The sequence below is a fragment of the Prunus mume genome, linkage group LG6 (assembly GCF_029339155.1).
Source record: "Prunus mume cultivar Tortuosa linkage group LG6, ASM2933915v1, whole genome shotgun sequence".
NCBI classification, from domain to species: Eukaryota; Viridiplantae; Streptophyta; class Magnoliopsida; order Rosales; family Rosaceae; genus Prunus; species Prunus mume.
In genome coordinates this window covers 2,141,010-2,203,053 of record NC_142703.1, presented here as the reverse complement: position 1 = coordinate 2,203,053, position 62,044 = coordinate 2,141,010, and the positions used below count along the sequence as shown (strand labels likewise).

General features: G+C 37.3%; 4 protein-coding genes, 1 long non-coding RNA gene and 3 pseudogenes across 12 annotated transcripts; 5 read left to right on the top strand and 3 right to left on the bottom strand.

The window, feature by feature from the left end:
- Positions 1 to 6,264: 6,264 nt before the first annotated feature.
- On the bottom strand, positions 6,265 to 7,902 carry LOC148915807 (uncharacterized). Its single transcript, XR_016128066.1, has 2 exons — positions 6,931 to 7,902; positions 6,265 to 6,815 (listed from the first exon to the last, which is right to left on the bottom strand). It is a non-coding gene; the product is annotated as an uncharacterized LOC148915807 (long non-coding RNA).
- Positions 7,903 to 8,052: 150 nt separating this feature from the next.
- Positions 8,053 to 9,108, bottom strand: LOC148915806 (zinc finger BED domain-containing protein RICESLEEPER 2-like; annotated as a pseudogene).
- Positions 9,109 to 23,440: 14,332 nt separating this feature from the next.
- On the top strand, positions 23,441 to 32,353 carry LOC103336176 (Pseudouridine synthase family protein). Of its 4 annotated transcripts, none has more exons than XM_016795458.2 (15): positions 23,441 to 23,605; positions 24,624 to 24,683; positions 25,043 to 25,154; positions 25,374 to 25,446; positions 25,809 to 25,854; positions 26,384 to 26,494; positions 27,542 to 27,596; positions 28,220 to 28,313; positions 29,442 to 29,502; positions 29,600 to 29,730; positions 30,390 to 30,507; positions 30,919 to 31,042; positions 31,215 to 31,322; positions 31,417 to 31,491; positions 32,144 to 32,353. In XM_016795458.2, exons 1-15 carry the CDS (start codon positions 23,549 to 23,551, stop codon positions 32,191 to 32,193), a joined length of 1,275 nt encoding a protein of 424 aa, XP_016650944.1. In that variant the 5' UTR covers positions 23,441 to 23,548; the 3' UTR covers positions 32,194 to 32,353. The 4 variants fall into 4 exon arrangements, with proteins under 4 accessions (XP_016650944.1, XP_016650943.1, XP_016650942.1 ...); XM_016795457.2 differs by having other exon boundaries at positions 28,217 to 28,313; XM_016795456.2 differs by having other exon boundaries at positions 27,542 to 27,629.
- A 1,715-nt stretch (positions 32,354 to 34,068) lies between these two features.
- On the top strand, positions 34,069 to 37,583 carry CPB (Subunits of heterodimeric actin filament capping protein Capz superfamily). The gene is made up of 8 exons (XM_008239207.3): positions 34,069 to 34,335; positions 34,552 to 34,622; positions 35,093 to 35,206; positions 35,427 to 35,509; positions 35,605 to 35,678; positions 35,839 to 35,958; positions 36,900 to 36,995; positions 37,248 to 37,583. Exons 1-8 carry the CDS (start codon positions 34,207 to 34,209, stop codon positions 37,326 to 37,328), a joined length of 768 nt encoding a protein of 255 aa, XP_008237429.2. The 5' UTR covers positions 34,069 to 34,206; the 3' UTR covers positions 37,329 to 37,583.
- Positions 37,584 to 40,097: 2,514 nt separating this feature from the next.
- On the bottom strand, positions 40,098 to 43,065 carry LOC103336178 (co-chaperone protein p23-1-like). 4 transcript variants are annotated; one of them, XM_016795403.2, is made up of 6 exons: positions 42,637 to 43,065; positions 41,477 to 41,663; positions 41,206 to 41,380; positions 41,068 to 41,105; positions 40,743 to 40,932; positions 40,098 to 40,600 (listed from the first exon to the last, which is right to left on the bottom strand). In XM_016795403.2, exons 1-6 carry the CDS (start codon positions 42,639 to 42,641, stop codon positions 40,482 to 40,484), a joined length of 714 nt encoding a protein of 237 aa, XP_016650889.1. In that variant the 5' UTR covers positions 42,642 to 43,065; the 3' UTR covers positions 40,098 to 40,481. The 4 variants fall into 4 exon arrangements, with proteins under 4 accessions (XP_016650889.1, XP_088910133.1, XP_088910134.1 ...); XM_089054007.1 differs by having other exon boundaries at positions 40,098 to 40,597; positions 42,637 to 42,779; XM_089054008.1 differs by having other exon boundaries at positions 41,209 to 41,380; positions 42,637 to 42,779.
- Positions 43,066 to 44,347: 1,282 nt separating this feature from the next.
- Positions 44,348 to 45,066, top strand: LOC148915805 (uncharacterized; annotated as a pseudogene).
- Positions 45,067 to 45,083: 17 nt separating this feature from the next.
- LOC148915804 (uncharacterized) lies at positions 45,084 to 46,576 on the top strand. The gene is made up of 4 exons (XM_089054206.1): positions 45,084 to 45,293; positions 46,182 to 46,316; positions 46,392 to 46,454; positions 46,556 to 46,576. The coding sequence occupies exons 1-4, from the start codon at positions 45,084 to 45,086 to the stop codon at positions 46,574 to 46,576; spliced, it is 429 nt and encodes a 142-aa protein (XP_088910332.1).
- A 138-nt stretch (positions 46,577 to 46,714) lies between these two features.
- On the top strand, positions 46,715 to 48,761 carry LOC148915803 (uncharacterized; annotated as a pseudogene). Its single transcript, XR_016127697.1, has 5 exons — positions 46,715 to 47,616; positions 47,776 to 48,008; positions 48,102 to 48,162; positions 48,301 to 48,387; positions 48,482 to 48,761. The product of XR_016127697.1 is annotated as an uncharacterized LOC148915803 (transcript).
- Positions 48,762 to 62,044: the final 13,283 nt, after the last annotated feature.

Genomic DNA, 62,044 nt, shown 5'->3' with positions numbered 1-62,044 from the left:
AAAAAATTATTAATTCGAAACTAAAAAATTAATTTAAATATGAAATTAATCAATGCCCAAATTGATTTTGAAGCCCAATTGGCTTCCACTTGGCCCAACTTCCATTTACTAAGTGGGGGACTTCCACACTTATAAAGACCTCACTCTTTCTTCTTTCTACCAATGTGGGACAAATGTCTTTGAATTTCATTCAAACTTCCAACAATTGTTGGCAGAACAATAGGAAATATGAATTTAAAGATAATAATAATTCTCAACAGAGTTGTAATAATCAAATACAATAACAAATTTACATGAAATTAATGTAAATCAACAAACACAAGTAGAAATACTGGCAACTTTTGCGATTGAGGCTTGCAAAAATTGCAATGTCCTAAAGACAAATTTTGTCCTTGCCCTTGTGCTCGCAGTTCTATAGGCATCCATCTCCCAAGATTCAACAATCGATAATCCTAAATTGAAGCACTTCAATTTAAGACTCTGGTGAACCAATTATATATTTGTATTCTCAAGACAAAACTAGGAAGAATTTAACAATAGAGTGTTGGGGATACTCTTTGTTTTTCACAGGTAAGAGCTCTCTTTATTCTATATGCCAAGTAGGTGAGGATATTTGGTTTATATGAAACTCATTACATCTCTTGTTGAAGCATAAGTAGCTTTTCATTTGAAAAGTTACAGACACAACTCTATGGAAACAAGACCACTTGATCATTTGAATCCATCGTTTAATAATTAATAACTGCACTTTAAAGGTAACCAAGTGCAAAACAAATACTAAGACACACAACACTTATTTTTCATTCACTATAGAAATTAAATATTATTAAATAATATAAAATTTAGAACAACCCCCCACATGAATGAAAATTGAGAAGAAATTGAGAGTATTGGCGGAAAAGAGCATAGTTAAGAGAATTGTGGGGGTGGCTTAACTATCTTTGTAATCTCATATTCGTTTAAGAATGGAAATGTAATTTGCTCAATGAAAGAGATGAGTAACTTTTATTTTAAGGTATAGAAAGGTTAAAGACCCTACAAGGTTGGCTAATATTTCTTTAAAAAAATTTTGCATAATGGGATTGAGTAAGAATATACCAATCATTATTTCTTTTGATTTGAATTCCTAGAATGACATCAGCTTGACCTAAGTCTTTCATGTCAAAACTTGAATTCAACATCTTCTTTGTAGAATTTATTGCATCCTTACTTGTTCCCATTATGAGCATGTCATCAGCATATAAACATACAAGAACACAAGAATTCTTGTTGTTCTTTATGTAAACACACTTATCAAATTCATTGATCTTAAATCCGTGTGACATCATTGTATGATCAAACTTTTGATGCCATTGTTCTGGAGCTTGTTTATGTCCATATAAAGACTTAACAAGTTTACAGACTTTAGTTTCTTGACATTTTACCACAAAACCTTCTAGTTGTTCCATGTATATTTCTTCATCTAATTCTCCATTTAAGAAAGCTATTTTTACATCCATGTGATGTATGTCCATATTGTGTATAGTAGCTATAGCAATTAACATCCTTATAGATGTAATTCTTGATACTAGAGAATAAGGATTTTATCCTTGAGGACCATTTATGAACCCTAAACCCTTTGTTTTTTTTCATTTTAAAATTATTTTTTAAAAAAACTCCATTAGTTTGTTGATGTGGCATATATGTGGAGTCCACATCTCCAATAATACAGTGTCACGTATATTTAAAATACAATATAATTTTTTAAATAATTTAAAATTCATAAAATTTAAAAAAGAAAACTAAATTTTTTTGAATTTTAAATGAAAAAATAAAATAAAAATTGTAGCGACCATTTGTGATAAATGTGTGAACCTTAGGGATTTTTGTGATATATATGTCAGGTTAGCAAACTAAGGGAGCTTTTGATGGAACTTAACGGCAAGGACCATTTGTGAGCACACATATAGACCTTGAGAACCATGAATGACTCTAAAAAACATTAAGAATGCTATATGATAGTTTCATAAACCGTAGGAACGTTTTGTGATATTAAGCCTTCATAATAATCTTACTCAAAAAGAGTAAATGATAAATGCCTTGTGACTTATGGGAAATATGAAAACGAATTTGACCTTCACAAATAATATAAAGAAAAAAACTTCAAGTTGTAAGTGAACTAAATAAGTTCCAACTATCTCTCAATAAATAAATTAATGAAGAAACACAGTTACAAACCAAAGAAGCAATCTTTTAGAAAAATGGGGCTACATTCGCAAAGAGCAAGTTTTACTTTCCTTCTTTTGCAATGTTTGAAAGCAAAAGGCTCATATATATCAATCTCCGCAAGAAGAATATCAATGGCTTGATGATCTTTCTGCAAAGCTCACATGCACCACAAATTAAATGGGAAAGAGTAAAGCCCTAATACTTACGTTCCCCTCCCCTTCCGCCTAAAAAGAAAAAAGGAAAAGAAAAATAAAATAAAATGGCCGGTGCTCATAAATTCAAAAAACAAACAACAAATTCTTTAAGAATGCAGCAGAGCTAGTTCTATCTTTCTTTTGCTTTCTCCTCCTTTCTCGCACATGCAAATTTTTTATTGTTTTAATATAAGAAACAAAATTCTTAATGAAAAGAAAAAAACTACAAGAAAGGTTGACAAGGTCTACAAAGCAATCAGTCTTACTTTCAAGTTTTCAATAAACAGAGCTCACATTTCATCAACTCATATTCCCCCCAATCAAGATGAATTACACTACGTTGGATAGAGATGCCCATAGAAAGGCTAGAATTTAAATATATCCAGAGTAAACACACACCCTCTTTATCACAAATAAAACCCATTATTTACTTCCAAATAATCTACAAAGAAGCCAACGTTAGTAATCGCCTTTTTGTTGGCATCCACATAATTCTCCATTGGAAAGAAATAACAACTTCTAGAACAAAACACACCAAGTAATTGTCTTTGATAGGAAACAAAGACTTTCTTAAACAAGTCAGAAAGTACAATGAACTAAAGAATTTTCTCTAAAGAGCCTACAATCCCAACTTATCCTTCCTACAAAAAGAAAATCCACAGCAACCATAAAACAAACACTAATCTTCCTTTGTGTAATCATTTAGAAGAAATTTATTTGATTAATTGGAATCAAACATCAAACAGGTCTCCTAACTTCTTCCTTTCAAAAGGTGTAACAACCCAAGGCCTCATCCAAAAGTCTACCCTAAAATTGACTGCTGAATTTCTAGGCTTTCTTAAATACCCAATTGCAAATTAATTGCCAATTAACATCGATATGTCGCTACAGTAGATATAGATTCGATGAAAATTAGAGAAGAAAAGAAGAAAAAAAAACAGAAAAAAGGAAGGAGAGATTCAGAGCAGACGGTCAAAATTGTTGAGGACAATTGATGTAATTTGCAAAAGTCAAAGAGATGGAAGAAGGAATAAGATAGATATCCAAACGGAGAGACTAGAAAAACTTAAGCAGTCGATGTTGAACGAAGGATAGGCAGAGTCGTGAATGAGAGAGAGAGAGAAAGAGGCCGAGTCACGAAAGAGAGAGAGAGGCGGATTCGCCTGTTCAATTTAGCGAAGGGCTTATTTTACGAACCGAGTTTCAGCCTCTCTATATAATGAGAGAGGGTGAGGAGCTTTTTTTACTATTGGACTCTACAATCTCATTTAAGTTAGTCCCTCATCTAAGCAAACATGGGCTTGAGGTTCTATTTAGCACAGTCCTATCTAGTGAGCCTACCAAACATGCCCAATAAGTTATTATTAACAGGCCCAAATCAATTTTTTCTTTTCTCTTTCAAATGCTAAAATCATGCAAATTCAAGTATAATCCATAAAAATCCATTATTCTAATCTAAGGTTCTAAACAACTAAATCAATCCCAAATTCACACAATCACCAACCAACCAAGGAAAGGAAATCGAACATCTTACAAACCATTAAAAAAAACACACATTTACGCATAGATAAAGCAAGAAATCCAAATTATATTTATGAATGATTACAACTCATGACAAAAATACACAAAAGATAATAGATATCCTTCCAAAACAGCTAATGCATCCATTCTTCCAAAAGCCTTAACAAAGCAAACTACATAATATAAAAGGCTGTGATGAATAATATATTTGATTGATTGTTTACAAAAGGAAGATATACCTATTATATACAAGTTTGAGAGACCTATATTAAGTGAATACAATGGAGTAAATTTAAAGAATCAATTACAAAATCTAATAAGGGAAGGTCGGCCTGGAGAGGATTAGGCTTGATTGAAATGGTTGACTTTTGATGATGAAGGAGGTGATGCCGTGGATTGGGGGTATCCCTTTTACATCCCCACAAGACGGTGGCCCCTTTCGAGACACCGATCTTGGACCAGAGTAATTAAAATCGCGGACAAGGAAGAGGTTTTGTGAGCGCATCGACAAGTTGATCATGGGTGGAGACATGGAACACTTGAAGGAGACCACGATTAACACGATCACGAACAACCTGAAAATCGAGTTCAATATGCTTCATGCGAGAATGGAGGATTGGGTTGGTACAGTAGGAGGTGGCCTCAATGTTGTCACAAGATATGGTAGGTTTGTGTGGGGGAGATACGCCAAGTTCCCGAAGGAGAGACTGAACCCAGGCTAAGGCAGCTATAGCAGCAATGGCACAATACATTGCCTCTGTGGACGAGCAAGTGATAGAATGTTGCTTGTGAGAGCTCCATAAGATTAAGTTACTACCAAAGTAGACAACAAAATCGGTGGTGGACTTGTAGTTATCAAGATCACCAGTCCTATCCACATCGAAATAGGCATAGAGATGCGATGAGGCACAATGACGAAGAAGAAGTCCCTAGGAGATAGTACCCTTCAAGTAGCAAATGAGGTGTTTCAAGGCCTGCAAATGAGACACAGTCAGGCAATGCATGAAGGCCACGAAGGAGATGTTTGGGCTAGTGAGGCTAAGGTACTGGAGGCCACCAATGAGTTGATAAAGACAATGGCATCTATGAGGGAAGAGCCATCGAAGAGAATAAGGAGATCATGAATATACTTGTGTTGAGAAAGAAATAAACCATCATTAGTATGGAGAACTTCTATTGTATTTAATAATCGACACAAATTAATGTGCAATCATTAAATTAAAAATACCCACAAGTGCATGAATCTATTGAGGTATAGATTTTGTAAATACGGGGTCGATCCACGAGGAACTGTCGGCTTACTACAAGGTCGATCCCACAAGGAACTGTCGGCTTACTACAAGTTCTAATTTGAGTACGTAAAGAACACTTATTTAACACAACACAAAAGCAGAATACAAATTGAAAGCTAAAAAAAGAGTAAATAAAGGTAAAAGAAATGAAACAAACAAGAAACCAAAGAAAAACACAAAATTCACGTTTCGACCTCTGTCAAACACAAAATTCACGTTTCGACCTCTGTCTCGTTTTTGGCCTATAACTTTCCAACCGTTTGTCCAAAATTCACGTTCTTTATATGGTTGGATTCAGAATAGAAAAATGAAGAACTCATCACATACCAAATTCCAAAAATAGTGGAAAATAAAAAGCTACTGGTCGTTCAAACAGTGGCGACTGGTCTTTTTAGGCAGATTCGTTTTCTCTGTTTTCAGTTTTGACCTCTGTCCAGTTTTTGATCTATAACTTTCCAACCATTTGTCCAAATTTCACGTTCTTTATATGGTTGGATTCAGAACAGAAAAACAAAGAACTCAACATAGACCAAATTCTAAAAAAAGTTACGAAAATAAACATAATTCAATGAAGAAAACACACAACATTTCAAACAACACAAACATACAACAAATTTGGTGGGGGGGTGTTTGATTTGATTTGAGTGACCTAATTCTAATGCTTGAAAGTAATCAAACTCTAATTTTAACAAGAATGAGATGAAAATCAAAATGTGAAATTAAAATGTAACAAACACTAGGGTTTCAGAATCTACCCTAAACAATCCTACCCAAGTTCAAGGACACTCAAGTGATGAACTCCAAATGTGTTGATGAAGATGTTCGCAATCAAGACCAGGTCTAGTGGCTCAAGATGCATTGATTCTCTCTAATGTAAGTAGAGTGCAGGGCTAGTGCTACAATACTTGTGCCTTCCCTATAACCAACCTAGGTGTCCTTAGTACTTCGATTTGATTACAAGAAAAACCCACTAAGTTCATAGAAAATAAGAACATCACAAGAACCCTAATAGTATGATGTTTACATTAGGCATTCAAGAAACCAATTCACATGGATGATTCTTACTTCATCCATTTGTTGCTTAGGAAAACATGAGGATACACATAATCCCAAGAACCTCAAGAAGCATGCTTTCAAAGGTGATCAATCAAATAAAAACATACATCAAGAATAGATTATTTTAGTGAATGGGAATTCATCAATAATATCTAGAAATTCATACACTCAAGCATAAAAACAATAGAGTACTCATGTTTAGGGCTTCAACCTAAGTCCTAGCTATGGAGTTTAGTTCCTCATACTTATTTCAAACACAAATTCAAAACAAAATTAGAAAGAGTTTACAGATTTTGTGAAAGTGGTGGAAGTTCAAAGTCTTCAATGGTGGAAATCTTCTTCATTTCTTGCTTGGTTGCCCTTGTCTTCCTCCTCTAGCTCTCAAGCACCAAAACCTGCTCTCAAATCTCTACAAATTGAATTATTCGTTGAATGGTTGATGGAAGATGCCTCTCTATGCTCCCTCATCCCTCTCTTTCCTCCTTTCATCATGGCACTTTAGAATTTGTCTCCTCCTTGTCTCCTTGCTATGATGGGTTTTTGTCTTCACAAAAATACTATTAGTCTCAAAATATTGCACTCCATCAAAGTAATTTCTTGTTACCAAATGGTATGGTAACAAGAAGAATCAAGATGACACTATAGAGGTAAAAACTGACCCAAGACAAATCTCTAGAGTTGTTGTAACATGCAGAATCAGTTGGATAGGCTATACTTGTCCAATGGAGATCAAATTCAGATATGTTGTAGTCAACATCCATTGGAACAAGTTTCATGAAGATCTTCACCTCATCCAAGCACCGGAGCATGCTGATCCAAGGCCAAGAAGTTGACCTACAAAGTGTTTGGTGGCAGCGTACAAGTGTTTGGCTTTGAAATTTTTGTTTTTGGTGCGGATAATCATGAAGTGGTTGTTGAGGGGACTGGGTGGGGAGGAGGAAGAAAGATTGGATGAGTGAGAAGAATAGGAAGTAGGAGGAAAGGGGCCATAGATGGAGAACGGGCATGAGGGAGTAAGATACTAAGCCCGGGAAGCACAGGTGATGAGGAGGAAGTGTCAGTTGCATAAGAGGTGAAGGGACAAGTGGTTAGGAGCACAATTGGAGAAGGTGCAGAGTGGGCTAGCGAGGCTGAAGTGAGGGTGGAGGGGCTGGAGATGGGACGACAGCAGTAGGAAATGGAATAGTGGTGTCGGTGGAGTAAAGGCGGTGCAGGGAGGTGAACTGGAGGATGAAGCGCAGAATGGGTTGTGTCACAAAATGAGAAAGTAAAAGTCTTTTCATCAAATTTGACATGGCAATAGACAAAAACACGAGAAGTAGAAAGGTTTAGGCATTGGTAACCGCTTAGGGTGAGGGGAATAGCCAAGGAAAAGACGAAGATGGGGACCGAGAGAAAAGTTTGTTAGAGTTGTACGGGCATAACCATGGGAAGCACAAACAGCCAAAGACACACATCTTAGTGTAATTGGGATCATCACCAAATAGGGCTTTGTATGGTGAGATGTTATGAAGCATGGGAGTGGGCATTCGATTAATAATATACATGACAGCTTTAAAGGCGTTGGACCAATAAGGAAATAGTAAGAAAGCTTGATGAAGGAGAGTTAACCTAGTTTCAACTACATGGGGGTGACGACATTCAGCGGCGCCATTATGTTCAAGGGTGTGGGGTGGGGTAGTGAGGTGAGTGATGTTGTGGGTGGCAAGGAATATTTTAAGTTTTATGAATTCACTGCCGCCATCAAAATATAGGGTGATGATTTTGGTTTTGAAATAATTCTCCTCATCTATGGCAATCAAGTCATAGAAGGTTGAGTGTGATGTTGGATTCAAAAAAGCTGAAATTTTCAAAGTAACATCATAGAAAGTCTTCAAAAACATCACAAATATGACGGCTTTTTCCCAAACTTCATCATTAGGTGGACCCACCCTCTTATTAGTCTTAGATTTTCCCTTCCGTTTCCCACTCCCTTCAATGCCTTCATTTCTCTCTTCATCTAATTCCTCTTCCTTAAAGTACATTAAGTAGGAAGAATCGAGACCATCTCCTATCCTATCAAAAGATTTTTGAAATTTCAATGTCTCATTAAGCATCAAATAAGTGGAGTTCCACCTAGTGGGCACATCTAGCACCACTAACCCCTTGCACTTTATTTTTTCTGTCTTAGCATACATTTTAAATTAACTCAACCGAGAAGGTGAGGATCTTACAAACTTCACCGCATCACGCTATTCGACTCCTTTCACCCATATATTTTCTTTCGCACATAGCCAATTACCTTAATATTGGCAGCTGCATTATCCACGTAATTTATGAGTATCTTCTAATGCCCCCAATCAATCAAACAATTTTCAAGAAATTTCGCAATGCTCTCCAACTGATTATCAATTACACAAAAAATTAGGATTATTTTGTGCATTTTATAATCGAAATCAACGAAGTGGACAATGAACACCATATAATTCACATTTTGAACTGATGTTTTAAGTATTGGTTATAAGGCATATCCTATGTGAACAAAGGTCAACTTTCAACTTCTCCTTCATTTTCATGTACATTTCTAGAAGTCTTCTTCTAAAAGTTATATGAGAAGGTGGATGAAATTGTGGGCGTGCAACACTACAAAATTCCCTAATCCCTTCACCCTCCACAAAGCTAAAAGGTAGCTCATCTCGCACTATCATTCTAATACAAGCATCTAGACAATCATCCTTTTTAAAATTCATAGAAGCAAGAGCATTACCCTTGGATGCATCAAATGTGAGTGTCCGTATGTTCTTATCCTTATGTCTATAAGGGTAATGCAAGCATTGTTTGTTTAGATGCTTCTACATGTTGCTAGTCCCATTTTTCTTAGTATCACTAGCATAAGTAACACTACAATACTTGCATTCAGTGGCGGATCCAGGATTATGTGGCCAAGGGGGCTTAGTGTAAAAGTTCCAAAATTTTTCTACAAAGAAAATAATGCTAAAAAGATAGAAAGATAGTACCTCCATCATAATTCATAACAAAACCAATAATACAAGTTACAATTGTCGACGACGAGTTTTCATATTATGAAAACGTTGCATTATAATTTCGTTATCAATACAAGCAAAAACATATCTCTCAATGTAAACAATCAAGCTATCATTCAACCATTGATCTCCCATTCTGTTGCGAAGTGGATTTTTAATAATATTCATGGCGGAAAATGCCCTCTCCACTAAAGCAATTGCAACCGGTAAAACTAAAGCCAATGTAAGAAGCAAATACACATAAAGAAATATTTCATGCATTCCTTTCTGCACCATTTTTTCCACAAGACTACTAATCCATTCCAATTGAGAAAAATCACTACTCGAACACATATGATGAACATAAACACCAAGTTGATCTTCAAGCATCAATAAGTCTCTATCCGAAAAATCATAAGGATAAAATTGAGCAAGACGAACTAGCTTTCGTTTGTCAAAAGCTACAAAGTTATTTTTCGAACTCAAGCATGCCAAACAAGTAAGTAACTTAGTACTTACCTTGTTGAAGCGATCATTTAATTCTGCAAGTTGCCCATCATTGGAGCATTACGCCGTGATCTCCCTAGAATTACATATTCATCATCCATGATAGGAATTGTAATATCATGTTTGTAACAAAAAGAAGATGCTTGCTCAACCAATTCTTTAAACTCATTATCCATCATGAACTACAGGTTTTCCTTGCATATTTTCACTAAACTCATTGCACTTACAATGTCTTAATCTTTCTTTTGCAATGCTAGAGACAAAATGTTTGTTATTCCCAATATAGCTTTCATTACAAATAAGTGAAACACAAACTCAAAAGATTGTATTTCTCTCCATAACTTATAAGCTTCACCCGAACTATCATTAGGATTATCATCAACAATCATTTGAAGCACATTCACCATAAATGAGAACATAGACATGATACTAATCAATGTACCATAATGTGAGTTCCATCGTGTATCTCCGACACGTTTGAGAGTAGTTTCTTGATTTAAGCCCCGGCCCCGTTATAAGACAATCATCTTCAAAAGCTCTCACAAGCTCTTCTTGGTATTGTACTCTAAGTACATCGCGACGATTACAAGATGCTCCAACAACATTAACCAAACTATTAGCGTTGTGAAACAAGAGTTGACATCAATATTTTTCTTTGCTACCACAACAAGAGCTAGTTGAAGTTGATGAGCAAAGCAATTAACATAAAATGCACAAGGTTGTTCTCTCAAAATCTTTGTCTTAAGGCCATTAAACTCACCTCTCATATTACTAGCTCCATCATTACCTTGTCCTCGTACCTTGGAAAAGCTTAAATTCCCGGAAGAAAAGAATTCATCAATGGTTTTCTTTAGTGCACTTGAAGTAGTGTCGATTACATGTTGAACCCCCACAAACCTTTCAATTATTTGTCCTTTGTCATTCACATAGCGCAGCACCATCGCCATTTGCTCCTTTATTGAAACATCATGTGCTTCATCCACCATTATTGAAAAATATCTGTCTTTTACATCACTCAAGATAAGACCAATGACTTCTTTAGCACAAGAATTGACAAGATCTTTTTTAATTGAAGGAGCTATTAACTTTGAATTTCCTGGAGCATTTTCCAACACAACGACCTTAACTTTTTCATCATGATCCGCAAGAAATTGCAAGAGTTCTAAATAATTCTATTTATTACTTGATTGTGCACTTTCATCATAACCACGAAAAGAAAGACCTTGTCACAAAAAATACCTAGTGCACTTAAGTGATGCATTCAAGCAAGTGCAATAAGCTGTGCGAGCTTGGCTTGTTTGCTTGATTATAATTGTTTCAATGTGTGTAGTTTGATGCATCAAATTGTAAGCAAGTTCTCTAGCTTGGTTGTGAACATTACCAACCGGTCCAACATGAAGGTTAAATCTTTCTTTCGCCTTCTTCCAATTATTGAAGCCTACCCCAGTGAATGCATCACCATTCACTTGATCAAAATTAGATTTGAAGAGATAACAATGAAAACAAAACGCAGCATCTTTAGCAATACTATATTCCAACCAATCATGATCATCAAACCAATGAGCAATGAAGCGTCTATTAATTCCTGATTGATTAGTTTGAGGGAATTTATAACTTCTAGGTTGACAATGTCCCTTTTGTAGATATGCTCTTCGGATCTCATCCCGAATATTAGGACTATAATCCGTCATTCGAGTTCGTAGTCCAGGGTCTGCTTGAAGATTAGCTAAGATCTCATCTACTTTGGTCTTGCATTTGAACTACCCAGATTAGACGGAGAAGGACTATCTATAGATAATTTTCTTTTAAAGAATCGTCCCATAAATCTACAAATCAATTAATTCAATCAATCATTAATTTTTTCCAAATTATCATATGAATATGAAAATGTCAATAACCCACTCTCAATATTCAATATACTCCTTAAACCCATATCAATCAATATTAAATATACCAAATTATCATATCAAATAGCAATCAATATTCAATATACTCAATCAATTCATATTATCAATCGAGCATAAACTCAATCAATCTACATTAATATGATTATCACTATGATTCATATCCATAAATTTAATTACATAAAAAATATCAATATGATTCATATCCATAAATTTCAAGCATAAACTCAATCAATCAATATGATTCATATCCATAAATTTCATTACATAAAAAAAATATCAATATCAACAATATATATTATCACTATAATTATTAATATAAATTTTGTCATGCTTATTTGTAGTTAAAAAAAATGGGTAGAGGACGACGGCAGAAGGTGGTGGTAATCGGCACCTGGGCCACCAGCGAAGAGTTGATGGAGGTTGTCGAAGGTTGGGGGAGGTTAGGAGAGGTTAGGGTTTGAGAGGGTGAGAAGAGGAGCTGTGAAATTGGGAATGAAGGGTTTAGAGGCAGAGTCGAAGTGAATCATGCTATGTTATGTTTTTTTATAATTTCTTTTAATTTTAAACCTGGCCCAAAACGACGTCGTTTTGAGGCAGGTCAATTAAAAAAAATTTGATTGACCCTTGGACCAAACGACGTCGTTTGGCAAGCGTTTGTTTAAAAAAAAAAAAAAAAGGGATGCGTGCAATGCACAATGACTTCGAAATGGCCTAGGACTTTCATCGAGCACTTGGTGTACATACAAGAGGGCTTCCAGCAGCAGTCCAAGGGGGCTTTCATGGAGTCCCTTGCCAAATTTCTAGCCTTCCAAGGGTCGTCCGACCCCTCTTATCCCAACGTGGGTCCGCCCTACTTGCACTTAACTCTTTTTTCAACCTCTTTTTTTTATAATCTCATCTACCGCTTTCACATTCAATATCAAAGCATACTTTGAAATGGTTCCCACACATTACTCTTCTTCTAACTAGGTTTCCTTTTTCCAATACTAAGTTGTAATGGTGATGGATTTGGTGATTGTAATAACCCAAACCTTAATTAATATTTAACCATTAAACTATTAAGAGGAAAGGACACTTTTGCCTCTAGAATAGTTTAGTAAGGGAGAAGTTGACTTTTTGACCGAGAAAGAATTTGACCTTTCCACTTGCATCTTTGCGTAGAGCACGACGAAACGAGTTCGTAGACACGGAGTGGACTCAAATCGGAGTTGTAACGAAGAAAATAAAGTCAAAATACATATGAGGGCAAAATGGTAATTTTGAAATCATGATTTTTTAAAAAAACTGACTCTCTCTCTCTCCTCCCTCACTCTTCTCTCTCGACCAGCAGCCCCCTTGTTTTAACTCACCACCTTCAAACCTCCATAACCACCGCACCCTCCACTCCCGACCGGTCCTCGCCCTTGGAACCGCTGCTTTTCACCAAAAACGCTCGAGATCACGTCGGTGTTGACAGAACTTCCAAGCTTTCATTTTCTGTCGTCCGGCCAACAAATCGGAAGAGTGAGGTATGGTTTTCTAGCTATTTTTCATGCTCTAGCTGCTGGTTGGGTAGGATTCCAGAAATTTCAAGCCTAGCCATTTTCCATGAACCCCAAGCGGATCTCACATCTTGTGTGATTTCCGGGTTCAATGGTTTTGAACCATTGATCGTGCGATTGTGACCAAACCAACCGTCGGATTGAGACCAGACTCATGGGACTTATGTCCTAGGTTTAAAGAAACGTTAATGTGGGCATAGGAGTAACTTTAATTGGATGCACGCACTTCTAGGAGCTGGGGGTCAGGATTTTATTTAAATATTTATATCGAGCAGTTTTATTAATATATATATATTATTATGGTAATTCAATCAGGCACCCAGCACCAGTTGACTCGCAGGAGGGACCTCCAAAAGGTCCAGCGAGCTCGGACTAGCTATGAGTGGACTCTTCATTTTCAAAAATGAATTTATGCAATTCAGTTACAGTATTTGATCTTGAATAAGTTGTATTCACAGATTAGTGTTTTACAAGTTGATATGTGCTTTTAAATATTTTGATTTATATACTACCAAGTGAAATATTATTTAAGGATATAGGAACAGAAAATTTAAGCTAAATATCAGATAAATGGCAGCAGAGTTTTAGATTTAACATAAATTCAGTTATTTATCATATTTTTCAGAGATTTTAGATTTTCTTAAGCCACCTTAGGTACCCAGATTATAGCGAACAGGTTGCCTTCAGATAAGACGATGTCTACAGACATCCAGGTTGCCTTCGGTATATGTTGCCTTCAGATATTACGATGTCCACGGACATCCAGGTTGCCTTCATTTTGTCGGCGTGCTTGACATTTGCCTCACGAGTTTTGGGGACGCCGGGACCGTGGGAGCCGAGAATGCGGATCAAGTCGACTATGGTCCCCGAATCCTGCGGTTTGCGGCTCGGGTTGACTTTATGTCACCGAGACCTGCCAGGAATTGACAGATTATTAGGAATTGATTACCAAGAATTGACGGATATCAGGAATTAACATAATTAAAGGGGTACACCTAGGTGGTAGTTTTAAACTGATTTCAATGCTTTTAAGAGTTTAAAGATGATTATGAGTATAATTGACATATATTTATAAATATATGAGTGCATTGATTTCAGTATGTATATGATTAAAAGAATGAATTAGTTTTGTATAACTGTTTTTACAGTGGGGTTAGTATGTTCTTATGCTATTTTTCTTAAAACTTTGTTTTTGGGTCCACTCACCTTTTAAATGTTTTGCGCCCCCAAGGCATAGACGTGCATCTGAAAGCCACCATAGGGCAGTTTCTGCTTCCTACATCTCTTCAGTTTAGTGTAGTTTCTTTGACCCTCCAAATGTTCTTCTTGTAAATTAATCTGTATAGATGCTCTGATATTGCCCTTGGGCTCGAACTTTACTGTTGATTGTATGTATATGCATGTTGGAAGTTGGATTGTGTATATATGCTTGTTTTGACAGGTGTAATTTTGGGGAATGAACAAATTACAGGGGAGACTCTGCCGAATTTTCGGTAAAAGTCAAGGCTAAAATGAAGTTAAGTTTGTAACCAGAAGGGCAACGAGGTCATTTGTGCTCGACACTCGCCAAGTGTCGATCAAGAACATGTGGTTCGCTCGGATCCCAAAGGGAATTTGGGTCGGGTCCTGTAGTGATGCTATTGTAGGAGATACAACAGCATCACTACAAGGTACATAATCATCACTCCTACGCATTTTAGCCTCATTAGAAGCAAGTTCATATCGATAAACATATTAAAAATAGATTTAAACACAGTCATCAAAGTTTTTCCATCCATAAATAAATTGAAAATATTTATCCTATCAAAAAAAAAATATTAAGATCACATATCCTATCAACAAAACATATTACAAACATATACAAAAATAGGGTTAGTAGCAGATATTTACCTCCATTGCAGCTAAATTTTTGAAACTTTTAAAGCTCATCAGCAGAGATGCTAAACAATTGCAAATCAAAACAAAAATAAGGTTAGGTTACGAACGGTTCGGGTCAAGTTCATCGGTTTTGAAAAAATTAGACTCAAGAGCCGAACTGTGGACCTTCTGTTCGAGTCAAGTCCAAGGTTGACTTTTTCAGTTTGGTAAAAAAAAACTTCTTTTTTGGTTTGATTTGGTCTGATTCAATCACTTCGGTCGCTTTATCGGTTTTAATGTCCACAGTTAGAAAACAGAAAAACATAAGGAATACAAGCAACCCCAAGTCATGAGTCGTAGTTTTGAGTTCCTTTGCGAGTGGAAACCGAGCAAACGTCATGCAGGAATGAACCACAAGCGTTCAACCATGTCTATGAAAGTCACCGATACAAACCAAATCATCGACCTACAGTCCCTGGTTGACTCCCTCTACCACAGAGTTTAGGTACCTTTTCTCTCTCTCTCTTATTTAATGCCCTTTGGTAAGTGAGAAGTTGTGGTTAAAAGAAGAAGCTCAAATAATCAAAATCCTATTAATTCCCTACAATTTTTGCAGGGAAAAGCAAGTACTCAAGAGAAATGCTAATCAAACAACGCATTCTGTATTTCATAGCTTAAATTATTGGTTGGTTGATTGTTTATCATCAATGGAAATCATAGCATAAACAGTATGAGTCTTAGCTATTTATTTATATAAACATTATAGCATAAACAGTTCGAGTCTCAGCTATTTCTATATTTTCCTTGAAAAATCTAAGCAAACAAAGGGTGGGTTGTAACTTCCATCTAATAGTTAATCCTCCAAGTCTTCATCATCCTGGACTCAAGTTCTCGTTTTCCTTTTTTTTTTTTTTGGTTATATTCAATTTTCATGTTAAATATATTGGTTTAGATTTTTCTATGATTTTTTCCCATGTTGGGAATGTTGAGGAGAATGGCTTCCAAAACCTGAAATACAAGTAACGTCAGTGTGAAAGGCTTGCAGGACAGGTCTTGTCCACCAAATTTGGAGAGTCACCGTGTAGGTACAGGTAATGTCATATGTTGTGGGGATGACGGTAACATTAGAGGAGTTCAAGTATGCCAGAAGAAAAAAGTAGCCAGGAGAGTTGGGAGGTTGGTGGAGTAAGCTGGGTACTTCTTGAAAAGAATGAACTTAGAATTAGTTCCATATCTACTAAACAAGAGTGAGGAGCTTGGGAAAACGAAGGAGGGATAAGAGCAAAATTAGGAGTGGCAATTTTCAACATGGCACAATAATTTGAGACTACTTGGAAAAAACCTTTGACTAACGCAACTTGGTAACATGAGTAAAAAAGAAGTTGGGATAGTGGCAAACACGAATAACCAAGCCCAAAAAAAATACTTTGTTTCTTTCTTTATATGGTATTATATGAATTCTTGTAGAAGGATAACTTTATATGGTTTTGCTAGTGTTAAGATAAAGTAGATTTTTATTGGAAGATAGAGATACAATTTTACCTAATTAATATAAGACCAAAGACAATAAAGTAACACCTACTTTTACCAAAATAAAATCGAAGAACACTAAAATTACTACATGTGTCATTATGCTATTATTGTCAAATATAAATATTTAGTTTTCACCCAAAATCTACAGCTATCAAAACGACATAACAAGACCCAACACATGACCAACAACGACACTACTGAAACGTGACCTTTCATCTTCAACTACAGAAACCGCTTCAACAGTTCCACACTATTCTCCAAAATCTCAGACGATCGTGCGGCGACCAGCAATGACAATGACCAGCGACGACGACCAACAACGACCACCATCAACGACGATCAAAGTGATTTTCACTTTCTTGGGAAAAAAACCATAAGAAAATGACCCTCTAACACAAATTTGCCTTCGATTTTAGGGATTACACATTTTTGCTACTGTTCTTTATGCAATGTAGTTTTTGGAAAAATGGATGACTTGTTGGATTCAAAACTACTTTTGGTTTAGGTTTTGCTTCGTTAGTAGGGATTAAGGATTTCTGAAATTTTACTTACTATTCATTCTTCATTCTGCAATGTAGTTTAGGTTTTTGGTTTACTTTTGGTTTGAAAACCTCTAAAAATCACAAAAGAAAGAAAAAGACTATCAAATCTGTTTTCTGTACTAAAGAACAGAGCAAAACTGCACTGCATATCCTGTTTAGTTTTAAGTTCTTGTTTTGACTTTGCTGAGAAATCACAAAAGAAAGAAAAAGAGCATCAAATTTGTTTTCTGCACTGAAGAAAAAGAAACTGCATTGCAATTTTTGTTTTCTATTTTCGGCTCAATGATTTATACTTCCATTTCATGTCAACTTGTTGTGTAGTTTCTGTTATGTTTTTTGTTTTGGGTTGCTCTTGTTATATTTCTATAATGTTTGATGATATTTTGCGTTTTGGATTGCTTCTTTTAAAGGAGGAAGAGCATCAAATATATCTGTTTTTTGCACTGAAGAAAACATAAATTGCATTGTTGTTTCTATTTTCTATTTTTTGCTCAACTATTTATACTTCTTCCTTGTAGTTTATCTCTACTTGTCCTAATAGTATTTTCATCCCTTCTTGTTGCAGATCACAAATGGCACAAGAAATGTCACCACAAAAGAAGGAAGCTCAAAACCAACCAAAGCGAAGAATCAAAATGATGGCTCAAAATAGTAAACTAAAGCCAAAGCCAAAGCCAAACTATGATCGGAAAGCATAGCACCAGGACTATGTCCAGTTTCGGTGCAATTTCAATGCTTTCAACAACATCATTACAGATGTAAAGGACAAGCTCAATGAAAGGCAGAAGAAGCTTCTCAAGAAAACCCCCTTTTGGAACTTGATTGAGCTGTTTTACCACTAGAGAATTGACATGAATAACATGAATAAGTCGGACCTTGACTTAGCATAGCTGCTCAAGAAATTTGATCCGGATACAAAGTCCTTCAAATTTGGCACAAATCATTCCATATCACAGGCAATGCAGTGACTCAGATTCTAGGACTGCCAAATGAAGGAAAATTTGTCAAACTTGTCAATGATAGGTACACTGCTACCTTCAGAACAAGGCACTTTGGAGAAAAGGGAAAACCATCAAAAAACATGGTAGAAGCAGAATTACAAAAGACAATTGCCTTGGCAAAACCAACCGAAGAAAGAAAACAGAAAAACGAAGAAAATACCCGAACTGACAATCATTCAGCATGCAAATTGAATGAAAATGTAGCAGAAAAAAGAAAACAGAAAAACAAAGAAAATAAAAGGAAAACCTACCAGAAAATTGAGCTCCAACGGCAGATCCACAACCACAGCTTCAAAAACGAAAAAGAAAACTAACGAAAACGAAAGAGAAGCTTGCGCGTAGTTTAAACATTCAAAGGTAAAAAGCGTCATTTAATTTGTAGGTTTACAGATGGGCGAAGCTTTTTAAGAAGAATGGTTGAATTGTCTTATCAGTTCTTATTTTTAAGCTGGCTCAATGAATCCGGGCCTCCTCTTTGGCTTAATCTAAAATAGCAATTTTTTCCTAGGTAGTAAAACCAAAACCAAAATACCCAATATCTCACATACTAATTAGTAAAGTTAATTATGTCTAATATTTAATTTTTCTATTTTTATCTTATGGAGGATTAGAAATTATTGTTTTGGCTTAGAAATAAACAAAACTTAGCCTTAAGTTTCTAGTTGAGAATCTATGTGGATCAACCGACCACAACACAATTAACAAAACGAGTTTGGTTTAAAGTTGAGTCATTTAACATGATTAATTAAATAGGTTAGGTTAGAGTTGACTATAAGTTGGAATGAATACGAAATGAAATGACATGACATGACACCACTACATGTCCTGGCTCGATTTCCAACCCAAGTAAAATGGGGATTAGAGATGATGTAGAAGCATCTATGAAGCTCTCTAAGATTACATAGGCCCGTCAGTCAATTGGGCTAGAGTTCTATTTACTTTAAATTATTAGTTACTTCTTTTGTTTTCCTATTCTTACTAGGATTTGGCTTAATTTCCTGTTTAGGTTTTTAATTTCCTATGTCAATTAGTTTTTCTGTATTCTAGTATTTAGTTAAAGACTCTTTATGCAATTTTTGTTAATGAATATAATTTCAAATGTTAGTTTATAGAGTTTCTGCTGGGATTTTGCCCTAGAACTCAATTATCTTCGTTCCAACTTCGATTCTACTACTTTATCCTTATATTCTCTGTATTTTGGGTATGTTTAGGTTGCTAGACAGCAGCTTATAAGTCGTTGCCCTGCATCAAATTAGTATTGGAGCCTAGGTTAATCCTTGTTCCACGCCATGGTTGAACGTGATCGAGGTTGTGGATGAAGGAACCAAGCCTAACAAACAGAGATGGTTGAGATGTGGCGTATGATGGAAGAGCTATCGAGAGCAGTGCAAGCCCTCCAACAATAGGAATGCGCGAATGTGCATATGGAGATTTTCCGGAACATAGCTGCGAATCCCTTAGACATACTGGAAGGTGGTTGTAAGGATGACTTTGAAGAAAAGGTAAACCCCTTTCATGAAGCTGGAAACCATGATGATGGTCATAGAGGCAGATTAGAAGGAGTGGTTCGCTCCCGAATTTGATTGTTGTTTAGAAGACAATTGTGAAATTTGTTTTGGGGTGGAGAAATTTTTTGTTAAAGTATTTAGTGATAGTAAAGAGAAACTATCATTTGAAAATTTGTTGAACAAGGGGGTCTTGAAGGCATTGTTGAAGATGATAAAGAAACACTAAATTTTCGAGACCAAGTGGATGGTTTAGAAATTGATAGTTCTGAGCATGTTGATTTTCTTGGAGTTGATGCTTTTAATTTGAAAATTGCCAAGAGCTTCATTGATCTAGTCAATGTACTATCTTTTGGATTAAAGGTTCTTTGGGCTGCGAGATTGTCTATTAAAGATAATTGGAATTGGTCCAAAAAGATCAAATATTCTAAGTATCTATTTCTTTGGAGTGGGAAGGTTCAATTTCAAGGCCAAAGTTCTATAGACAGTTTATGTAAGTGGAGGTTCTATTTGGACAGTTTTCAACAAAAGGTTGGAATTTGAGGACAAATTCTTCACAATCCGGTGGAATTGATGCAAAGTGTTCAAGAATGGTCTTATATTCAAAATACCTCTTTGTTTGGAAAGGAAGAATTCAGTTTCAACCAATGTTGCACCAATATGGATACGGGTACGGCGATACGATACTATACAATGCGCCGATACGGCAAATCTCCAAAAAGTAGGATACGAGTACAGCCTCGATATTGTTGCGTCGATTAGCTGCACCAAAATGAATTTAGCTGTATCCTCAACTTGTGATACTCTCAAGTGCACGAGCCGTTCGGTAGTATAGCATATGTAAGTGCGAGGTCGATTCCACAGAGATTGGTGATTGAATGATCCAATTCAATTTTCCTACACAAAACAGAAATGAAAAAGAAAAGAAATAAATAAAACAAGAAAGAAAGAAAAGAAATTAACTCAAGCAAATAAGTTCCCAAGTTCAATTTAGATTAACGGATTGATTCTAGCTAAAGTATGATTAATCCATGGTGTTTGGTCCTAACCTTGTATTCCCAATTGCCTAATTTGATCATTTGTTGTCTAACCTAAAATTAAGGCATTAGGAATCCATTAAGCCAAGAAGAACATTTTAAACAACCAAGTATGCATCTAATCCTTTTGTTGAATGTCCATACATACTCTTCCTATTCATAGTTCAATTCGAATTAAAGCATGATGTCTACTTTTAATTCAAACTAAGATAGCTAAAATGCAAGCCTTAATGGTGATCAATCATTCAAATTAGCATATTAACTTATAAGCATAATGAATAAGAACAAAAACCATAATTGAAACTTGGAAACTAATCAAACTTGAAAACTTAAAATAAGAAATTACATTACAAAGAAAATTAAAGTAGAACTCAGAAAACAATTGCATTTGAAAACAATTTCTCTTGTCTTTAGGCTTAGTGTTGCAGCTCCCACTTTATCTTCTTTTAATTCTTTTGGCTATTGCAAAACTTCACTAACAACTCCCACCACAAACAATTATCTCATGCATGACAATGCATTGCAGTCTTTTTTTGGGTTTGTTTTGGGCTTGTTCCTCCTAATTTAAAAAATCTGGAAAAATATGGATCTTGAAGTTCTTTGTCTTATCTTTCCAAACATATGCAGCCAAGCTCAAGGAAAAATCGGAAAGACCTTCAAATATCATTTTTGGCCCAGTAACGCAGATGCTGCCGAATTTGACCTTAAGCTGCCAAAACTTGCATAACTTCCTCTAGAAGACTCGGAATCATGAACTGTAAAATATTCTAGAAACTAGACTTCCGTATCTTTCCAATGATGTATGTCTAATTATCTGGTTCTTCCTAAGCAAGTACAATCCAATCTGTGAAGTTGACTTATTTGCAAACATAGTTTTGAGCTCACTTGACTCCAAAATGTATTAAATGAGTCCCAAAGCTTAATACACTGAAACAAAGATAAAAGAGATTAAAAGTACAAGTTTAACTAAAAAAACATAACCAAATCATAAGTTATAAGGGTACAAAATGATATGTAATTATGCATCGATTAGATACGACATTAAAATAATATATATTAAAAAATATATAATAGAAAAATTGATATTTCATCCATACTATAATATGTAAAAAAACAATTAATACATACATATACAAAACAATTAGTAGGCTACTAGGCAGCTATTTCCAAAATACAAGTCCATTTTACTCAACTTTACAAATATTTACCCATATACCAAATTAATCATGCAATAGCTTATTATAAGGGGTTTTAACTGTAGAGGTCCCTAAACTTTACCTCGAGTTGCAATTAGGTTCTCGAACTTTTGTTTGAGGCAATTAAGTCATTCCAACTCTCATATTCGTTCCAATTGAGTCCTTCTGTCAATTTGGCTGTTAATTTGAGGGCTAAAACTGTCCATTTCAATTAAAATATTTTAAATTTTAAAAATTGAAGAAAAAAACTGAAAAAAGTGAAAAATAATAATTAAATTAAAATAATAATTAATAAATAAATAATAAAAATCCAAATCCCTCTCTCTCCAAATCTCTCTCTCTCTCTCTCTCTCTCTCTCTCTCTCTCTCTTGCTTTGTCTCTCCCTCTCTCTCGCAACACATTCCCCCTCCTTATCACCCAAATCCCAATGCAACCTGCAACCCACGCCCCCATTTCCCAACCTACAACTCATTTCCCGTCCCGAACGTCAAATGAAATAGGTCTTGCTTGGTGCTTGCTCTAAGCAAGGCATCAAAGAAGGCCGCAATTGGAAGTAACCGATGCTTCGGTCATTCAGATTGACTTCTTGAGGCCAATCCGTGCTTGCTATGATGCTAGCAAAAGCAGGGGTTGCGGGTGGGTTGGGGTCGCTCCTCTAGTTGAAGTATCGGCCCCTTTTCGTTGCCTAGATTACACATTCGGCCCAAAAGGGAATTTTGCTATGTTTGGAACCTTACACAAGGAGTTGCTTGCTGCTCGCCCTTATCTCTAAAGGGGCTTATGCACTCCACTCGTTACCACTAAACGACGAAACCATGTCAATCTATGCATTCATCAATCACATTCATGAATGGGCTGTAAATGACAATCATGAAAATGGGCTCTACCTCTATGACCAATTTAGGGAGCTCTTCCTCCTCTACCCCACTAACTCCTCGAGTCTCTCAATGGCTTGAAATTTGGCAGGAAAATCTTCTTTGATAATCTCCCCACTAAAAAGATTAATAATTCTCAATAACCAAAACAAAAATGCAGAAGTGAGCATACCCCACTCCTCTCTCTCCCCCCCCTTTTTAGCCAACCCCATTTTTCACCTTGAATTAGTCAAAGCCAAAAATCTGATAAATAAGAAGGGGTGGGTGTGGCTGCCGTTTTGGAAGAGAGATTCTTGAGCGAGCTTATCCTTCTATCTATTACTCTTACTCCACAATGGCAGAAGAGAAGAGAATCTTAAATTTGTTCAAGTCCTTTTAATTACTTACTCTTAAGTAAACCTTCTCCTTTTCCATTTCGCCTTTTCTTTGTGGATTTGTATTGTAAACTTGTGAAGATGGAGGTAGAGTTGTTAGGGTTGATAATGGATGAAGAAGGTGGAGTGGGGTCAATGATGGATGAAGAACCCAAAAGGACGCTTTTACCCCCTCACTTTGATAGATAAATTGACAGAGTTGAACGATAATACCAATTGAAACTATTTATCTAATTAATAGTTTGGGGACCAATTGCAACTCGAGGCAAAGTTATATCTAGGGTTTTATGTCTAGGGTTAAAAACCCTAAAGAATATTATCAATAATCTAATTAACAACACAGCAACTTACTAAAAGAATAAGAAGAAAACCTTGACCTGCGTAAACTTACCCAACCAAATGAATCTGAGATGGAGATGGAGATGGCGACGGCGATGGGTGCGACGGCGATTGCTGGTGGGTTCTCTCTTCCTTCTTCCTCCTTCTTCTTCTTCTTTTTTGGTTGTCGTCTGAATCGCCCAAAAGACCTAGCCTCTCGATTAGTTACTTTTTGTTTTCCTATTCTTACTAGGATTTGGATTAATTTCCTATGTCAATTAGGTTTTCTGTATTCTAGTATAAATTTGTTGATAAATATAATTTCAGACGTTAGTCTATGGAGTTTCTGTTGGGATTTTGCCCTAGAACTCAATTATCTTCGTTCCAACTTCGATTCTACTACTTTATCCTTCTATTCTCTGTATTTTGGGTATGTTTGGGTCGCTGGACAGCAGCTTATATCCGCTGTCCTGCATCAAGAGAGCTCGAAAATTCAAAGTTGGAGATCAATTATGGGAAGAGTAGTTTTAGCCAGGCAGGAAGATGATACTATCATGAAGATCATTAGTTGGGACATGAGAAGAAGGTTTACAAAATCATAGGAACAGAAGGCTAATAAGGAGGTGTTACCGTGTTAGTGAGGAATGGCCCTAATATCGTAATATTACAATAAACACAAAAGGAGAGAGTCTAGTGTCATTACAAGAGAAAGTAATTTGGTGTAGAATTTTAATGATATTGCAATTTTAGCCTTTAATCATTGCTATGAGATCAGTTTTTTCCCTTTAGAAATAATTTGCATCTCCCCTTTTTTTATTTCAAGGGTAACATTTTGATCAAAGATTGACATAGAAAAAAGGGGGCCCAACTGAGCGAGTTATGGTTTAAATAAAACCATCCTAAACTGTAATTGTTTTCTATTCAAAGAAGTAGTTTTGGGCGGCATCTTTGGTCTTTTACCTTCTATCTTCTGGTTGTAGGTGCTGATAAGGGTGTGATAGTTTCTGTGTTACTAATAGGTGCCACTTCCAATGTTTTTCTAATACATTAGTTTTAGTTGTCTTTTCTGGTAATTCTTATACTCCCAGAATTAGCCAAAGTAACATGTGTTAACAAATGCATAGTTATACTTACTTGTTTGCAATTCAAAATTCAGGAACTAGAGGCTGAGAATGCCAAGTTTTCATCTCAACTTGCAAACTGTCGCTGTCATGAGGTGGGTTATTCTATTTGTTGATATACCTTTTTCAAAGGGATGACATTTCAGTTTTTATGTTTAGTAATTTGACTATTACAAGGATATTACTGGTAATTTTTCAAAAAGGTAGAGTGACCCTTTGAAGTAGGGACACTGTTGATTAAATAAGGGATTAAACTTAACAAACTCTGTTAGACAAGAAGCATAACTCAAAAGAAAAAAGGCATTGTACTTTTAGCCGGAAAAAAGGTTTGTCTCAGGACCTTAGACTGATTTACTAAAGGGAAAAAGAAATGAAAATCTCCTTCTTGGTGTTTCCATTTTGGCTTTTTGTTTGATCTTTTTGGTTTTGTGAAAATGAACATGTTATGATGCAGAAAGAGGACAAGCGTTCTGCTGTAAGTTGTGATAGTTCACTGGAGACAAGCAGGAAATCAAACTCTGGAAGTAAGAAGATCACCAAGGAGATAGTAAAAGAGAAAGTGCCAGGTTTTCCCTTTGATTTTTCCTTTTCAAATTAAAATTAAGAATTTTTATTTTCTACCAGATGCCAAGATATATATATATATATATATATATATGCTTAAGTCCTTCAATCTCTCTCCCTCTCCGTGGCACCATCCCTCTCTTTGTCTAGTGGTTCATGTTGTTTCTTAATGGCTGTTTATTGTAGTTATTCAAATTTTAAATATCTCTGTTTGTACACAGGTTATGACACAAGGATCATGAATCACCACTGCAAGAGATATGTTGCTCTGAAAGTCATGTACTTTGGGCAGAGGTACAATCTGCCACTAAGATGAAATTTATTTTTATTTTTAAATTCCAGCACTGCATCTTCAAGCCCAGCCCCACCTCCCGGCACCATTACGTCTTGAAAGTTAAAGAACAATAAACAGAAAGGTAGTTGAATGTTGAATTTGAGAGACAATGCGGTGTAGAGAAATATAGGCTGTTTCATTTTCTTCTTAAGAGCGTATTATCATTTTCATCCCAATAGTTTCTTTCTCCCAGATACATTTTTGATAACTTTATCGAAGAAGCTTTCTAGAACAGCATTGCATGATCGATAGGCTAGAAAGAACCTAATACCCTTCATAATGATAATGGAATGTTTAAGGGCTTTCATACTCTGCATTACAGGTTTTATGGTTTTGCTGCAGAGGCACAAATGGATCCAACTATTGAGGTATTCTCTCATATTATTATTTTTTTCCTAGTTTGTGCCTGAAATATGCATGGAAATGTGAACTAGATAAGCAACGTATGTTACATTGAATGTCAGAATCTTCATTTGTGGTAAATTGATCTGTTCTTTTTGAGCACAACTCAAAGCATTTACTTTTTGCATTTTTGCCCTCAAAGATGCTTGCGGTTGTCCATTTTAGACTTGGTTATGGTACTACTTGTAATAGTACTCTAAAAATGTAGTTAAACTCTACAAATCTTTGAAACTTTAAAGTATACAAATTTGTTTAAAAAAAAAATTTCGCTCAGTATTGATATTTTATGGTATTTCATAAGCGATATCATTCTATATATTGTACTGTTGTACATATTTTGCATTTGTATGAATATGAAATATAGCATTTTCATCCATAAGACTTCCTTCAATATTTAAAGTTGAATGCACGGTAGCTATTGGTTTATATAATTAATTGTAATTTGCAGAAATTAATGCTGTATTGTCTTCATCTTACACTCTGGATAATATACAGTCTGAAATTTTTAAAGCTCTTGAAAAGACAAGGCTTTTAGTCGGTGACAAGAAGGAATCACATTACTCCAGATGTGGTAGGACAGACAAGGGAGTATCTGCTGTTGGGCAAGTAAGTTGATACCAAACCTTTCTATTTGAATTTTGCAGGTTGATAATTGTAAAATTGGTACAACTGTATACAATTTGAGGTTTTCTTATGCTTGTCATTTGTGTATTCCTCAATAATTGGTCACACTGAATTATTCTAGCATCATTTTCTGAATCTCAAGTCAGCATCACTGCTCAAGATGCTAGAAGTAGATTCCCAACTGCTATCCTAGATAAAGCCAAGATTGAAAATGTGGATTACGGTGGAAATATATTAGTGAAAGATAGACATGCATATAAAATTCTAATACCAAAAGGAGTTCCTATGGGGTTCAAATACAGTAGATGGGATACCATTTTGGTCCAGATAATATTGAGAACAACTCATGGAAGTAGAGAAGTTTTGGATGTAGTTATGCACCTGCCATTAATGCGTCTTTCTATCCCTTCCTATCATCCATCCAAGAATGAGATAATTAGGGTTCGCCCAGTGTAAGTTGCATAGTCTTGATGTGTGTTTGGAAATTCATTACATTACACTATCAAGGTTTACTTTTTTTATTTTTATTTTTATTTTTAATATCTAGTAATAAACTTCAGCTCATACCGTCAAGGTTTATTATAAAAAATGGAATAAAGATATTTCTCTACATAATATAAAAGTCTCAATGTCATGTATCAGTGGTGCGAAGTGGCTTTACCTTTATACATCTTATGTTTACAATAGATATACTATCGTATGTAGTTTACATGTTTGGTTAGTGAATTATTGATTGCTTTAACATTTCCATCACTTTAATTCAAAATTTCCATGTATTAATCTAATGTTATTGTCATTTTTTATTTTTTGCCGATCCATCTGTAGATCCGGACTAATGGTTTTATCTAAGGAATACAGACTACTGATATCAGATATTTGCAACCTTGCTTGATAGTTTTGTTTCCTCATAAAAAAGGAAGAAAAGAACCTTGCTTGATGCTAGCTCTCATGCTGCTGCTTTTCTGTATTTTATTTTCAAACTTAACTATGTATTTGATTTATTGAGTATATTGCAATTATTTGATGCAGGTGATCGCTCTCTATTTACGATCAAACCTCAAGGAAACATGTGAGAACAATGAAGGTTCGAGAAAAATGGTTTTCAAAGAGCAATATGGTTAGCAGCTTTTTCGTTTTTGATAGGATATAAGAACTTTAGTGAAAAGACAAAAGAAGTACAAAAGGAGATGGACAGGCTTTGAATAGTTGACATGTTTTTTAAAATGGTATGCACTGTTCAGCTGAGTCCAGATGGCGACACGATCCCTGTGTCTTGTCACTTTGACCCCCTGTGCTCTTCTTTCATTCTTCACACAAGCAGTCCACCTAAGACTACATACAAAGCACCTAGGGCAAACCATATACAAACACCAGACTAGCAAACGAGGTCAATATACAATTCCTTTCCCCCAAAGCGGGGTCTAGAATCTAGTTTTATCTCAAATAAACAACACCGCCTTTGTAGGATGATGTCCGGAATAGGATGGGGGCATTGTTCACCACGTTAATTTAATGTACTTTTTTGTTAGCTGAGGCTTTAATCAAAGTTTGGCACTATCGCTTAGCCAAGTGTCATGGCACACACCATTAACGAAGTTGATCGGCATGGCAAAGAACAAGCTATCTTTTAAGTTTCAGATCAATTTTGACTAACCACATTCCATTTGAATAACACATGCTCCTTTTTTTTCGTGCTTTTCTCAGAAGGTGAAATCGATTATGTGAGGGTGTTGAATCGAGCCCTTCCGGATGATATTCGAGTTTTTGGCTGGTGTCCTGTTCCATTGGGTTTCAATGCGAGGTTTGTCTACCTTGTATTCATTTCGCTACTATTTTGAGATGTTAATGTTGTTCGATACTTCTTTTGTTAGAACTTATCATACAGTGTGTCCTGCTTTTCTTTTCTTTAGAAATGAAAAATACTAATCTTAAAAACCGATTGAGAGGACAGCTCCTCTGAGTAGTTGGTATTTGTTTTTTTTTATTTTGGTGGTATTTCTTTAGTGAAACTAGTACATTTTAAGATACAGAATGAATAAACTCCCGGCTGCCAGCTGTCCACCTAGTTATGCTCTCATGAATTTCCCATGGACCATGTGAATTAGTAACCCCAAAATGGAAGTATATGTATTAATGTTTTAGATTATAGTATCTAGTATAAATTGACCTAAGAAATCATTGAGCACTCAAAACGGCATCATGATTCTTAAGCTTAATAACTGTCACCCACTGATCAATTAAATAAGGAGGCTTTACATTCTGTTGATTAGCTTCATTTGTTATGCCATGATTTTTCTTGTGTATGTCAAATCGTGGCTAAATTTTCTTGGAGCTTCTTTTCGCATAACGCTTGCACCGAAGTGTTTAATTAGGTGCCAATGCCTGGCTATCAAATCGTCACAGCCAGAAATTCTGGAGGCACATTGCTTGTAGCAATAAAACGGCATTTCTTAATGGAAAAAGTGAAGTTTAGCTTATCAAATGTGCTCACAAGATGGGCTGCTTTTAAAGCTCCTTTAATGTGCAAAAGGTATCGGTATTTTAGGCCTTCTAATGGTTGGTGTATTACATGGGGTAAATGAAATCTTGTAGCCTATCACCCTGCCCTTTATGAAGAGGGTGAATAAGTCTTGATTTGTTCCTTGTGTAAGCTGTCTTGTATTTTCTGACCGATAACAATGATTGTCTTGATCAAAGTTGGGGAAAGATTTTAGTTCATTTGAGGATAACTGAGTTCTGCACTCCATCATCTGTGTAACTGCAAGACAATATTTTCATTTTTAATATGTGATGTTTACATGGTTGAGGCTAGTTCACTGTATAATGTAACTGTACTGACCCTCTTTTTTTCTTTTCCCTTTTTTTTTTTTAAAGTTCACTGTAATGATCTTATGCATTACTATTTGTTGCTTTCCTTTGTCAAATACAGGTTTAGCTGTTTGGGCAGGGAGTATTATTATTTATTTTGGGGAGAAAATCTGAATCTCTTGGTGCGCAGTTCTTCTCTTTCAATTATCACATTTTGTGCTCCTTTTATTGGAATTAAGAGAATGAGAAACTTGGTTTCTTTGCTTCATGTTTAGCCAGGCTATGGAGAGTGCTGGTAGGAAATTTATTGGCGAGCATGACTTCAGAAACTTCTGTAAAATGGATGCACTAAATGTACACAACTATAGGCGGAAAGTCACTTCATTTGCAATCTCTCCTTGTGATGTGAGGTTGACATGGGTAGATAATTTTTCTGACCCTGTTTTCTCTCTCTCTTTTTAAATGACTTAATTCACATTTCCCTAATTGCTTAATTATACAAGTGAGGCACAAGTATTTGTTCAAGTTCTATGAATATTTCATCTCTCTCTCTCTCTCTCTCTCTCTCTCTCCCCCTCCATCCATGTGTGTGTTGGGTGTAGCCTATGGGTTTTGTCCGGCAACATTCATACATATGCAAGCAGCATGTGCAAACACAGCCTTTTGCCTTGAGCAGAAGATGTGATTGTCCATCTCCCCACCATGGTACAAACACAGCATCGAAATCCTTTTGTACTGTTCTCTAGATTAGACAGTTTAAATTAACGTGTGAAAGTTGTTTCTGGACTTCAATTCAGTGCTACATGATCTTTGCTCTCTTTTACAAGACTTCAATTCCTATCTCTCAGTTAGGAGTTGACCTATTTCAAACCTGTGTTCTGGTAAAACCTGATTTGATTCTTGCTGTTTCTGAATCTCACTTTCCAATTTATGCCTTTGGTGTCATCTGTTCAACTCATAGTTCAGTTTCTAATCTTATCAACATGCCCAAAAGAAGAATTTTCTGTATTGAGACTTTCTTGAATGGACTTTCATGAGTATTTCTTTATAATTTTGCAATTGTTTTCAGGTGTGATGAGAACCAGCTTTGGGCTATCAAAATTAAAGGTAGTGCTTTCCTCTGGCACCAAGTCCGATGCATGGTTGCTGTACTATTCTTGATCGGCCAAGGTCATGAATCTCCTGATGTGCGTACCAAATGTCTTCTTGATTGGGTTCTCAAGTTTTTATATCAAACTTGTTTAAGCTGTTAAGATATACTACTTCAAAATTATTTGTTTCTTGAATCTCTTAAAACAATCAGCCTGGCATGTGCACAAAACTGAGGTGCAGCCAGAAACACTGTAAAGGTGAAAGTTGTACTGGTACAGAATAGTTATCTGGATATCACACATCAATAACATGCTTCCACACATGCAAACGAATTGCATCCAGTCAGATGCCTCTCTTGCATTATCACATACGCTTTCTGAATTGCCTTATGAAACCTTACATATTTCTCAAAATGCTTTCCAGTTTCCAAAATGCAGTCTCTACGTTAAGTTTTCATTTTTGTTCAACTCATGAGTGTAACTGAGGCAAACTGCTTTAATTTGTAGGTGATAGATGCGTTATTGGATACTGACAGAATCCCCAGAAAACCTCAATACAGCATGGCCCCGGAAATCCCGTTGGTTCTTCAGTCTTGTGAATTTGAGGGTCTCAACTTCACTTGTTCGTCAGGTACTTTTTTGATACATCATATGCTTTGTTTGCGAGTTATTGAAATTTGGAGTGTTGACGTTCTGTCACATCCATTTTCTTCTCTCAAATATTGCTTGCTGAATTAAGAACTGCCCGTGCAAATTGCAATGACTCTCCAACTTCTAAATGTTTAATTTACTTGTGTTCCTAGATTCTATGCAAGCTTTGCGTGTACACTTGGCAAATGAATGTCAAAATTATCATCTCAAAGCAGCAATCTTCCACGAGGCTCTGCAGAGCTGTTTGCCAATAGAAAAAGGTGCTGAAAGCAATATTCCTCATATTATTTCCAATAAACCATATAATATTTGTTGTATATTTATCTCTTACTGAGACGACCTTTGTTTTCTCAGATCAGAGATCCTTGGATAATGGAACAGTCAAGAAAAAATCTTCCCATGTCCCTCTCATGTCACGGCCAACTGAGCGTAAGTGTTACTTTATCTTTGAAAATTACATAGAACTGTTCACTACAATAAATGAAATGTTTTTGCAAGTTTGCATCCTCATTAAAGAGCTGGAATGTATTACACTATACTTTATGGTGGCTTGTTTTATATTATGTACTTAATATAATGTCAAGAGTGTCTAGATAACATCATGTTGTGTGTATTGTATCATGATCATAATGTTCAATGTGATTATCATGATTTCTCATGGGCTTTGGTATTTCTGGAGTTCGAGGAATATTCTCTGTTATCTTATCCAATCCGAAAGCTGTGTAGTCTTGTTCTTGCTGTCTTTTCATTTTCAATGCAATTTTTGTATGGCTTTTATGACTTTTTAGAGATCGCTAGTCAGATCCTATATGCCAGCAGACACCTTGTCTTCTGTTTTGTACTCTTTCATCTATACTAATTTGAAGAAAAGATGCTTTGTCATGCACTATAGCTGAAATGCCAAGTCTACCCTTAATACTTTAAACAAGTGAGATAATAAATCTTAAAAATAAGGATAATATACTAATTTCATATGAAATGATTTTGCATCCAGACGATGTTATTTCTTCTCTACTTGCTAGCATAATTCCTTTCCAATATTTCTAATGCTGCCTCATAACTCTGCTTGAATTGATCCCAGCATCGTATGAAGAGAGACGTGCCAAATTAAACACACGACATAAAGACTAAAGAGTTCATTAATATTATATCTGGAGATTACAAAAGTATAGCAGATTCTACCATTGAACTGCAGTATGTTGTATTGATAAATTATTTGTTTCATTTGCATAAATGTTGCTATATGATTTTGTTATCAATGTAATTTTCTTACTAGCGATTTTTTTTGTTACTTTTTCTGTTAGTGGGAATGAATTTAACACATTGAGCTTTTGATTATTCTACCTACCTGGGAGTATAACAATCCCTTGTAGCCTTTTGTTATTTATTAAACCGCCACAAGCCTTTGCTACTCGGAATTTCCATTGTCAGATCCAAATCACTCTTCGTGGCAAGGAAAACTACTTTGCATCAGTATGCTGTTGTGTCGGTATTCTAATTCAATTACTTACTGTGATTTGGGAAAGTTATGCATCACAATGCATGATTGACTTGTGATACTGCTAGTCAGATCCAAATCACTATCTTTTCAGTATGCTATTGTGTCGGTATTCCAAGTCAATTACGGACTGTCATGTGGGAAATTTAGAATGCATCACAATGCATGATTGACATGTAATACTGCTAGTCAGATCCAAATCACTTTCCGTGAACAGATTTATAAACTAGGTCCCTCATTCGCTGGCGGGATTATACTACACCAAACGGCTAGCATGCTAGCATAACATAGATAAAAAGGAACATGGACAAAGAATGTAGGCCTCACAAAGCCCAATAATTTTACCGACTCCTTGTAGATGCTTTGGGCCCCCATTCAGAAAGCAATGTCCAATCAACTCAACTTTTTTCATTGTTGTGAAAAAGTTTTGCCACCTTTTTCTTTGTCTATAAAGCTGAAGGATGACAAATGGCATGGGTTGAAAGGCTGAAGAAGGTGGAAGACATCAGTTATAGCAATAGCACGCATCATTGTTGGAGAAATGATTAGTAACACTGCAGTCGGTTTTCACTTGAAGTTTTTTACTAAACAAAGTTTAAAAAGTCATGAATAGGGAAAAGTATGAATATTGAATAGAGGAATGGAAAAAGGATAAACTATTCCTCCCCTAATAAATTTATATCTAGTTTTTTAAGTATTGCATTACGGATTTTAACGTGGAATTCACATAATTTGTTTAGAGTGATATTATTTCCACCCATTATTCTATTTCCTCACCTACCATGTAAATTTGAAAAAACACAATCTTATCTTTCCATCCACTATTATTCCTAAAATACCCTTTAATTATTAATTCAAACAAATTCTCTTTACTAATCATTAGTAGTTTTCAATTATGAAAATTATTCAAAATACGAAAGATAGATATGACATTTTTTTTCGATGATAATGATTGAAAACGAGTTTTTTTAAATGATTTCATAGATTTTTTTCATAATTACAAGCCCTTTGAGATACTGGAAAATGCCTCTCTTTTAATTTTTCAAATTATCTTGAGGGTTGTTCATTGTAAATCTTATGAAGTAAAAAACTTGACCATAAATTTGAATTTCAAACTCCTTAGCGGCTGTCACAACCCTATGAGAAATGTTGAGGATAGTTCTTCATGCACAAATATGTAGTTCTTATATGTAGTTCTTAGTTGTTGTATTTGTGAATTGTATATGCATCAACGGTTGAAAGTCGTTCATGCATGCATGGACAGTTGTCCTAATCACTACTTATATATTATTTCAACATTGAAGACTTTAAAGAGATATTTAGCATTGGTGCACTTAATGTTTTGACTAAATTATATCAATTTGGCAAATTGATAAATAAAAAAAACAAAAATAAATACAAATATTAGGCCAGGAGGGTATGTGATGGAGTAGTTCCCGCGAGGGAAACTCGGGTCAAACAAAACAAGGCGCCTCTTTTCTCTTCTCTGAGTTTTTATCATCCAAACAAACAAACAAACAACCCAAAATCAAAAAAGGAAACGCAAAAGCAAAAATAAAAAATAAAAATAAAAATATCAGAGGGAGTTTTAGAGCCAGCCAGCCCTCACCTGAGAAACGGAAACACAGAAAACCAAGGAACAAAAAATGGAAGCAGCGATGGGATTGATGCGGAGAATGCCTCCCAAGCACACCGAGACGGCTCTCTCCGCCCTCCTCTCCCTTATGCCCCAACACTCCTCCGATCTCCTCTCTCAAGTCGATCAGCCCCTCCAGGTCCGTCTGTTTGTTTCCCGAGAAAATCCACCTTTCTAACGCCAAAACCCAATTTTCAGTTTTCAGTTTTTCTTTCTCTTTGGCTTACCAGCTTCTTAGGGTTTCATTTTAGTCAAGGAAGGAAAAATGGGTTGTTGAAATTCGAGAAAGAAAAGTAATGACAACTACAATAGCAGCATTTGAACTCACTGTGTTGCACTGATTTCCCAAAAGCAGGTTTTGTGCGATATGGAGTATGGGAAGGAGTTCATTTTGTGTGAATATAATAGAGATGCAGACTCTTACAGGTAAAAACACTCCAATCTTTGTTCTGTGAACAGTCAAAATTGATGACTTCTTGTTAGGTTTGTGATCTAATAGGCCTTAACAGTGGCATTTTTGTGGGAGATTTTAGATATAGCAGATCTGGCCTTGATTTTTGAATCTGGATGTTTTGTATAATTTGATTTTCTTTTTGTCACGCATGCAGATATAATTGATATGGCAAATGAAATGCATGTATAACTATCTATTTCACACACACAGAGACTCTCAAACCGCTGCTTTCATTTTTGCTCTATCTTTGATTCTGCTTCTGTAAAGTATTCAAAATCAATTTACAAAATCTCTTGATTTTGCATTCGGCTACCGGGGCTACATCTTCAGTTTAATTTTTTGGCTTTCTTTTTTGTTTTATCTTTTATGTTCTATTCTATGAATATCAGTTGTCTGACTCATCTTTGTATTTTCTTTTTTGTGTTGCTATATTTCTATATAGATCACCTTGGTCAAATAAATATCATCCACCATTAGAAGACGGCAGCCTCCCGTCTGAAGAGTTGAGGAAACTTGAAATTGAAGCAAACGACATCTTTGCCATTTATCGTGACCAGTGAGGTCCTTTACTTACCTCGTTCTTGTGTTATTGTTGTTAGTCGTTGAATTGTATAATCTAACCACCTTCACAATGCTTTTTTCTTCTTATTATCTAATTTTCAAAACCAACCAAATTTTCTAGACGATATCCTCATGCAATTTATTTAGCATAATGGTTCATTTATTTGTTTCATTTTGAAGATTTACCACGGCTTAATTGACCGGTAATTTGGTAGGTATTATGAAGGTGGAATTTCATCAGTTTACATGTGGGAGGATGATAACGAATGTTTTGTAGGCTGCTTTTTAATAAAAAAAGGTCTACTGCCTGAACCATCTCCAAGCAGATATAAATATCAACTTCTTTTCTGTTATATTCCTTATTTCTGATTTTTATTATTCGTGGGAATGAAGACGGCTCCAAGACAGGTCAAGGTCGCAGAGGTTATCTGCAGGAGGGGGCATGGGATGCTATACATGTAATTGAGGTAAACTCCATTTGTCACGGTTGGACCAATATAGACCTGTGGTGAGGGTCTCCATGTAGTTCTGCCGCTCTCTTCCCTTTCACACTTCAACTAAATTTTCATTATGTTTGTTTGTCATTTATTCTCCCAATCATTCTGGGAACTTCGTTTTTTACATTAGGTGGGTCCGGAGGAGGAAGGAACATCCCATTACCGTTTAACCAGCACTGTCATGCTGTCTCTGACTACAGACAATGAGTCATCAGGCACATTCAGTTTGTCTGGATCAATTAGACGACAGGTAATCATACTTGATTTTGTTTCCGTTTGGGATGGATTGGTATGTCTCCCATCTAAATGCCTCTTGGGCTTTGACATTTAAGTGATAAACGTGTTTCAAATAGATGGAGTTGTTATCAGCGAACTATTGCTCTTGTTTGTTGTTACAAATACACATTTTAGCTATTGAATGTTGTAATGGAAAATCTTCTGTCTCTTTTGATATTTATGAGAGGAAGAACTTAATGTGCACCAATGAGTGTTGTGAAATCTTTGTGGCCCTAAGGTCTCCCCGCCACCCTGCCAACCTCGGGTGAAAAAGATCAATAACAAAAATGGAAGAGAAACCTTCCTCCCCACCAAAAGAGAAATAATGCCTGGTTGGATGGTTCCTGTGCTAATGTAGCTTATAAGATTCTTTTGGTCATATGCACTGAAGATGAAGACCTAAAGATGCACTAACATGGGGAAAAGAGGATAAATGGAAATAATATAACAGGGGTAGAACAGTGTGAAAGTAAAGGGATTATTTATTGGAGTTATGTTGTAGAGAATTACCTCGTCTTATTGGAAGAGAATAGTCCATGATGTGGCCCCCAAGTTTTTGGAAAAAGGACTCATGTTACTTGTACATGCATTTAATAGGGATTTCAGTTTTTCCACATGCATTTACTCTTTGTTTGGTTCTTGGAAAGCAAGTGGAATCAAAATGCTAAAAAGGTCTAAAAATGCTTTAAAACAAAGCTACTTCGAAATTCTTCTTTTTCTTTGCTCCATATGCGCGTAGAATTGAACAGAGCCTCAATATGTTTTGTTGATTGTGTTAGGGTGAGATGGTTTAGATTAAGCACAAGATTTGTTCTTTAAATGATGACCCAAAATTTGTTTTCTATGCTACCATTCATGTACTGTTTGTATGATATCCTGGGGTGGATAAACTATTCTTTCTTGTTGGCTTTGTAGATGAATATGCACCTCTCAGTTCAAGAAGGTCATCTTTGTAACATGGGAAGAATGATCGAAGAAATGGAGAGCAAGCTGAGAAATTCACTGGATCAGGTACTGTGGTCTGTTATGTGTGGATTTACCTTTCTACATCCTGCTCTTCAGTTTGAGCTATACAATATTTCAATAAAGTATTGAGCCCAGGCTTGAACTTAAGCCATGCCTTCTGAAAGCAGTGGATTTACCACTTAGCCGTCCGACAGGGACTTGAACCATTCTGCAGTTGTGGCTAGACAGTAGGGCTTATAAAGGCTTTGAATTTTATCTTTGGAATTTAAAGTTATGTCATTGATCTACCTATTGCAGGTTTATTTTGGGAAGACGAAAGAGATGGTTTGCACTTTACGACCACCATCTGAAGTAGTGATGAGACTGCCTGACAGCTGATGTGGCATTCTATGTCCTATCAAGAGGGAGAACAGTCACCAGGCGCTGGTTGTCATATTTGCTTAACAGGGTGATTGGTGTTTTGGTGTAGTTCGTATGTCATTATCCCAGTTTTTGAAATGTTCTTGCAATTTGATTTGCTTCAGTTGGTGGCCTTGTGCCATTGCACAGTGGAGAAGATGGCTGGTTTGTCAATTGAAAACGCATCATGGATTTTGTATTTTCATACGCCTTATCAAGTGTTTTCTTGAGTTAGTTTGTTATGCCTTTTCTTTTTGGTTTTTTTTTGGGTGTGAGTAATAGAATTATCCTACTGCCAGGTCAATTTATGTTACAATTTTCAGATTATTCCATAAGCTGGATCATTTTAGTAGGTTTGGCTTAACTGGTATAATCTTCTTGAAAAAAATTATGTGACGAAAGAAATTTATGGATGAAATATATACCCATATTTTCCATGATCTTTCCGTAGTTTCTGCCCTTTGTTGGTGCATTAGGGATGCTCTCTGTTTTCGCTAATCATAGTTTTCATTTTATTTTTTAAACTCAATACATAAAATTTATTTTTTATTCGAATTTTCAAACTCTATTGTACTTGAAAAAAGTTGTTTTTCTACTGCCTTAGAATTGTAATGATCTGTTAAATTCGAATCATTATAATTTCACAAACCAAAAACAGGGCGCTTTGCATTTTATCTAAGGGTGGTATTTTAGACCAAAAAACCGCAAAAATCAACCGATAATTTACTGCAATGGAACCACAATCGCGGGAAATCGAATAACATTTGCGGTATGAAGAACTGAACCTCATTTGCGATTGCGGTTGCGGTTATGATATTTAATTTTCAAAACTTGCGGTTACCGCAAACCGCGACTATATATATATATATATATATATATTTTTTTTTTAATTGCATTTTGTAGATAGCATTGGTGCTCAAACAACTCTAACGGGGTCCTTCAAATCCACTCACCACCACCTACACTTGAGTTTGTAACATTGGTGCATTGCATTTTCCTTTTAGTTTATAACTTTAATTAACTTTGAATTGGATTTTTCCTTTGGGTTGTAACTTTAATTCATTTTGCATTGCATTTTTTGTTTTGTTTGTAACTTTAAAGGATTTGGAATTGGAATACTTAAGAAGTTGAGGTTGTAAATGCTTGAGAAGTTTAACTTTAATTAGAATGCTTGAAATTGTGACTTTAATTTTCTTTAGGTTGTGAATGCTTGAGAAGTTGAGGAGGTTATGAATTTATATATGCTTGAGAAGTTGAGGTTGTGAATTTATATTTTTGGGTTAAAGTATGATTGAACTCAAAAGGCTTCAAAAGAAGCATCAAAATTAGGCTTAAAATGTGGAAGATTGAATTTTTATGACACAAAAAGAACTTGCGGTTTTAAACCGCTAATTCACAGTAACTGATTTGCGGTTTGGGCAAAAATTTGTGGTTACTGAACCGCAACCACCCCTAATTTTATCTTCTCAACGGAAAACAATAATCTATATGTGAGTGCTCAATATTCTACATATGAGTGCTCAAATGGAAATCAATATGCTAACTTCTTGGTTAGACTTATTCAACATCATCTTATGATTTGAACTATTCATTTTTTAGGTCATCATTCAAAAATCACCATTGGAACAACCAAAAAAGCCAAATCAGACACCATCTAACTACGATCAAATAAATAGACGAACACAAATAGTTAAATGATATTTGATTTGGCTAATTTTCTAAAAGGATGATATTTAAATGAGAACCTAAAATATGAATGATTTATATCATGAGATCATATTGTGGAGTGAGTCCAAACGAGTTGTTAGAGTCGTATTAAGTTGCTCTCATCCTTTTTCCCTGCCCTCTCCCTTTTTTCACTTATTTTCAAATTTAAAATTAACAACAGAAAAACACAATTTGTAACATATTTATTTTCAAAAATATATTTATAACAATTAAAAAAAACAGTTGGCACATGAGTGCGTGCCAAGAAGCAAGTAATAAATAGATTTTTTAAAAAAAAAAAAACTTGTTACCCCATCCTTTTTCTCAACGTTTTCTTATTTGTTTTACAAATTAAACTTCAAAAGCACACCTTTATTTCCATTCATTTTCAAAATTAAAAACACAAAATTCGTAACATATATTTATGACCCGTGACAACATAGCAAGAGGCAAACAATAATAAATTTAAAAAACACAATGTCCATCTCGACAGTGAACCAGACCATCCGAAAGTTTAATCTAAAATCTGCATGATGAACGAAAGTATTATTCCAACCCAAACTCTAGACGAAGGACTCGGTTAACACGTACGCTGACCAAATTACCAACACTTCCTTCTGTTCAATAAAATTAATAAAAACCTACCCAACATTTTGGGTTTAAAGACGGCTTGATTAAGTTAAACCACGACGCCAACAGATCATAATTCAATGGTAAGAACATTTGCCTGCAGATAATGATCTCAGATTTGAATTCAAATAGCACCTTTCCCTCCCCCTTCGACATGACATATTCCTCTCTTTCGTTGTCCTCTGAAATATCTGTAGCACTAAATTGTACTCTATAGCCATGCACTTAGTTGGCAAAAGAACTAGAAAGAGAAGAACCAGGCCACCCAGAAAACCATTTTTCGAGTTACTCATATGACGATCTGATTACCTAATCATCCTGTGATCAAACTCATTGCAGACTGAACAATCAGACTTGATGCCACAATTAACAAGCTCAACATAATATTCAACAAATCAACAATATCCCGGGTTTAGAATCTCAGTGAGATGCATACTATAATGAATAAAAACCATACATCATCATCACCAGTAATGAACAAGCTGATATCTAATACCTAGTAAATGCCAGAATCCGATTCACAAAAAGTGGAAATTTAGCAGAGCTTGCCTTGCCAACAGCAATCCTCTCACTAGACTACCCCTCAGGAAAAATAAAAAACAAAATGAAAAGGGAATCTCTTGGTGAATGTGAAGGAAGCAAAGCATTCACAAAGTTTGTGTGTCAGAAAATAAAACACATATTCAAGTGCATGTCAAAACAGAGAGTAGCATTGGCTTTGAAAACATTGTAAGAACGGCGTTCACCCCTCAAGCTTTGCAGTACACCCTGCCACTTTTCGAACATTTTGCATCATCAGGCAGAAGCCTTTGCGTCATGCTCACCACTCGCAGGACGTTTGGCATCAGATTGTGCAGCAGCCGATGGTGGTTGGTCAACAATTTCATCCTCGGTGTCACTATCACCAATCTCTTCTGGTAGTTTTAGACAATTAAATCAAAAGTCAAATACAGTAATATTATAGCTTATCTGCACTTAATAGTCCACTTCCTAAAATAAAAATAAAATCACATAACCGTAATGAAAATGAAGTGGATAATAGATTGTGAAACTCACCATCAAAGTTGCCAAGAGCATCTGGATTGAAGCCACCGGGGCCACCCATGTTGCCAAGAGCATCAGGATTGAAGCCACTGGCACCACCCATGTTCATGCCAAGAGCATTAGGATTGAAGCCACCGGCGCCACCCATGTTCATGCCAAGAGCCTCAGGATTGAAGCCACCGCCGCCACCCATGTTCAGTTTCTGAAATAACAGGACAAAGGCAATTGTTTATGTTCATGAAAAATTTAATACAAGCTTCAATAGTTAGTTGATGGTATAGCTAACTATAATTTAACATATATAATGTGATAGTTAGGTGATGGTATGACTACTTACGGAGAAATCAAAGTCTCCAAAGTCCATATTGTTTCCAGCTGAAAACCAAAATTACATATAATGAAAACCGGTCAGAATTTTTCCAGGAAACTATGCCAATAGGGGCAGATATTTAGGAAGGATACAAGAAACACTTACCACCTTCATCAGGTTTCACTTCCGGCTCTTCATCTTCATCAACCCATTTATCCCAATCCACTTTGAGAAACACAGGAGCTTTTCCCTGTTGTTTAATCAACCTGCTCCACCATTTATCCTCAGCTTTTTTCACTAGGTAACAGATATTTCTCAAGCCAACACTAGCCTTGCTCTCCTGCAAAGGAAAAGATAAGTTAGTGTCATAATTGATAACAATCCGATATAGTAGTAAAGATAGATTAAGATGTAATGGCTGCAATTGGAAACCTACATTTACATCAATCTTGTCATAGAGATCAAGGTCAATTTCATAAGGTGTCTTCTCTGGTCCAGTAGTAGCAGAGAATAAAAACTTTCCTTCAGGCTCCAGGTTAAGCTTTACATCCTGGGCATCCGGCAAGTCAATAGTTATGTAGACCGTATCAGACCTCTGGGCCCATTTCACATTAGGATGTCGGCTGAAAATTACATGTTTAAATGAAAATTAGTACAAATGAATATAAACACCAATGGAGTAAACTGTTACAATATACATATATACCAAAAAATGATGAAGAAAATGGAAACCCATGCATGTAGCAGTTTCAATAACTACAAAATTAGCATTATAGTTCACTTCTTGAAGCAAGTACTGTAAGACAAATCAGACTAGCATTCATCAAGCCAAAGCTTGTAGCTACTAGATCCTACACTAACCAAGCGTTCCTGCACAACTATTCACCAATATGGCAGTTTAAGCACGAAAAACAAAAATAATCTAGAAACAAGAGTTAAAGGAGTAACAAAATAAAAATGGAAAAGCAAGACTTGTACAAGTGCAATATTAAACATAGTTGCATTCATTGAATAAGTTTTCTGTATACGCATCATCGTATCGTACAAAAGAGACGGACAGAAAAATAAGAAATCAAAATTTACAAATTCCCTTTCCCATTTGGGTCTGGTATAATTTCACCAAAATCTCACTACATTCAGTTTTGTAAAAATAAAAGCATAGCTTTTTGTTTGGTTGCAGAGAAAAAGAAAGATGGAAAATAAGAAAAAACATATTTCGACCAATACAGTCAGTTAAATCGCAGCATATGTAATGACCATTTCCAGGGAAGAAATAATAATTAAAACCCTAGACCTCTCCTGTTTGGTTGCGGAGAAATACATAAAGGTGAAGAAAAGGAAATCAAGGAAAATACCCAGCGACTGAACCCAACAATCAAAACAAGCCATCCCCCATAGGCAGAGTCAAGTTCTCATACTTACAGATGACTGATTTTCCTTCACTTTCTAAGCAACCAAACAGGAAAAAAAAAATTGAAAATAAACAATTAAAAACCTAGCTAAAATCCTATGCTTCACATGAAACTCAACAATGAAAAATGAACAAAATCAGCACTAAAATGTAAATTAAAAGAAACTAGGAGCTAAGAACAACACCTCATCTTGGCGTATTGATCTTCACCCAGAAACAGCGTTTACTTGCGAGCGAGACGAACGAGAGAGAGAGAGAGAGAGAGAGTGGTTTATAAACGAAAGGAAAGGGGTTTTAGTGTGATTTTATAGATGGAGTTTATGGACCGTAAACAGTGAAAATGCACGGTAAAAAGTGAAAATCGGGTCTTAGATGCTTCCGTGTGGTTCAACACTTCCATTTTATTCTAGATACTTGTGCAAGTTTTAGATCTTTTGCGGTCGCAATCGTCTGGGGGCAACCTTACTTGGAGGGCTGCTTGAGTTCCCTCGGGCCCGCTACAATTAGGGCTCTCATTAGATAACAGTTTAATACTTGGGAAAACAAAAAAAAAAACAAAAAATAGAAGATAAAAGTTTAATGGGAGCTTTAGTTTTAAAGCATAATATAGTTTACTAATTTAGTAGAAAGAAATACAATTTAGTCTAATTAGCAAAAGGCAAAAAACCAAAATGTAACAAAAATACCATTACAAAATATGAAAATTACAACATATGCCATTTTCAGTATTTAGTTTTAAATCAAAAAAAAGCGACATCAAGCCAAAAGCCGAACCAAAACGACATCAAGCGAAACCAAAATTGAATCACAACCCATTCGCGGACGTTTCAACTTCATCTCCGAAACCTCTGCAACTTCACCTCCGAAACCTCCGGACCACCAACGATCGCCGAAGACCACCAACCCATTCGTGCGACCATCCGAAGACCACCAACGATCGGAAGCCGATTCTTCATTCTCTCTTTCGAAGTTCCAACCTATTCCCCCAAAATCTGAAGCGGCGACCGGCGACCGGCGGCGACGAGCGACAACAAGCAACGGCGATTGAAGGGTTTAGCACTCTCTTGGGGAAAAAATCGTAAGAAAATGACCCTAACACAAATTTGCCTTCGATTTTAGGGTTCTGAAATTTTACTTACTGTTCATTCTTCATTCTGCAATGTAGTTTAGGTTTTGGGTTTAGTTTTGGTTTGAAAACCTCTAAAAACCGAAAAATCACAAAAGAAAGAAAAAGAGCATCAAAACTGTTTTCTGCACTTTGAAGAAAATAGAAAGCATTGTAGTTTCTGCTAAATTATTTATACTTCTTTCCATTTCACGTCATGTTGTTCTGTAGTTTCTGTTATGTTTTGTAGTTCTTGTTTTGGCTATGCTGATCTTTCAATTTCATGTCAAGTTGATGCATATTTTCTGGTATATTCTGTTTTTTGCATTGCAGTGAACCACAAACTACATTGCAGTGAACCACAAACTGTATTGCAGTTTCTGTGCTTCTTGAATGTTGCTCATTTCACGCCATGTTGTTCAGTAGTTTCTGTTATGTTTTGTAGTTCTTGTTTTGGCTATGCTGATCTTTCAATTTCATGTCAAGTTGATGCATATTTTCTGGGATATTCTGTTTTTTGCATTTTAGTGAAAGACAAAGCTGCATTGCAGTGAACCACAAATTGCATTCTGATTTCTGTGCTTCTTGAATGTTGCTCATTTCACGCCATGTTCTTCTGTAGTTTCTGTTATGTTTTGTACTTCTTATTTTGGCTATGCTGATCTTTCAATTTCATATCAAGTTGATGCATATTTTCTGGTATATTCATTTTTGCATTGCAGTGAAAGACAAACTGCATTGCAGTGAACCACAAACTGCATTGCAGTTTCTGTTTGCTTGTAGTTTATCTCTACTTGTCCTAATAGTATTTTCATCCCTTCTTGTTGCAGATCACAAATGGCACAAGAAATGTCACCACAAAAGGAGGAAGCTCAAAACCAACCAAAGCGAAGATTCAAAATGATGGCTCAAAAGAGTAAACCAAAGCCAAAGCCAAAGCCAAATTATGATCGGAAAGCAAAGCACCCAGACTATGTCCAATTTCGGTGCAATTGCAACGCTTTCAACAGCATCATTACGGATGTAAAAGAAAAGCTCAACGAACGGCAGAAGAAGCTTCTCAAGAAAACCCCATTCTGGAACTTGATTGAGCTGTTTTACAACCAGAGAATCGACATGAATAACATGAATAAGTCAGACCTTGACTTAGTACAGCTGCTCAAGAAATTTGATCCGGATACAAAGTCCTTCAAATTTGGCACCGAAGCATTTAAGATCACAGGCAATGCAGTGACTCGATTCTAGGGTGCCAAATGAAGGAAAATCTGTCCAACTTGTCAATGATAAGTACACTTCTACCTTCAGAATAAGGCACTTTGGAGAAAAGGGAAAACCATCAAAAAATCAGGTAGAAGCAGAATTACTAAAGACAATTTCCTTGGCAAACCAACCGAAGAAAGAAAAGGCCAAGGCAGAGCAAAAGAAGAAAACGAACAAAGGAAAAGAAAAGAAAGAAGTGAAGAAGTAGAAGAAGAAGAAGTTGACTACGACAAGGAGGTGGTCAGCCTAGTATTCGTTCACCTCTGCATGACATTCCTTTTTGCCAACGCTTCATCTACTTTGCATTGGAAAGTATTTGAGCACTGTGTGAATCTAGACACACTTTCAAGCTATTCTTGGGCAAGAGCTGTTTCAGCCTACATGAATGAATCCTTGGTCGCAAAAGCAAAAGCAAAAGCAAAGAAGGGTGGAGAAGGCTCTATAGGAGCTGTTTCGGGTTGCATTATCCTAATATTGGTAAGTAAACAGTGGCTTATGCAATGCATTTTGAGTTTTAGGCAATGCAGTTTCCCTTTAGTGCAATGCAGTTTCTGTTTTATCCTAAGCAGTTTCCAACCTAATTTATGATATATCTTTCAATTTCATGTTTATGTTTTGTAGTTCTTGTTTTGGCTATGCTGATCTTTCAATTTCATGTCAAGTTGATGCATATTTTCTGGGATATTCATTTTTGCATTTTAGTGAAAGACAAAGCGCATTCAGATAAACCACAAACCGCATTGCGTTTCGTGCTTCTTGAATGTTGCTCATTTCATGCCATGTTGTTCAGTAGTTTCTGTTATGTTTTGTAGTTCTTGTTTTGGCTATGCTGATCTTTCAATTTCATGTCAAGTTGATGCATATTTTCTGGTGTATTCATTTTTGCATTTTAGTGAAAGACAAACTGCATTGCAGTGAACCACAAACGCATTGCAGTTTCCTTCTTGAATGTTGCTCATTTCACGCCATGTTCTTCTGTAGTTTCTGTTATGTTTTGTAGTTCTTGTTTTGGCTATGCTGATCTTTCAATTTCATGTCAAGTTGATGCATATTTTCTGGTGTATTCTGTTTTTGCATTTTAGTGAAAGACAAACTGCATTGCAGTTTCTGTGCTTCTTGAATGTTGCTCATTTCACGCCATGTTGTTCAGTAGTTTCTGTTATGTTTTGTAGTTATTGTTTTGGCTATGCTGATCTTTCAATTTTATGTCAAGTTGATGCATATTTTCTGGTGTATTCTCTTTTTTGCATTTTAGTGAAAGACAAACTGCATTGCAGTTTCTGTGCTTCTTGAATGTTGCTCATTTCACGCCATGTTCTTCTGTAGTTTCTGTTTTATGATATATCTTGTTTTTGAACTGTGCAGTTTCTACTGTGTGAGAGGACAAACATAATACAACCAATCCTGGGCAAGGAGAAAGAAACTCCTGCCATTCTTAAATGGAGTCTTGTGGAACTCCACACAAGATTCAACCAAATAAAGGACTTGAATGACATCGAGGTATGCAATTTATCGCATGTTCTACTTTAATGTATCTTGAATGTGAATCCATGCTAAATCATTCTCATTGTACAGGGTATTTTTAAAACTCCTAAAAAGCGAAAAACTACCAGGGAAGAGGAAGACACTGTTGACAAGGTAATTAAAATATGTATACAGTGCATTGCAGTTTGTGTTTTCTACATTGCAGTTTGTATTTTATCCAATGTAATTTTGAATCATTCAATCTCATTGTACAGGGTATTTTGAAAGCATATTAAAGGAGAAAAACTACCAGAGAAGAAGGAGACCCTCTTTTCAAGGTATAAGAATCTCTAAACAAAGAATTATGCATTGCGGTTTCCATTTCCTCCAATGCAGTGTAGTTTCTAATTAGTTTCCGTTCAATATGCAGAAAAAAGAAAAAGAAGATGAAGGACAACAAAGAGAAGCAGAGGAAGCAGAAGACCAAGGAAAACCTGATAATGCTGATCAAACTCCAGAATTAAAAGAGGATGGAAAGAAGAAAATGTTTGAGAATGAAGCTGGAAATGAACCTCTTGCAATTCAAGACCTCTTGGTGAAGTCCATGACAGACCAAATCAACTATCGCCAACGTCAAGATCCTACCTTCATTTGCCCAGAAAGATTACAACTGTGGAAGGATGAAATAAATGAAGACAGTGAGAAGAAAATGAAGGAATTGTGGGATATATTTATCCAAGGAGAAAAGAGATCAAAGGAGTTGGAAGCGAAGTTGGCAACATACGTAGAGAAATTAGATAATGAAGAATATTTGACTGCCACCATGACAGTGGAATCTACAGTTCAGCTTCAGGAAATACAAAATCTAAAAAGGAGGATTGCAGAATTGGAAGGCAAGGAAACTCGTATTGACAAGGAGAAGATTGCCAAGAAAAAGGAGATTGAAGAAAAGTACAAGGTAGAAATTCAAAGCTTGTTCTCAGACCCAACAGTCTTTGAAATGGAGATGGATCTGCCTACAACACAACCAAGACAACCAGTTGAAGAGCAAAAAGAAGAAGAGGAAGAGAAAGAAGAAGACAAGAAAGAAAAAGAGAAGCAATAAGAAGAGAAAGAAGAAGAGAAGAAGCAAGATGCTCCAAAACCTGATGTTCCTTCAAGAGTACTAAGGCTGAAGAATAGAGAAAGAAAGAGGTTTCAAGCATCTTGCTATGTGTACGAAAAAAATAAGAAACCAAAAAAGAAGGCAAAAAAGGATGATGAAGAACTACCACAATTCAAGCTTATCTCTTCTGAGGAGCAATCAACATAAGAGGATCCTCAAAATCAGAAGGTGGTATGCAATTACTGTAGTTCAAGCTGCTTTTTTTGTTTTACATTGCAAACAAATAGAAACTGCAATGCAGTGTGTTATCTGCTTTACAGAAACGGAAACTGCATTGCAGTTTCTGTTTTATCAAATGGAGTTTCTAATTAGTTTCCTTTCAATCTGCAGTTAACACAAGAGGCATCTCAGCCCGATGCCACAAATCCAATTCCTGATCCCCCAAAAGGAACGAGCCTTCATGATTCAATACCTGTAGGTATGCAAGAATCAAATGATGAAGATGAAGGAAAAAAAAAGCCAACAAAGAAAAAACTAGGATGGGGTCAAAAGAGGGTTTGGCAGAAAATTCCAAAGGAGGACAGGGACAGAATTCAAGAATACTACTTAAGTACTCAACCTAGGTAATATCTCTATTCCAAAAGAACAACTCTTTCATCTTTTAATTACAATAAACTAAAACTAATCTTGTGAATTTCATGTATTCGAATCCGCAGTGATAACTTTTGGGCAGGACTCGATAATGAGAAAGTGACAAACCATGATATCAAAGATATTGTATGGGACACAGGAACTGTCACAAAATGTAAGTATAAAATACTAATTCTATAACACACACTTTGCACTGCATTTTTTATTTGTGCTACCTATATTACCCGTTAATAATTCCATTTTTCTCCAATCAATGTGAAACAGGTTATTGAGGCCTATATCCAAATAGAGGAGGAGAAAATAGGGCCCATGCAGACAGATAGTCCACAGTACATGTCTACATGGACTTGGGTAAGAATTATTTTGAAAATTCAAAGTTGTTTAAACAGACACACTGCAGTTTTCGAAAAATATATACTAACAAATTGCCATTCAATGATGGCAGGCTTACATGCAAACCTTTCTAGAACCAAATTGGCATAGGGCCCTGTATGAACACTTACTTGAAAAACTCGGGAAATGCAATGTTCTCTTCTTCCCGATCATTTCAAGTTCTGAGTTCCACTTTACACTTCTCACATTTCACAAAATTGAACGAAAGTGGAGACACTACAATCCACTTAGATCGTTGGGATCTAGAAAAGAAGAAAAGTGTATTGACATTGCTCAAAATTTTGTAAGTGGAATGAAACTGTCTTAATTTCTCAGCACAAACACAAACAGAAACTGCACGTCTTGCTTAATTAAAGACCAAAACTATAATATGCAATGCACTGATTACCATTTCTTTTTCTCTTTTTTTCTTCTTCTTTAAACAGGTTAATATTGTGGAAGGGTGGCTAGAATATATCTGTTTGGGCCAAAATTGACACATCCACCAAGGCCCATCAGAACAAACAAAGCTGAGTTGGGCCTCACAAGCCCAACATAATAGGAAGAGGGAGTCCGGAAGAGGGAACAATAGCACATGGCAGCCTCAGGATAAAAGTCGAATGGCGGAAGTCGTGAGGTGAAAAGTCGACAAAGGCACTCTGGGATGAAAAAGTCGACAATGGCAACGCCATAGAAGAAGTGGATTGAAGGTTTCGTGATATCAAGAAGAAGAAGATTAAGTCCCCTTATATATGTATATCTGAGAGATTTTCCTGTCTTTACAGAGAAGGTAATTCTCCCAAGATAGATAAGCAAGTCACAAATCTGAGAAAGGGATAAGCAGGAAAGCATGGGGGCTGTCAGGAAAAGAATCAAATTAACCATCACGGGTAAAACATCACAAGGGGCAGCTGAAAAACAGGGAAGTGATCACCTATCTGAGAGCCTATCTGCAGAATTGAAGAAGAAGAGGAAAAGGGGGAAAATATCTTTGCCGCCCAATAAAAAACACAATCACCCTACTCCAGAGAAGAAACAGTTTTTCTATAAATACAAGAAGGAGTGAACAGGGTAGAGGACACTCAAAAAACCAAAAAATCAATCAAAAACAAAACTCAAAATGACTTCAAAACACTGAAGCAACCAAAGCTCATCGAGCCAAGACACAAACAAACAACTCAACCAGAAGCTCACTTAAATTCCAAGTGAAAACCACTTTAGATTAGAATTCCCAAGGTTCAGACTTAGAAAATAAGTCATTCAAATTTCCGATTTCTAGCCCACTGAAGTCCTCGAGAACGACCATACGCCTAAGAAGCGCGATTACGCCTCTCGAAAGCTTCACAAAAGCCTAAAGTACATTGAAGCTCTAATCAACCTTTGTATCGATTTAAAGTTGAAACTTAGCAATCGAGTTGTCAACATTCCATCCAGCCGGACGATTCCAATTCAGCCCGGACATTTTCAATCGGCCGGGACGGTTCTCCGGCCGGGCGGATTCAAATCGGCCGGACATTTCAAGTCGGCCCGAGCCTCCCATCCAGCGAAATGGAGTTCCAATTGTATCTTCATCTCTCTAGCATGAGTATTTATTGTTATAGTTTTGTAAAAGCGATTACGCCTAAAAAGCGATTCAAATTCCATCGATTACGCCTAAAGCAGTTTAAATCCCATCGATTCGACTCAAATTTAAATTCCATCAACCATTCGCCACATTTATCTTGAGATAAATTGTTGAAGTCCTCACCCGTCGAGGCAAGAAAAGAACTTACTTGGGAGATATTCCTCACCCAAATTCACAATCGTTTGTTTGCAGAAATCAGTAACAGGCGCAAGTTATCTACTCCAAACTAAGTCTGCTAGAATTTTTATTGCTAGCGTGGCACGCTTCACACCAAAGAAAGCGACTTGTCGACCAGTTTATGGTTCTCAAGGCGGTGGGAACTTTGCCCTTCCATCACGAGGAGTGAAGCATAAAGCGGGCAAACAATTTGGCACGCAGTGGGACTTCTCGGTATACATTGTTCTTTACCAGTCCATGAATCGGAAGCTCTAGCCGAACCCACACCACGACATGGAAATAAACCAAGTGGCCCTCGGGAAGGATTGGAATCGAGAGAAAGTGATGCGGCATTCAAAGACATGGCGAAGCCAGAAGCGGGAGGTCCAGGACCGGCTCGGAAGGATGAACGTCGAGGACTCGTGTTACGGCTGACGGAGGTCACAACACAAAGGAGCCAAGAGACCCTAGATAATATGACGACCATGATGCAATGGCGGGTGAAGCAGCAATTCGGGAAGGATCGGGAGGCGCCATGGCGGAATTCCCAATCTAATGAGGTGGTCCAAAGAACTAGACCTTCCCTATGGTCCCCACCGGGATTGGCATGGCCATGTCAAGAGAATCCTCGGTGCGGTGGCCGGGATGCGAGGAGAAATCCGGTGGACACGATGGTGGAAGTGGTTGTTCTGGCAAGAAGCGTATGGCAATACGGCCGTGGTTCTGCGCCGAGACAAGTCCTTAATCAGCGGAACCTCGGCCTTGTTGACAAGCGGCCCCACAAGATCTCCTATGGTGCACTGAGCAGGCGACAATATTACCTTACAGGCCCGAAGGATGGACCCCAATCCATTTCCTCCACCGCAGAGGAAGGAGAGGCAGAGGGGAAATTATCCTTATGCCAATAACGAGAAGCAGGGGCAAACCGAGAAACCACCAAGGGTGGAAGAGCTTAAGAGCACAGGAAGAAGTTACGCTGTGATAGACTATATAGGCGAGAACCACGATTTGCTCAAATTGAGCGAGGATTTGCTCGGCCCGAGCATGGGGTTTGCTCGGCCCCAGGAGAACCTCCTCCCGTTAATGCTCTAAATGCGTGGGGCATTGCGAGAATGATCAGGGAGATGATGGAGCCTGAAGCCAGGAGGGGGGAAGGCCCACCTATAGGAAGCCATATCCACCTTACATCGATCAAATACCCTTGTCCCCAGGTTTTAAAGTACCAAACTTCACTTTATTCAATGGAGAGGATCCTCATGCTTCATCAGTTGAGCATGTAGGCAGATTTTCCACCCAATGCATAGCCATAGAGAATAACCCACTGTTAAAGCTAAGACTTTTTGGGAACTCTCTCTCTGGACAAGCTTTCACTTGGTACACTAACCTGCCAGCAAATTCTATTCAGACTTGGGAGCAAATGGAGAGTGTCTTCCATGACTACTATTACAGGATCCAGCCAGAAGTCACCATCGGTGACCTTGCGCTCTCAAGCAGTGAAGATGAACCTGCCCAAGATTTTATAATGAGTTCAGAAGCTCAAAATGAAGTGCCGCATCCCCATCGAAGAAAGACACTTCATCCAAATGGCTCAGGCTGCCCTCAAAATTTCTTTGAGGAAAATATTTGATGGGATGTTGTTTGGAGATCTGGCAGGCTGTAGACAAAGCAGCCAAGTACGAGGAATTGCTCAGGAGGAACAAAGAAGAGGAACTCTTCCAAAGGCACGTATTACAAATCCCCTTCTTCCTCAATACATATGATTGAAGTGGAGTCAGAAGAAGATGCAGAGGAATCGGAGAGAGAGAGGTTCTGTTGCGGAAATGGCAAGATTAAAGCACCCCATCAGTTGTAAAACCCTTACAAAGCCTCCAAGGGATCAAAAGCCGCCACCATTCACAGGAGGGTTCGTTCCAAACAAACCCATGCAGAACAAAGTGTATTCTTTCGATCTGACCAAAGTAGATGCTTTGTTTGATGAAATGTTGCTCAGAAAGCAATAGAGATGCCTCACAGAATGCCCAAACCAGAAGAACTCAAGGGCGAATAAAGATTGCAGATGGCACAATTCTTGGAATCATTCTACCAATAGTTGTGTTGTTTTGAGAGATGTTATACGAGAAGGAATAATAGGAAGGTGAAGCTAGCGAGAAAAGCCTCCATCCGTCACCACAGATCCTTTTCCCGCCACAAATTAATATGGTCAACCTAAATTGGCGAGCGAAATAGGGACGAGCGAGTGACCCGTCAAGAGAAGCGAATAGTTTCAAAAGAGACTATGGAAAGACCAAAAGCAACCATTTCATTTGGAATAGTGCTCTGCGGAGTGCAAGTGTGGAGGTGAGAGTGCCTTTGGAAAACAGATCTGCCCACTCCAAGTGTTTTTGGACCGGATTGGAACCACACCGGAGATAAGGCCGACAGGAAGCTACCCTAGGCTGTCCAATCCAGCAAGAAACACTAGGCAGCCCAAGGAAGAAAAATCAATAAGGTTGCCCAGTGATAAACCTTTGGCAGCCATCATTGAAGCGGTGGTATTACAGCCGGGAAAAGTGGCGAGGCCAACAATGGAGCCGACTAGAACCCAAAGGAGGAGGTTGAGTGATGCACATTCCTCAATACCGCAGAAAACGCATACGAGTGCTTCCAGAGGCCAATTACCAAAGGAAAGAACACGAGATATTTCCCATAACAAGCGTCTCTCAAGCACGAAGTTGGAAAGAGCAGAATCCTCGAAGAAACCTTCTATCCATTACGCCTCCGCCTGAAAATCTACTTAAAACTCCCAGGCGGAGGAAAAAGCAGATCCTATTCCGGAAGAAGGGCAAGTAGTGGATTGAGGAGTATGAAGAGGAAGCGTTGGATTATGAACCATCCTGCGATGACGGAATGCGCTCCTGAATGAAGAACTAGGAGAATGGGCGGAGGAGTATGAGGGAGAAATGATGGATTATGGCGGAGGAATTGGATGCGAACCGAGGCCTTGGTGCGAGGTGGAGGACTTGTTAAGGTGTCTTGACCTAGGCATCAATATGGTGTTCATTACGCGGAAAAGTTCAGGCGATGAAGGACAGAGAGCACCACGGATGGAGCGTATTTTCCCAAGAAAGTTTTGAGTGCGAGGTTGGCGAGAAGCGGAAGAGGGCGATCGAGCGGTCCCGGGGAGAAGGAACAACCCACAAGTTGGCTACAGATCGCTTTGCTTCTCCAAACCAACCAAAGAAATGGCAAACCACCTCAGACCCTTGTTTATAACAGCAAACTTTGGAGGTGTTCCTATTCCCAAAACTATGGTAGATGGAGGTGCAGCCATCAACCTTCTGCCTCACAGAATGCTTTGAGTAAAATGGGCGAAGCAGAAAGGACTTAATTCCAACCCCCTGACCGTCACCAATTTCGTAGGAGGCATCACCAAAACCCTTGGGATCCTAGATGTGGATGTTGTAGTAGGAAGCAAGAAGCTGAAGGTTGCATTCTTTGTGGTAGAAACTACCTCTACCACTTACAATGCATTACTTGGCAGAGACTGGATTCACAGAGTCTATGTGTTCCTTCCACTCTTCATCAACGATTAGCTTTATGGAATGAAGAAGGCTATATGGAGATAATAGAGGCCGATCCACGGCCATTTCTACCTTCTGCCATGTGTTGTGAGGCAAGGTATTATCATGATGACCTTGGTCCTTTCACCTTCTTTGGAGTCAACCAGAACGGCCGCCCCCATGGTGTCACGGCCCAGAGGCTCATTGAAGAAGGTCTAACCAATTCCTTGGAGGATTGGAACAGACCTTTTGTTCTAAATTTCCATGGCACTAATGTCTAGTCCCAATCAACAGGAAAAGGATCGAGCTGCAACAATCCGGTCCATTACAAGAAGATTGTTGATATCTTTGGGAGGAAAGAAGTTTTGAGCAGAATTCAGCCATCAATATGGCAGAATTCACTCATGAAAGCACGAGCCGAGGAGGAAGAAGAACTACGGGAGGAAGTGCTAGATTTTGCACCAGCCGCACTGGATGACTCTGCAGAGGTAGAAGATCCTTTGCAGAAATAAACTTAGGACAGGAGGATCCAAGGCCTACCTTTATCGAGTGCACTATTGAAAGAGCCACTTAGAAGGAACTCGTTGCACTTACGCAAGAGTTCAAAGATTGTTTTGCTTGGCATTATCATGAGATGCCGAGTTAGACAGGGACTTGGTAGAACACAAGCTGCCAATCAAAGAGGGATACCTACCAGTCAAGCGGGCCAGAAGGAGGATGTCCATGGACACAGAACTGAAAGTCAAAGAAGAAATAGAAAGGTTTGCTCAAGGCAGGATTCATCGACTGCCATCTATCTGATTGGCTAGCTAACATTGTCGGTTCTAAAAAGGAAAATCAGGGCATCAGAATCTGCGTGGATTACAGAAACCTAAATGAAGCCTCTCCCAAGGATGAGTACCCTATGCCAATGGCAGACATGCTAGTAGATGGAGCTGCCCACAACCGGATGCTATCTTTTATGGATGGCAGCGCAGTTACAATCGGATCATGATGGCGAGAAGAAGATATCCACAAGCGAGCCTTCATGTGTCCAGGGCATATAGGTGCTTTTGAATACACTGTAATGCCTTTTGGCTTGAGAAATGCAGGGGCTACCTATCAAAGGGCAATGAATTCTGTTTTCCACGATATGATTGGACATTCCTTGGAAGTTTATATTGATGATGTTGTGATTAAATCACCAGAGGAGGGAAACCACATGACAGATCTAAGAAGAGCATTCCTAAGAATGAGGCACATAAACTGAAAATGAACCCAAAGAAATGCGTTTTTGGAGTTCAAGCGGGAAATTTCCTAGGATTCTTGGTCCACAAAGAGGCATAGAAATCGACAAAAACAAAGCAAGATCCATCATGGAAGCCTTGCCACCTAGGAACAAGAAGGAATTGCAAAGTCTCTTAGGAAAAATTAATTTTTTGAGGAGATTTATATCCAATTCTGCAGGAAAAATCCAGCCTTTCTCTTCTTTGTTAAGATTAAAACAGGAACAAACCTTTAAGTGGGAAGAACAGCACCAACAAGCTTTTGAGGAAATCAAGCATTACCTCTCAAATCCACCAGTTCTGTCCCCACCAAGGAGAGGCAGACCACTCAAGCTCTATATATCTGCATCAGAAGTATCCATTGGAAGTTTATTGGTTCAGGATAACAAGGAAGGAAAGGAACAGGCGGTTTATTACCTAAGCAGAACTCTGACAGAAGTGGAAAGAAAATATTCTGCAATTGAAAGACTTTGCCTAGCCTTGTACTTCACTGCTGTAAAGCTCAGACATTACATGCTGCCATACACCATCTATATCATTGCCAAAACAGATCTGATCAAATACATGCTAACAAGACCAATGCTAAGAGGCAGAATTGGAAAATGGACCTTGGCCTTGACAGAATTTGCCTTCAGATATGTTCCTCAGAAAGCCGTCAAAGGACAAGCTGTGGCGACTTCCTAGCAGATCATCCCGGAGAGGAGATTGAAAATATGGACTCTCTAGACATAGCAAATGCAGATCTATTGACCAGAGCTCACACCATGCCTCAACAATCCTATCTACTCAGTTCATCTTGCACCTTGGAAGTTATACTTTGATGGATCAAAAACGATATAACTTCAGGGGCAGGAATTGTCTTGGAAGAACCACTTGGAATCAGACACTGCTATTCTTTCCAATTGGATTTCCAATGCACCAACAACGAATATGAGGCTTAAATCATTGGCTTGGAAATCTGGTAGAACTAGGAATCCAATCATGGAAATTCTGCAGGAGATTCCATGCTAGTTTTGAAACAAATTCTGGAGAATACAAGTGCCTAAGCCCTTCTTTGGCTGTCTACTTGGTGGCAGCTAGGAATCTTCTGACAGAATTCAGAGAAGCCACTTGGGAACATATCCCAAGGGAAGAAAATTTTGCGGCCAATGAATTGGCCCAGGTGGCAACAGGTGTACAAATGCCCCAAGACTGTGTACAAAGAATCATCAGGGTAGGAAAGAAAAGCCTACCATCTGTTCTGGCCAGAGGGATGGAGATAGATGTCAATTCTGCCACAATCACTGAAGATGATTGGAGAAATCCTATCATGACCTATCTACGATATCCAACTTTGCCCTCTGAGAAGAGAGTCAGAATCATGGCTTTAAACTACCTTATGTGGAATGAAGATTTGGTCCGAAAGAGCAAGGATGAGGTGCTTTTAAGGTGCCTCGGAAAGGAAGAATACATGAAAGTTATGGGGGAGACCCATGAAGGAATCTGTGGAGCACATCAAGGTGGGAGAAAAATGTGCTGGTTAATTAGGAGATATGGCTACTTCTGGCCAACCATGATGAAAGATTGCATTAACTATTCAAGGGGTGTGAATCTTGTCAAAGACACGGTCCAGTCCAGCAGGCTCCATCAGTTCCCATGAATCCAGTGGTAAAACCATGGCCCTTTAGAGGATGGGCAATGGATCTCATTGGTAAGATCTATCCAGCCAGCAGCCAGCAGCACTGCTTTATCATTGTTGCCACAGACTATTTCACTAAGTGGGTGGAAGCCAAGGCTGTTAAATCTACTACATCTCAAGAGATCATCACTTTCATAGAAGAGCAGATTATCCAAAGATTTGGCATCCCAGAATCAATCACAACTGATAGAGGATCTTCCTTCATATCCAGAGAAATGCTGGACATGGCAGAGGCATTCAAAATCATTGCTCCAATCCACTCCTTATTATGCCCAAGCCAATGGACAGGCAGAATCAAGCAACAAAGTGATCATCAACATTATCAGGAAAATGCTTGAGAAGAATCCGAAACAATGGCATGAGAAGCTGTCGAAACTCTGTGGGCATATAGAACTTCAAAAGAGAAGCGACATGACTCCCTATGCGTTAACCTACGGTCATGATGCAATTCGCCTATGGAGATAGCTGTTCACCTCGGAATTGCTCACCAACATGACTTAGTAGGAGAAAACTACTCTCGGGCTATCTTTGCTGGAACTGGAAGGATTGGATCTGAGCGAATAGACACTCTCAACAAACTCTGGCGGGAAAACAGGTGTATCAAGGGCCTACAACAAGAGAGTCGGGACAAGAGTTTTGAAGAAGGGGAGATAGTCTGGAAGGCAGTTCTGCTCGGAACCCATGTGGCTGGTTATGGAAAATGGTCACCTACATGGGAAGGCCCTTTCATAATCAACCAGATCCTCGGAATGGGGGCATACAGGTTGCAGGATAGGGATGGAGAAGTTCATACGGCCCCAATCAATGGCAAATGGTTAAAAAAGTTTTATCCAACCATGTGGGATCGCAGGGTACAAAGCAGACCGGGATAGACACAAGATTACACTAGAAATCTTTTGGTTCCTTTCAAAATTACCCTTGTTTCTACTTCTGTCTTTTAAGTTTGTCCCTTTTTTGTTGTACTTCCACTTACTGTCTTTAAGTTTGTCCTTTGTTTCTATCATCTTTGAGTTTGTCCCTTTGTTGTACTTCTACTACATTCCGTTAACGGGGGAATTTACCACGCGCCAATTTAATGGCCATGTCATTTAAGTCTGAAACCGTTCCAAAACGATTCAAACTTAAGGGGGCATTGTTTGGGCCAAAAATTGACACATCCAAGGCCCATCGAACAAACAAAGTGAGTTGGGCCTCACAAGCCCTAACATAATAGGAAGAGGAGTCCAGACTTAAGAGAACAATAGCACATGGCACCTCGGGATAAAAGTCGACAATGGCGGAAGTCGTGAGGTGAAAAGTCGACAAAGCGACCTGGGATGAAAAAATGGCAATCTGCCATAGAAGAAGTATTGAAGGTTTCGTGATATCAAGAAGAGAAGATTAAGTCCCCTTATATATGTATATACTGAGATTTTCTGTCTTTGAGAAGGTAATTCTCCCAAGATAGATAAGCAAGTCACAAATGCGAGAAAGGGATAAGCGAGGAAAGCATGGGGCATCGGAAAAGAATCAAATTAACCATCACGGGTAAAACATCACAAGGGCAGCTGAAAACAGAAGTGATCACCTATCGAGCCTATCTGCGGAATTGAAGAAGAAGAGGAAAAATGGGGAAAATATCTTTGCCCAATAAAAACACAATCACCTACTCCAGAAGAAAGCAGTTTTCTATAAATACAAGAAGGAGTGAGCAGGTAGAGGACACTCAAAAACCAAAAATCAATCAAAAACAAAAACTCAAAATGACTTCAAAACAACAGCAAAGCTCATCGAGCCAAGACACAAACAAACAACTCAAGCGAGCTCACTTAAATTCCAAGTGAAAACACTTTAGATTAGAATTCCCAAGGTTGGACTTAGAAAATAAGTCATTCAAATTTCACGCGATTTCTAGCCCGAAGTCCTCGAAACGACCACCCAAGAAGCCGCGATTACGCCCACTCGAAGCTTCACAAAAGCCTAAAGTACATTGAAGCTCTGCCAGAATCAACCTTTGGTATCGATTTAAAGTTGAAACTTAGCAATCGAGTTGTCAACATTCCAGTCCAGCCCGGACAGTAATCCAATCGGCCGGACATTTTCAATCCAGCCTGGACGGCACCTAAATTCATCGGCCGGGCGGTTCAGATCGGCCGGACAGTTCGATCCGGCCGGACATTTTCAGTCCAAAAGAGCCTCCCATCCAGGCAGAAATGGAGTTCCAATTGTATCTTCATCTCTCTAGCATGAGTATTTATTGTTATAGTTTTGTAAAAGCGATTACGCAAAAACAGTTCAAATTCCATCATTAAAAGCAGTTTAAATCCCATCGATTACGCACAAAGCGTTTAAATTCCATCAACCATTCTGGCGAACAGCCTGTTTATCTGAGATAAATTGTTAAAGTCCTCACCGTCTGAGGCAAGAAAAGAACTTACTTGGGAGATATTCCTCACCCAAATTCACAATCGTTTGTTTGCGAAATCGATAACTTGGCGCAAGTTATCTACTCCAAACTAAGTCCGAATTTTTATTGCTAGCGGCACGCACACCAAAGAAAGCGACTTATCGACGGTTTATGGTTCTCAAGCGGTAGAACTTGCCCTTCCATCACAGGAGTGAACGCAAAACGGGCAAACAATATCAGACCACAAGCACAAGAGTTCTTAGAAACTAAAACAATACCAAAACTTGTGAAGCAAAAAGAAGGGCCCCCTACACCTGCAGGTTGATTTGTCCCAAATGAAGAACTCACTCTAAATTTGATTTTGCAAAATCCATATCAGTTTCCATTTGAGGATGACACAGAATGTGCTCAACAAAATTCATCTTCGTAAGAATTGTGTCTACTCAACCATTCATTACAATTTGATATCATTCAAAACCAAAAGCTAATCTCGTATTCATTTGCGAGTTGGATTGCGGCATATTCGTCATGTTCTACATGGATAAAATAGCACAAGAACAGCCCATTCCAAAAAGTGTGGACAAGAATTTCATGAATGAATATCGGGCACAATATGTCACAAAACTCTACACCACAAACACCTTTGTGTAATTAATCGTCTCTAGTGATTTGCCTTTCGTTAACTCAAGACAATATGTATCTTAATTCTTGTGGATGTTTGTAAATATTTCTAGTTATGGTATATAAGAACATATTTCCTATACATATAAACGTGATATAATCTTGGAGCAGGATGCAACAAAATGAAAGGGAAACAACAAACTGCACTGAATTTTCTGGTCAAATACTGCAACAAATTAAAACTACAGTGCAGTTTCTGGTCTCGAACAAGCGATGACTCAAATTATTCTCAAATTGAATTATCGAACAAGAAAGCTGCTGCATTTCGGTCAAAATCTTGCTGCTCGAAAGGTAAAGGCATAATCAAAGTACTAAAACTAATATCAAAACACATTTAAGTAGGTCAGCAGTTGTAACATTCCAATATACTTGCAAAAATTATTCTGAAATTGAATTATCGAACAAGAAACTGGCACAGTCAAAATCACTTCTTTGCTCGAAAGGTAAAGCATAATCAAAGTACTAAAACTAATATCAAAACACATTTAAGTAGGTCAGCAGTTGTAATATTCCAATATACTTGCAAAAATTATTCTGAAATTGAATTATCGAACAAGAAAGCTGCGCTGCGTTTTAAGTGTCGAACAAGCTGCTTGCATTCTAGTCAAATCTACCTTCTTTGCTCAAAAGGTAAAGGCATAATCAAAGTACTAAAACTAATATCAAATCACAACATAGACTAGCAAAAGTATTCTGAAATTGAATTATGGGACAAGTTCTGTTCAAAATCTGCAACAAATAGCAGCGCTTCATAACAAAATCTGCTCAAATCAAAACAAGCATTCAATGGCAGTCAAAAACGAATATCCACTCATGAAACAATTGTATAATTTTCATTAACTTCAAAAAACAATCATAATATCCAATTAGAAGCTGTGTAGCCAATTAAAAGCAACTAAACTGCAATGCGGTTACGCAAAAAGTGTGCGACATTGCCGACTATACATTCACTAAACCATATCTAACATAAGCAATCGTCAACGAGAAGGAATGTTCATATCACAGCCTTGCAAGTCTTCCTATTATGCCCAGTAACACTACACCGACTGCATTTCAATGGCCTTTTAAATTCACCAAAAGCTTTGATCCTCTTTGTTGGTGGTCTTTGCCTCTTTGTAATTAGCGGAGCACAAATCCAGCTGCAAATGCTGCCCAAGCCTTTCCCAATATCCGGAATAGGAAAAATAGGACTCTCATAGGCTTTTCGAAAGAAGTCATCCTATAATAACACTCCACGTAATCATAAATTGAATCTTTCTTTGCTAGAATTGCAGCTACCGCATGCGTGCAAGGAAAACCGTCAATTTGCCAAAGACGGCAAGAACAAGTCCTTTGCTCAAGATCAACCATCACAGAATAATCAGCAAATACTTCAAAAACAGTGAAACTAGAACGACGAACTACCCAAGTCCTACCGGCCTCCGCATTTTCCCACAGTCTAGTTTCCATCTCCGGACACAAAATTGTTGTCCACTTCTCCGCTTCAATTAAATCGTTGAGAATTCAATACCATCAATTTCTGCCAATCCCTTCTATTAAAGGTAGCAGCAAATCTCAAACACACCAACCCAATTATTAAATGACTCGCTAAACTATTTGTCATCTCCCCATATCGCATTCCTTTGAAATATGCGTTCGCCTAGTGATCTCTAGACAAATCAGATATAAATGTCTTCACTTTCAAACTCCCAACAATCACCAACTCCTCCATTGCTACCGTAAACTCTTCCTCTGTAACAGTATATGCACCTACTAAATAATTTGATAACACGGTCCTGGAGCAATTTCCATAACCTGACTTGGTGCTTGATATCAAATTCTGTTTGAGGTGATAGTAACAGTAAGAATGAGGCCATCTAGGAAACACAAACCCCATTACATTTAACAAACCTTGATTGCGATCCGAAAAAAAGGTCACCACTCTCCCCATCGGTAGCAAAATAGAAGCCAAATGTTGAAGAAACCAAGTCCAATTCTCCTCTGTCTCAGAATCAACAACTCCAAAAGCTAGAGGATAAAACCCTGCAAAACAAAACCAAGAGCACAAGTATAAGCAAAAAAGGGAAATTGCAGTGCAGTTTTTGAAAACAAATCTGCTCAAATTTGAAAGGAAACCAAAAGGCAAATCCATGATCCAAGTACTAAAACTAAGTTTAAAACACATTTAAGTTCATGAGCAGTTGCAACATTCCCACATACATACAAAAATTACTAAGAAAATCGAATTATGAAACAAGAAACTGCAAAAATTGCAACAAATGGAATCTGCAATACATTACAGTAACCATACCTTGATTTCCATTCTTT

Excerpts from the sequence above, each read along its gene's own strand:
- LOC103336176 (XM_008239206.3), top strand. The coding sequence starts at position 23,549 with ATGAATCTGAGATGGAGATGGAGATGGCGACGGCGATGGGTGCGACGG. Across the intron at positions 29,503-29,599 it reads GAGAAAATCTGAATCTCTTG|GCTATGGAGAGTGCTGGTAG; the intron begins GTGCGCAGTTCT and ends ATGTTTAGCCAG. Across the intron at positions 29,731-30,389 it reads ATCTCTCCTTGTGATGTGAG|GTGTGATGAGAACCAGCTTT; the intron begins GTTGACATGGGT and ends AATTGTTTTCAG.
- CPB (XM_008239207.3), top strand. The coding sequence starts at position 34,207 with ATGGAAGCAGCGATGGGATTGATGCGGAGAATGCCTCCCAAGCACACC. Across the intron at positions 34,336-34,551 it reads AAGTCGATCAGCCCCTCCAG|GTTTTGTGCGATATGGAGTA; the intron begins GTCCGTCTGTTT and ends TCCCAAAAGCAG. Across the intron at positions 36,996-37,247 it reads TGAGAAATTCACTGGATCAG|GTTTATTTTGGGAAGACGAA; the intron begins GTACTGTGGTCT and ends TACCTATTGCAG.
- LOC103336178 (XM_016795403.2), bottom strand. Across the intron at positions 41,381-41,476 it reads ATGACAAGATTGATGTAAAT|GAGAGCAAGGCTAGTGTTGG; the intron begins GTAGGTTTCCAA and ends TTTCCTTTGCAG. Across the intron at positions 41,106-41,205 it reads AGTGAAACCTGATGAAGGTG|CTGGAAACAATATGGACTTT; the intron begins GTAAGTGTTTCT and ends TTTGGTTTTCAG.
- LOC148915804 (XM_089054206.1), top strand. The coding sequence starts at position 45,084 with ATGACATTCCTTTTTGCCAACGCTTCATCTACTTTGCATTGGAAAGTA. Across the intron at positions 45,294-46,181 it reads GTTGCATTATCCTAATATTG|TTTCTACTGTGTGAGAGGAC; the intron begins GTAAGTAAACAG and ends TGAACTGTGCAG. Across the intron at positions 46,455-46,555 it reads AGGAAGACACTGTTGACAAG|GGTATTTTGAAAGCATATTA; the intron begins GTAATTAAAATA and ends CTCATTGTACAG.